Genomic DNA, 72,089 nt, shown 5'->3' with positions numbered 1-72,089 from the left:
CAGCGAGCCGAGTAATGGCAGGATGTTGCTGAAGGCTACGATGGAGCTGCCGAGGCGATACGACGGGTTTGCGGCCAGCGATGAAGGTAGTCTCTGTCGGGATAGGGGGGTTAAGCTTCCGGATCTTGGTTTGGGTTTTGTGTTTGCTTGGGATTTTGTTGGAGGATGAGGAAAAGCTTAACTTTCATTTTCTGTTTTTTGCACTCCTTTTTGTTGATTTTGTTTTAGAAATGGAGGATCCGCTGTACAGCGAGCTCTGGCATGCATGTGCCGGACCGCTGGTGACCATTCCACGATAAGGTGAGAAGGTTTTCTACTTCCCCTAGGGCCACATAGAGCAGGTGGGACGGGATTTATCGATCTAGTGTTGGGGCGAAGGGTTTTTTAGAGGGGTTTTGCTCTCGTGTTCCCCAGATCTGAATGCTCTGTGCTGTTTTCTGAGGTGCTTGTGTTCTATTTTAGGTGGAGGCATTGACAAATCACCAAGCACTTTCACCATGTGATTCCAAACCATCATAAAATTTGTCTCATAGTGGGATCAACCAAGCACAAGATTCTCTACTTTTTTACTGACCATTGTGGTAGCCGACATACTCTGGAGGATCTCTTTCCTAATGGTACTGAATTCAGACTTTGGTTTTTGACAGGTGTCAACAGTTACAGGTTGATGATATATGTACTGCTAACTTGAGATGTCAAAATTTGCCAAAGTTTGCTTCATCTTGGAGATCCTGCGGTACCTAGCTTTCCAAAGCAGATGGTCTTATTTTTTGTCCTGAAGAAGATTTGTCTAATTGAGATTTAGAAGAATCTCATCCTCCTGGCCAAGATGTTAAACTGAACCCACCAAGTACTTCACTTTGTCTTGGTGAAGTTAGTTTCATGGATAGTTTGTCACAGGTGCTGCAGCTCTTGGAAGCATTTAGATATTTGGCTTGCCTTATGTGTCCATTCTAGGTTTAGGCTCCAACTATCTTGGTTTGCCCTACTATATTGAACTATTCTTCACTGCTGTGCTGAGCTTCTCCATTCCTCACGTCATATGTGTTTTCCTTTTTTTTGCATTTTGCATTTTGTTTCACTGCATGTAAGTGGTTGGTTATTGACTTGCGTATGAGTTCATTCTGCTAGTATATTTTACCTGTTAATGATATTCCCAAAATCATTTTAGCACTTGATAAAGTATTGCTTAAACTGCATTAAATAATTTTTTTCTCTTCTTTTGCATAGATCTGAAGCCATGCACAGTACTTTTTGAAGTTTCAAAAGAATGGCACAAGTGAGCATGTGCCACCCCCTCGACCCAAGAGGAAGGCAGCTCATCCATATCCACAGAAGGCTTCTATATGCACCTAGGTTCCATATGCCTCTGGACAAGCCATCTGTGATGCTCCCATGCTAGTGTTGAAACCCTTTCTATACTCATCTTTTAGCTAGCTTGGATCATGTTGCAAAGCTAAAACAAAGATTGCATTAAGACACATATATGACAGTGTATGGTTTCAGGTAGCATGCCTAGTGTCATATGTTGATCCAAATCTAGTGTAAGGTTTTTGAAGGTTATGATTATCAACTTGTTTGTTGGTTTATTATGAAGGTTTACCATAATAAAGGAAGAATACTTTTTGTGCTGTTGGATTGGAAATGACAACATTAAGGTAATTTTTTTGCTTTATCTATTTATTGTATTGTTAATGTTAGTTTTAAATGGTGGTGAAACTTGAATGTAAACTCTATTCTATAAACATTCACTTATGCTTTCAGTATATGTTATAGTCCCATAGCATGTTGATTTATGAAATTGGCAAGTTGAAAAGTGGAGAGTTTGTAGATCCAGGAGATAAACTTTTCTTGGCTTGTTTATTTCCAAGAAATATGCTAGTTGAAATACCATAGGACTGCATTTGCAAATCTTTTTAATATTATGGTTATACTTAGCATAATTTTTATGTCTTATTCAACAAGACTTAATGCTTCTTGCTTCCTTTATGATCATGTAAAGACATTCCATTGTGTCTTTATTGACCCTTTTTGTAATAACCAGAAAAAAAATTTAAGCTTGGATTCGGGTCGGATCCGGACCCGGACCCAATAGAGGCACCGCCTCCCGTGTCTTTTAAAGATAGCGAGGCAGGGGTTTCAAAGAGAACCCTCACCCCCTTCTTCCTCTCTCCTCGATACCCCCCATCTCTCTCTCGTCTTGTGTGATTTGCGTGAAAATCCTGTCAGACCGCCACCACCAGCGACAGCACCGCCGGAGCCCACCCTCGTCGGCGACGCCTCTCTACCCGATGACCCCCCAGACTCGTTGTCGGCTGCGCCCCGCCAACCTTTGCCGCCCCCGTCCCAAGGGCGTGTCGATGGTCTCTCAGCCGACACCCTCAGTCTCACCCTGCTACCGGCCACCTCCTTCTTTCTCTCTGTTGCGAAGGCGCCGGTGACCCACCGTCACCGCCTTCCGCTCCAGCGACCCCCAGGTACGCATCCACCTCCCCTCTTATTTTCTATTCCCTCTGCCTCCTCTTCTTCTTCTCCATGAGGGGTCGACCTACAGGGGGCAGAGCCCCCTATCGTCGCCTTTCATCGGCAGGGAGTTTCACCCTGCCTTTCTCAGGATCGACCGACCGGGGGGCTGAGCCCCCTGTCGTCGGCAGGGGGACACCCCCTGCCTCTCTCTTTGGGATCGACCGACAGGGGGGCTGAGCCTTTTGTCGTCGGTAGAGGGACTCCCCCCCTGCCTCTCTCTTTAGGTCGATTGACAGAGGGCAGAGCCCCCTGTCGTCGCCTCTCGTCGGCAGGGAGACTCTCCCCTTGCCTCTCTCTCTGGGTCTATCAGGAGGGTGGTGTCGAGCACCCCTCCTCGCCTGTCTCCCTCTCTTTTTCTCGATTGGGTGGGTAGGGGTCGAGCTCCTGCCACCTCCCTGCACCCCCGTTGTTAAGGGGAGGGGCCAAGCTCCCTCCTTGCTCCCTCTTTTTGGGCATCAGGCAAGGGCTTTGCCCCCTGCTTGTTTACGTGTTTGACAGGCAGGGGCCAAGCCCCTGCCTCTTTGCGTATTCGGTAGGCAGTGGTGAAGCCTCCTACTTCTTGATGTCTTCTTTTAAATCGTTGTAATTTTGAAAAGATTTTTAAATGTAAAACATGTGAAAACCAGACATCAAATAATAAAAACCGATTCTCACTAGTGGATGAGACCGGGTTGAACTCAGGGAATGGGAATATATCGTATTCAAGTACACAAATCTAAACTAATCTTTATTGCCGAATTATTTGAAATGTAAAATATTCAAGAAAAGTAAAAACAACTAACTATTACAACAAATGAATACCCTTCGCAGAGGGCGTAAAGTGCAATATTTACAAACCCAATTAAAATTCTAATTTTAAAAATAAAAGCAAAACAAAGCTTTATTCTTCGTACTTCGTGTCACATAATCGCTTCTGCTCCAGTCCTGTGCTATCCTGCACAATTCAAATGAACACGAGCAGTACAAAATAAAAGAATAAAACTATACTAAACAAAATATACTAACTAGATGCTAAAAATACGAAAGAAATTATTAATGAAATCTAGATGACTAATTACAATTGAAAACTAATTCTAAGTAAATCTAATAACAACTAACTAATTCCAAAACAATTACTAACATTTTACTAATACTTAATACTTACTTAACAAAAGTAACTAATCTAACAATTACACATTACTTAGCTACTTCAAACAAAAATTTTATACTAATCACTAATGATTTAATAAACTAACAACTAACTATTCAATTAACTAATAGCTAACTAATTTTATCAATTAGCTAACAATAAAAGTTCCATTGAGAACCAACAGTAAAAACAGGATAAATTTCAGTGAAAATCCAGTTTTAAAATCAGCACAACCGTGAAAATCAGTTTTTAAATTCAACCGAATGTGAAAACCCAATTTTGCTTCAACACATTGTGAAAATAACTTTTCACATTTGATTCACACCAATATGATCGGCTCTCATAATGGCTTAGTAAGAGAAGTTGCCAGAGAACTGGAAACTGATCGAAGATTGCTGTAGTGCCGGCAAACTAAGCTATCTGGCAGATCACAGAGCAATGACTGAACTCCGGTGGAAGGAAAACTTCCAGCCGATGTAGAAACACTCAGAAAAACATTTATTCTGGCAGCTAATAGAGGAAGATCTGGATTCTAGCCATTGTTGGAGTGATTCTGTTTGATATTCACGACAATAGAAAATGATTCTATTCGATCAAATGGAAATCCGGTGAATACAATGGATTTGGGTGAATATAAATGAATTCCGGTAGATGCAGGAAAATCCGATCGATTTTTTTGTTCAGGGAGCTGAGACACCAGAAATTTCAATATCTTCCACCGGAACTCTCAACAGCCCACCGGAATGACTCTGCCGGACAGACATTACGGCAGATTAAAGTTCAAGATGATCTGAATTTGTCATTCCAGTGAACATTACTTCTATCGTTGTAATTTCCTGTGTCTTGTAGATGATCCAGATGATCCAATTCAGGTGAACCAAAAATATGACAAAAAAAATCGATCCAGATCAAGATGATCTGGATACACCGAAACTTCTGTGACAGATTCAGGTCACGGTGAACTGGAATTTCAAATCAGAGTATCGGCAACCTCTGGTTAGTTTAAAATGACATTCAGATCGGATGATCCATTTAAACATTCAGATCAAAGTAACAAAGCACAAATCTGTCTCTTAAGAAGAAAATATCGATCCAGATGATCGATCAAATGTTTATAGAAATGTTTTGGAATCAAGCGACATATTTTAAAATCAAAGAATAATGGATTTCATATCAAATTTCTAAAAAAAAATTGAAATCCAATCAGATGTACACAGATCTGATGAATTCTGCTTAGTTACTGAAATCATACTGATAGAAGCAAAAGCATATCGGATTGAAGATCAAAGTGAATTGATTTTTTTTTATTTCACAAAAACAACAAACAGAAAAAAAAACAAGAACAAAATAGAATTAATACACAAAAGAAATCTAATAAAGCACAATGCATAAAATTCAGAGGCTAATGCTAGGTATGCTGAATTTAAAATGTACGGTAGAATTGAAAACAAACATTATATCTACTGTTACAAGAATTCAGACTAATCAAACAGCAAAAGAAGAAGAAGAAGAAGAAGAAGAAGAAGAAAGAAGAAAATGAATTCACCGAACTGGAATGGTTAGAAGAGAGGTTGGAATCCTCTCTCTTGCTTCAGCCGTTGTCGGAATTCTCCACAAGAAAGAGGATGAGAAAAAGAGGGGAAAATAGGGAGAAGGAGAAGAAGAGGTAAGAAGAGGTGGAGAGGAAGGGGAAGAAGAGAGGGCTTGGGCAAAAGAGAGAAGACCAGCCTCTCTTCCCCCTACGTATGATATTTATAATTTTGAACTTTTCTCCATAAGTCCCTCTTCTTTGTAAAATTGCATTTCAAAAACCTCTCTTCAAAAAGTTATTTACAAAACAACTCAAAATGACTATGTTTTAGAAAATACAAAACTAAGTCTATTTTAACTCTAATTTTTTATGATTTTCAAAAACTAAACTACTACAATTATGTCAATCACTAAAATAAGCATTAAAATGTAAAATAAAACTATTTTTCATGCATTTTCTATTTTTAAATCATTTTAGCACATTTACTCGAAACTAACATAAAATTGGGATTTTAAATCATTTTCTCATGAAATCATGCATATTTTTATATGAAAAATCCCTAAAATATATGCATGATCACTTCTCCCTTTGTGGTAATGGGTAGGGGCTTGGTCCTCTGCCTCTTTGCTCTTTTGGCAGGCAGGGCGACGCCTCGGCTTCCCTCGTTGCCTTCTTCAGGTAGGGGTGCATCCCCTTGCCTCCTCGTAGTTTGCTGACAGCAGGTCAGCAGGGGCTCGCAACCCCTGCTCCTACTTCTTGCGCTATAGCAAGTGCGCAAGGGTGCAATGCCCTTGCCTCTGCTTCCTTCGCGTTAGAACAGTGGCAATGCCCCCGACCTTCTGTTTTTGGTGTTAGCTTGCCAAGATTGTCACTTTTTTAGCTCGTGCGATGGATCCTGCTAGCGCTCCATGATCCGAGCTGTCCATTGCTTACACTCCTAGACGCAAGCAATCTTGCAACTCCCAAAGGTAAGGAAAGATTACGAAAGACTTGGACAATTGAATTAAGTTTAATTAACTAAAAAGGGACCATTAAATAATATATATATATATATATATATATATATATATATATATATATATATATATATATATATATATATATATATACGAGTACACATTTAACTCAAAGACGCGATTTCACGATCCTTGTCCTTTACTATTTGTCAGTCCTTACTTTTCCGTCGCGCATTGCGCAAAGGTTTTGCGTTGCACTCCTGCTTACAGTTTTTTACTTTGTCGTCGTGCATTGCGCAAAGGTTTTGCGTTGCACTCCTGCTTACAGTCTTTACTTTGCCATCGCGCATCGCACAAAGGTTTTGCGTTGCACTCCTGCTCACAGCCTTTGCTTTGCGCCCAGGCTCTTGCTTTTGCATGTCTTGTTACTGCCTTGCTATTATAGATGATACTCAGGTTCTCGCTTATTGCATACGCTTTTGAGGCATCCTCATGGAGGATGCAAGAGACATCTATCACTCTCCCTCTTGCAACAAGAGTTCAGTCGGGGGCGAGGGATATATCCTCGTCTAAGGAGAGGGATACCTCGTAAGGATCCTGGCTCTTTGTGTACGCAGTCCTACAGAGTCGACTTGAGATTTTAGGGAGCTGCGCAAAAGCATCAAAGACTGCCCAAATCAAAACATTTGGAAGGATGTGATTGGCTGGTCCGGTTGAGAAACCCGTATCCTGTCTATCGAGGCCGGTATTGAGTCATGCGAGGCATATAGATACCCTCATAGCGGATGAGATTCGAGATAATCACATGCCAAATGTTGGCACAAGCTGCTGGCTGTTTCAAAAGATAAAGAATGTCAAAAATAAAGCTTGAGAAACATTACATCTTTGTGAAACACTTCTGATGAGGCTCTTATTGAGGAGCTATACTCCTTTCATCCTAGAGTACTTGTAGTCGTGCACTACACGCTAGTACTGCGATGATCGAATGAGACGATCGTGCGACCTCGAACAATGTTAAATGCACAATGTTGTAATCATATAAATCGGCCTCACATTTGCCTTCACAGGCAAGATGCTCGAGTGGTTTAAAGACCACAACATAGAATGAGTCATTAGTTAAGCAACCCCTAACGCACTCATTCGCTTCTTGTTGTCTATCAAGAGAAATGACAGAGCGGTACAAAACTCAATGGACAGGCTGTTAACAACCACCCCACGGGCAATGATCCGGCATCCCCAGTCATTGGAGTTAGGAGAAAGGGGCTACAATAGTTAGCTCAACACTTCTGCAGAAGTTGGATGCATCTGTGACACTACTTATCAACCTTTGGAGAATCCTCTCTCGGCTAAAGCCGTCCTTTTAGGAGCGGACTCAACTAGTTTTTCAGGTTATTGAAAATACATAGAATAACAGACGCTTGGACTAGTCTCAGTTGTTTCTACGTTTTGCCTATGCGTACCTGCAAGCCAGTAATATCGAAGCATAAAGTTTGTTCACATTGGTCGATTGCTTGCTTGCTTGCTCGGTAGTTCAGTATGCTACTCGTTGAGTTGTACCTGTCTGTCGAGGTGTTACTCTAGTTTGTTAAACTGCTTACGCAGTTCTTTGCTAAGTAACATCTAGCTTCTCATACTAGTTAAATGCTTACAATAATAGCATTATGCTAGTTGCTACATATTAGCATGTGACTTGCTTTACCCCTTGGTCGAACTGTTTTGTGCTTATTATAATGTAGAACGTTGGCTTGCATCTCTTATGATTGATGTGATTGCATACAACTCGTAATCTACGAACTGGTGGCAACTATGATTGATGTGGTCGCTTGTCTTATAAGCGGCTTACATATTATGATATAACTACTGCCGTATGATTGCTTATCATGTATAGCTTATGAATGGCTTATGATGCAATGATTTATGCCTTACGATTAATTTAATTACTTGTTGATGGACTGAGTCATTTGATGGTAATTGAATGTATTGCGAGGATTGTTATGAGTGCTTGTCTTGTTTAGTTGTTTTGTTTGGCTGTCGGATAGAGTTAGTTACTCTTCGCCTATAGAATCAGCTGGATTGTCATATCTGCGTGTTCTCATGTGTTGTTTACGCATGCTTTGAGGTCCTATTTGAGGATTGTAATGTTTCTTGTGGCAATAATACGATGCGTAGGATTATATACTTCTATGTGATGTGATTGATATGCCACATGATAAGAAATGTTGGAAGTATGCGATAATATGTTTATGGTTCATGGAACCTTATTGGAGGAATGGGTGATCTCATGTTTTGTTTTACCATGTAGAGTGATACGATGCATATTGCTGATATATATGTTTGTGCCCATATTGGTGGCTACTGACCCCAAGAGCGGTCAATTGTTCGGAGCAGTCGATTGTATTAATGCATGTATCACTGAGTGGGGTGTCTGTTGAGGACCTGATCTCCAAAGGATTATCTGCGAGGGCGTGTATGATCAAGACCAAGTAACCAGCTAGAGTGGTAGATTCTCTGTGAGGATGTACACTGTTCACGAACGGGTAGCCGCAAAGATGGTGAACTCCTGTGAGGAGGTGTATGGTCCAAGACCAGGTATACCATCTAGGGCGGAATTTCTTGTGAGGTTATACATTTCCCAGACCAGGTGATCCGGCGTTGATCTTGTCAATTATTATAGTGGCTATCGACCCTAAAAGCGGTCATTTGTGTTGATGCGTGTATTACAATGATTTTCATTGTATATGACATTTGTTGGGGACCGACTTCCCAAAGGTTTCACTGTGAGGGTATGTATGATCAAGACCAGGTGACCCGGCTAGAGTGGTAGAATCTCTATGAGGATGTACACTGTCCACGAACGGGTAGCCGCAAAGACGGTGAGCTCCTATGAGGAAGTTGTAAACACCCCAAATTTTCACCTTCTTCCAGTGTTTACATTTCATATGTCACTACATATCATTTCATGCATTTGACATATCATTTCATTACATTGCATAGCATTGCAAGTCATTGCATCTCATTATCGAGATCCAGAACTCCTGTTTTCAAAATATTAAATCCAGATTTGAGCTTTTAAAACTTTTCTTTCAAAGTCAATTTCAAAACCTGGGTTTTGAATCAACATTCTACCATTTGTCAACCTCCAGGATCTTATATTTTGAAGTGTTTTTCTCAGAAAACAATCTGGATTCATTTGAAACTCAATTTCAATTTATTTCAATTCTCAGATGAGACCCATGTAAATGGTGTTGCTTCTGGATCCCTTTATTTATAAAAAATATCAAAAAATTTAGAGTCCTAGTTGGATCAGGATTATATTTTCATCTTTTTGAATCTTTTCAAAATTCCATTCTGATTTTAAACCAAATGTAGTCATATTCTTTACCCATTCTCGTCATTTTTGGCCAAAATTTTAGAATCCCAGTCCAATCAGGACTCTTTTTCTAAAATCCTAGTTGGATCAGAACTTATTTTCCAAAGTCCTAGTTGGTTCAGAACTCTATTTTTTACTACCCTTTTTACCTATTTTTTGAGAAAACCTATCAAAATCCTTTGTTTTTGGCCAAAATTCTAGAGTCCCAGTCGAATTAGGACTCTTTCTCAGAGTCCTGATCGAATCAGGACTCTATCCCGATTTCATCCTTTATTCTTGTTCTTTACTTGATTTCAAAACCTTTTCAAATGTTTTTTTTCAAAATCTTCCATTTTAGCCAAAACTTTAGAGTTTTAGTCGGATTGAGACTCTTCCTCAGAGTTGCAGTCGGATCAGGATTCTATCTTTCATCGTTATTCTTACCTGTTTTTAATCAAATCTTTCAAAATCTTTCAAAGATAAGTCAAACCTCAGAGTTTTAGTTGAACCAGGACTCTGTTTGAAGAGTCCTAGTTGGATCAGGACTCTGACCCTGATTTCAATTCTGAGAGAATCTTTCAAAAAAATCCTTCTATTTATCCCTTCAGGAATCAAAATTGTTATACCTTTATCATGGAATGTCAAAAATCTGGGATTTTATCCCAAAGTCCTGATCGAATCAGGACTCTATCCCAAAGTCCTGATCGAATCAGAACTCTATCCAAAGTTTTTTTTCTCACTTCATTTTCACTGGTTTTCAAAAGCTTTGTTTAAATCTCACCATTTGTTTCTCAGAAAATCCAAGATTCTAAGAGTCCTACTTTAATTAGGACCCTGTCTCAAGAATTTCAGTTGGATTAGAACTCTGTTCTGATTTCAATACTTGTCATCATTTTCACTGTTTTCACAAGTTCTTTCATTTGTTTTTCAGAAAATACCAAAAAAATCTAGAGTTTTAGTCCGATCAGGACTCTATCCCGGAGTACTAATCCAGTCAGGAGTCTATTTTGGAGTCTGTTTTTTCTCCTATTTTCATTTCCTTTCATTTGTTTTTCAAAAATTAGGTCATTTTGCAGAGTCCAATTAATTCAAGATTTTATTTCAGAGTTCTGATTGAGTTAGGATTCTAACCCTAACTGCATTTTCTGACTTATTTTACCATTTTTGATAAAATCTTTCCAAAAAAAACTCCTTCATTTGGCTTTTAAAATCCAAAATCTTAGAGTCTTAATTGGTTCAGGTGTCTGGTCCAGAGTTCCAGTTTTCTTAGAACTCTATTTTCAAAATTTTGAATTTCATTTGTGATTTTAACCCGTTTTCAAAATCATTTTCTGTCATTATTTCAAGTTTTTCAAAACTTCGATGTGAGGCCCACTCAGTTGGTGCCATATCCAAAGGAGTTCTGACTCAGTCAAGACTCTATACCATTTCAAAACTTTCAATGTCAAAGTCTACTTTTGAATATCTTTTGAAAAGCCTCTCAATTTCAAGTTTTGAAATCATTTTTGAAAATTCAAGTGGGACCCACTCTGGGTGGTGCCACGTTTGATAAAGTCAGGATTAGACTGGGGTTATTAAGTCTCCTAGTTAGTTTAGAAGTTTAGAGGAGTCAAAATCCATTTTTATCTTAAGTCTTTAACCATTTGTTTTTAAAGGTTTTAAAACTAAAGTTTTAAAAATCAGTGTGGAAAAATGCCAAGTGGCATCACATTTGAGAGTATTTTAGTCTAGTTAGGAGTTTAATTAGATGTTAATTAGGTTAGGGGTAATTAGGTAATCCTCTATAGAAATCGCCCCCTCCCTTTTTAGAGTCCATTTTCTTTAAAACTCTTAAGATTAAACCTAATTTTTCTTTATAAATAGTGACCATAGGGGGGTCGACCCTCACACTCTCTCCTTTAGGATTTCTTGGAGTTTCTCTCTCCTCTCCAACCCTTCCTCCTTCCTCCATTGCAACTGCGACCTCAATGTAAGGTTTTCATAATTTTTTTTTGGCTTTACTTAATGTTTTAACATAAATTTCACTATTGGCGCCTCCTCTTTCATGGTCTAAACCATGAAATCACCATCAAGAACCTCAAATTTGATCCAAAAAGATGATCTAACTTTGTTCCATGCTGATTTTTGAGATTCTAATCCGTTAAAATCGTTTATATTACTGTTCTTCATGTTCTTAACCAACGAAACATGAGATTTGCCCATTAAATGGGTTAAATCCATGATTTCAAAGGTAAAAAGAAATTCCAGCCATGAATTCCCTATTTTATTTTTATTTTTTAGCATATTAATGTTTATTACATGTGTTCCAGCATTGAAATCAATTTCGTTTTACTGTTTAGATATTTTTATGGTTTCTTATTGATTAAATCATGTTTTTTTAGGGTTTCTTAGATTTTTGTATGTTTTAATCTTGAATCCATAGAAAGTATGTTAGTTCGTATTAAAATCTTTGTTAGAAATTGTTGATTTTTTTATATGTGATACACAAATATGTCAATAAGCTCTTGTAAAAAAATCAGAGGTTTTGGGATTCGGGAACTTTGTTAAAAAAATAAAAGATCGAACCATGTTTTTCAATCATTAAAATCACTATTGAAATTCATAGGTAACTTGCAGTTTCATTATTTCTTTCATCCGATATCTGATTCGAGATCCGTAAAGTGCAGTGGATTTGTGTTGATATAGGATATTTACTATAAATGTTTCATAATTTTTTGTTTCTGTTTGATATTTTTCCTTTGTCAGAAAGTTGGATCCATGTTTTAAAACTCGTTATGATTTACTAAAACCCTAATTCAACTTGTGTTGTTCATAGATCCCTAACCGTAGATCAAATGAAGGATTTGTAAAAAGGAAAACTATTTATTTTTTTGTTGTATACTCACTGCTAAAATCACGAAATTTTATATTATTCTTTGCTATTTTTCTTTGTATTTTCAACTAGAAGTGTCTGATTTGATATATTTCATATTCATTGAATTTAAGTCCAGATTGTCGGAACAATATCTCCCTCATTAAAGATGATTTTTCTGATCTGTAAAAAGTAGATTCTCTGATTTTCTGTCTAATTTGTATCTGTAAAATTTTAGAGATTTCTGTGATGTATTGCCCCTGATTTCGGTCTAACACTGAAATAGGTACGTATTTGTGGGCAAAAATAGCAAATTTTAGGGTTTTATAACTGGTTTGGACAAAGATGATCTGAACTTAGAGTTAGGATTAAGGTCCTACAGCTGTTTTCAATTGGATGCATTTAAAGTCAGCCTTTTAGGGAGTGCTGAATGTGCATAAATGTTTGTGCAGGATGTGATTGTATGTATGATTTTCTCAATTCTTTATGTTTCCCAATGTTTTTCAACTCATTAGGTCTTTTTCCAAATATCCTTATTTTCCACAAGGTCTTTTTCTCAAACCCTGGATGATTTTCTCAAATATCCCATTTCTTTCAAAACTCCAGGTGATTTTACATTCTACCTTTCTACTGGATCTCGAATTTCCAGCTGCATTTTTATCCTGCTTGCAAATTTTTCAAAATCATATGTTTTCTCTCATTGGATTTTCGATCCTATTGTTTACTTGCAAAATTCTTCACCGCATTTTCCTCGTGCATTCCTTGATTATTGTGGCGGAAACTGTTTACCCACTTGCCTTCTCCTTATTCTAAATCTGTTTGCGGATTGTTTTTCCAAAAGATATCTCTTTCCTTCAAAAATGGTGTTTTACTAGTGGTTGACGACCTCGCCTAGGTAACAAGGCACATTTTCTGTTGTTTATTTCTCTTATAAAGAATGACAACACAATTGTCATAATCCTTATGACGACTCACTCCCTAGTAATGGGATAATCTTCCAATGGTCTACCATATTTTCTTCAATATTTCCTTCCAAAAATCCAAAAACAAAATTCCTCAAAATTTGATCCTATCTTTGCCCTGCAGAGTCCTGCAGAGATAGAGAAAGAGAGAGAATACAAGAAAGCCTTCACAACATTTGATGGTTCAGACAAGGTCAGGGAAGAAGACCGCACCAATTCAGCGTATCAGCTACTCATCAACATCAGAAGGAGAGATGAATTCGCCAAGGTCAGACAAAGACCAAGAGCAGCCAGAAGATGACGGTATCGACCCTCAGATGTATGCGATGTTTCAGAAAATGATGAAGAGGATGATGAGTGAGCAGGCTGGCACCAGCTCAGACAAAAATCCATTCAGTCAGAGAATTAGAGATCGTGTGGCCAAGAGGTCAACCAAGTCCTCTGAGGAGAATGTTCAAGATATTTCAGACGAAGATGATACCGATGAAGAATATGAGGTGCCTCCAGCATTTCATAAATGTGGCCAAAGGAGGAGTCACAAATCAAAAAGTCAGGTCGCAGAAGAGCCCCTGCAAGCACAATTCAGGGAAATGGCCAGAGTGGTCAAGGATCTGCAAGCCCGCGACAAGGGCAAGAAAGTCTTCACCAGCGAGGACTTCTATGATGGCTTAGAAGGAGACGAAGATCTGGAGAATCTTCCCCGAAAATTCATCAAGTTCGATGGTTCTGGCGACCCAAAAGCCCATCTCGCCATGTTCTTCGCTGAATGCTCTAGGTTCAAAAGAGACAATAGAGCACTGTTCTTATGCTTTCCTCGCAGCCTGGAAAGAGTCGCGTCCAAATGGTATGCGGAACATGTCAATCCTATAGAACTGAAAGAGTTCGACAAAGTCGTGAATTTGTTCGTTGAACGATTCTTGTTCAATACTGAAGCACTCCCAACATTGAGCCATCTCTGCAATCTAACGCAGAATGAAAATGAAAAGGCAAGGGACTTCATTCGCAGATGGAGAGAGACCTGCAACAAAATGAGGGATCCTATATCAGAAAGACATGCTTTATCATTGATCCTCAATAATTTTTTGCAACCTCTGAGAGGATTAATTTCTACCTAACCATCCAAATCTTTCGTTGAACTCATTGAACGAGCAGAATGACTCGAGTTGAGTGTGGAGAATTGAGTCTATGAAGGCTTCACCTTTTCCAAGAATAACTCTCAAGGTGAACAAAAGAAGAAGGCTCACTTCACTTTTGCGACCAAATCTTTCAATAATAGCAAAGGCAACAAGAATGATCATAGTTTGGAGAGAATCAAAAAGCAAAGAGGAAAGGACATCAACAGTGATAAACCTCTCCAATCCAGCCCTCAGCATCAAAAGAAAGATCAGGAAAAATCAAAGCGCAAGGACTGGAGAACTGATCGAGAATTCACCCCTCTGGATCAGACACTCGAGAGTATCCTCGAGTATATGCTTGAGAAAGACCTTGTCCGATTGCCTAAAGCTGCTGATCCTCCAGCAATTATGGGCAGATTCAAAGAACAATTTTGCAAGTTTCATTGAGCAGTAGGGCATGATACAGAAAACTGCTTCGTCCTTAAGAACATTGTTCAAGACTGCATTGACAAGAAACTCCTCGTTGAAGATGAAAAGGAAGACTAGTCATCCTGACAAAGATTTTTTCTATAATCATTCAAGAAGATGACAATGCCAACAATTTCCCATTTCCCATCTTGCTTTTTAAAAAGAATAATGTAATCCCATTCTCTTTCCTTGATTTTAAAGCATCAATAAAGTCATCAAATTTTTTTCAATAGCTTGGTGTCGTCTTATTTACTTCCTCTTCCTTTTCATAATGTCTCTCTTGTGAAGAATATCTTGAGGACATCTATCAGTCAAGTAGCTTGTCGCCTTATTCATCAATTATCCTTCTTTTATTCAAAATTTTCTCCCTAGTTACACTGGGGCATTTTTTTGGAAAATTTATCTTTACCTCAAAACATCCTGTATGCAGGCAGGATAAACCATTCTCTCATTTTGCATATATATGCACTCATTTGCATTCATTTGCACTTCATTTGCATTTCATGTGCATGTGCATTGCATTTGCATTGACTATGCACCCAATTCCATTTCCCCTTCAGGTTAAGGAATAAACCTGAATCATTTTCCATAATTCTTCAATTTCGACCCTCGGGTCATCCAATTCTTCAATTTCGACCTCCGGGTCACCCAATTCCCAATTTTAAAATCACCAAAATTCTCAATTTCGATCGCTAGGTCATCCAATTTTCATTCCCCGTTCAGGATAAGGGGATAATCCTGAAACCATTCATAGAAGCGATTCAACTCTCTATAATGGTCCTTGTTCTTCATTGAACTGATAGTATTCCAAACGAACTAATAGTCGTTCTTTATTGAACTGATAGTGTTCCTAACGAACTGATAGTCGTTCTTCACTGAACTGATAGTGTTCCAAGCGAACTGATAGTCGTTCCAAGCGAACTGATAGTCGTTCCAAACGAACTAATAGTTGTTCTTCATTGAACTGATAGTGTTCCAAGTGAACTGATATTGTTCCAAATGAACTGATAGTCGTTCTTCATTGAACTGATAGTGTTCCAAGTGAACTGATATTGTTTCAAGTGAACTGATGGTCGTTCTTCATCGAACTGATAGTGTTCAAGTGAACTGATAGTCGTTCTTCATTGAACTGATAGTGTTCCAAGTGAACTGATAATCGTTCTTCATCGAACTGATATTGTTCCCAGTGAACTGATAGTCGTTCTTCAGCGAATTGATAGTCGTTCTTCAGCGAACTGATAGTGTTCCAAGGAACTGATAGTCGTTCTTAATTGAACTGATATTATTCTCATCGATGGTTGTTCTTAATTGAACTGATATTGTTCCCAGTGAATTGATAGTTGCCTCCTTTGGGGAAAGGAGAGGATGATTTTCGTCACGGATGTGTTAAGCCGGACTTCAAATACTCACTTTCACCAAGGATTTCAAGAAAATTTTGTCAATGTGTCAATCAATTACCTGTTGATTTCAAAATTTTATTGCATAAATCTTTACCTCAGTTTACCTTCAGCATTACTTCCAAAAGAGTGAAGCTTTTGCGAAAAGAGATTCAATCTTCAAATTCTTTCTATTTGGCCAACCAAAAGGATGAAGGATAAATCCTCGATATGGCCAGCAAAGAAAATTCAATGTTTTGCAAAGCCATAGATGATTGATAGTGATCGCAGTCAATGACACATTTTTAAAGGTTATTCTTGTAAAATGAGGCAGTGGAAATATCCTGAGTGCTAGAAAAGAGAGCATTTATCCAAGCCCTGTCTCCTCAGAATCACCTAAGCTGCAATTAAGTATCCGCAAAAGGGATCTCTCACCTGTCGTCAAGATGAAGGCGAATTAGGCGAGTAGACCCCCAGGGCCAAAGAAGATACGAAACATCTCCAAGATGACGGAGTTTGTGACGAATTCTTCCAGGGAAAGTCCAAAGCACTGTCAAGATGAAGGCAGATGCGATGAACCTCTCGACAATCCCTAAAAGATATTTAATTTCAGCTGTCATCCAAAGATCTCCAAACCCATCACCCAAGAAGGATCGAAACATCTCCGAGATGAAGGAGTTTGTGACGTACCCTTCCCAAAAGAGAGTAAGAGAGGAAAAAGAGAGGAAAAAAATCAGAACATCTCCAAAATGAAGGAGACTGTAGCAAAAACCCAAAAGAGTGCAGCAAGATTGTCATGAGAGAAGCCCCCGGGATATCAAACTGCCAAATTTATCAAGAATTCTCTTTAAACCTTGTGAAATTCTATTATCAATACTCTTTCATCAATTGCTTTCATAATATCAAATTCTCTTTCCTGCTCATATCAAGGAAATTGATAACTTCCTTGAAGAAGGTCAATTGCAAGCAATTTGGATTTCAAGTCTCGATTCTACAAAGTGAACCTTGTTTGGAGGTAATGCTTTAGGTAGAAAAAAAGGAATATCTTCGCAACAATATGCAACATTTTCAAAATTTTTGAATCAACAGCAGAATTTCCAACATTTTGACAATATTTTCCAGCTATCCTGACGTGAAGTGAGAGCTTGATGTCCGTTTTTGACACATCCCGACACCAATTTTAAATCCCTCTTAAGGACTTGATTCCTTCCCTTCTTTGAGAGCATGAACTCTCATATTGCACACTTCCCTATGTCCCCACTGTCCCACCATAGACAGTCCCATTTCGGTTCGAGGTCGAACCACCAATCATTTCTCGCAAGAGCCAATTTCAAAAGCTGATTTTAGTCTCAACAATGAGACACCCAAGATCAATCCCTTTTCAAGCTTTAGGGACCCCATTTTCCTTCCTTTTGCAAAAAAACCTGTCGGATTTACTGTGCAAAATCCAAAGGTTCCATCATGGTCTCTTCCTTCGAGGATTCAATTCATTTTCCGCCCGATCAGGATAAGGGTATAAACCTGAGCCTCCTTTGATGAGGTATTTCATTTTACACCCAATCAGGTTAAGGGTCAAACCTGAGCTTCGTTCCCTACGAGGTATTTCATCCCATCCAGGTTAAGGGCAAAAACCTGAACTTCGCTCTCATAGAGCAAATCTTTCCTCTTTATTCTTCGCTTCATATCTACCATCTTCCTCGGGCTAATTTCTTCACACCCAGTCAAATCCTTCTAACTGGGGCGTTTTTTTTATGTATAGCCCAAATTTGGTGTGTTTTTCTTTGCCACTAAGCTCGGCCATGAGCCGGCTTAGCAGCAAAGAGGGGCATCTGTAAACACCCCAAATTTTCACTCACCTCCCCGACATTTTCACCAAACATCATCATCCAGCCTCTGAAATCGCTGGAGGGCAAAATGGTCATTTTCTGAGCCCGAACCTTGCAAAAGTCCAAATTTCATCTGAAACTCTCAAATTTTCTCTATTTTTATCTCAGATGTTCAAGATTTTACTCCTGACAGGAGACAGACATCTCCAAAGTCTTGGTTCAAGATTCCATTTCATAAGACATGACATTGCATATCATTGCATGAGCATTTCAAATCACTGCACTGCACAGCATGTCATTTCGAGGTCCAGAACTCTTGATTTCAAAATTTTCAATCCAGATTCAAATTTTAACTATTTTCAAAATTGATTTCAAAACCCTGGGTCTTCAAAATTATCAATTCTTCCCATTTTACCCCTAGGGCTCTGAATTTCAAAATATTTTCTCAGGAAAACGATCTGGATAGTTTTCAATATGGATTTCAGTCACTTCACCTCAGATTTTGCCCTTTTTGACAATTTCAAATATCTTTCTTTTACAAAATCGCCCTACAAGGGCCAACTCTTTCCAAAATTCCTGTTTTGCCCATTAGTCCAGATTTTATGAAAATTCCAAAAAGAAGTTATGGTTTTATCCTTATTTCAATAAAGAAGCAATGTGGGACCCACACTGAGATGGTGTCACACAAGCTTTCCTTTTGAAAATTTGAATTTTGAAAAACCCAAAAATATAGGAGCCTTGTCCCCTGAGGTGGCGCCACATGTCCACCCTCCATTCCTCCAGGGCCAACCTCCATTTGAATTTCAAACTCCCCCCTGAGGTGGCGCCATTTGAGAAAGCCTCTCCAGACAGCTGACACTTGTCCGCCACATGTCCCGACCTCCCTGCACCAGAAAAAGTAGAAAAAACCCCCCCATGAGGTGGCGCATTTTGCTTCCTCCTTTCATGTTCTCCTGCCACATGGCATCGTAGGAGCCACTCTGAGAAAATGCCACATGTCAGCCCCTCCTTTCCTGCAGAAAAGCAAAATTTCAAACATTTGAACTCCCCAGAGGTGGCGCCACATGGCATGCCCCTACTGTTCCAACTTTACACCTCAGATCACCTTTTGAGGTGGCACCATTCCAGGACTCCACTTGGCTCCATTTTTATTTTTTATTTTAATTTTAATAAAGGTAGCCCACCATGAGGTGGCGCCACCTGAGGGCTCCCTGCAAAAGCCAAATTCGAATTTCAGACCCTCAGATGACACCCCCTGAGATGGCGCCACATGGAGGGCTCAGATCCAGCCTGTTTGAAATTCAAATTTTTTTCAGAAAATCTATAAAAACAAGGCTCCATGTCCATCAGAGGGAGATCATTTTTTTAGCTCTGGTGAACTTGGAAAATCCGACCTAGCCTTCCTAGAATCAGATTTTGAACTGTGGAATTCGTGCCCCCTTTGGCTCATTGAAGAAGGTGGAGTAGAGCTCGTGCTGTGGCCAATTCAATTCCAACAGAGGTCGATTTTGGTGGACCATCCGAAGCTCGGAGCGAAGGACGAAGGAAGCTCGTGATAGCTGCCCCTTTCAAGAGCTCCTACGCTGCGTAACGAAGCAAGGTGCACTTCTTTTCCCATTGATTGGATTCCATAATTCGAATCGGGGGTCGTTTGAAGAAAGAGCTCATCCGAGGGATGGATTGAGCTATTCTCATAAAATGACATACATAAAAATGTTTCATTATGCTTCCTTGATGATTTTAACATGCATGTAGTTAGCTAGATTTAATTTACATTTTATTTCATTCATTTAGCATATTTCATGAATTAATTAAAATTAATTTAGCATTTATTTCAATTCTGCTTATTTTCAGTAGGTCTCTGTTTTTGTCAATCAGTCTACACGTCATTTCATGCATTTATTTTTTATTAAAAATCCCCCAAAAATCATAGAATGCGCCTTTAGGTGTCCCGGAAATTTTGCCAAAAATTCGGAGGCATTTCAATTTGTTTACTGCGGTAAACATTCAAAATGGCAAGTCGGGTTTTGTTACCCGGGATATGTTTTGAAAATCATTTGCCGACTTGTAAAATCGAGATATCCCTCATGGGAGATCCGTTTTTTGATCCGAAAGATGTTTTGAACTCGGGAAAATGTCTAGTTTTTAATATGATTTTATCAGATTTTTCTGATGTTTTTTAATGTCTGACAAAAATCGGAGATGTCGGTACACGTGTCAGAGCCTAATTTGGGCCTCTGAGATCTTGGATCAACTTACGGCTATGGTTTCTCTTTGTGTGTTGCTCCAAATCCGAAACTGTAAAAAGTGAAAGTTATATCCGTGGTGTCCTCTGTTTGCATCTAAAAGCCTGTAATTTTTAGAACAGTGTTGACCCCTGCTTCAGATTTTTCTTGTCAGCCCCCTGTTTTGCTACATTTGTCTGTTTTGTTAGTTTAGGCAGAAATAGTTATATTTTTATCTGTGTTTCCGTTGATCAAATGCCAAAGTCATAAACATGAAAGTTGTTCATGTATGTGTCTTGCATATCTCTGATTAATTGCATAAATTTCCATGGCTGTTTGATAGTTTTTTAGCATTTTACATCAGATTAGTGTGATTTTTACCTCTGTCTGAACTAAATCCCTGTTATTGAACTCACCATGGCTCAAATCCCGAGGCTGTAAAAACCAAAAATGTTCCATTTCGGGTCTTTTAGCAGAATGTAAAATATCAGAAATTTCCATGGTGTAAATCTTGCATTATCATATTAGGCATTGCATTTGGTTCGGATCCATAGACAAAATCCATCATTTTAGGACTTTCTTTGAATTTTGGCATTTAAATCATATTATTTCATGATTTTTAGCATTCTAGGTTGTTTATCAAAGTAAGTAGATGCTTCATACCGAATTTAGTGCAATTTGGAATCCATTTGAGGTTCGGATCATCCATAATACCAAAACAGGGTCCCGCAGGACCCGGATCCAAGCGAAAAACAAGCGAAAATCGTTATTTTTGATAAATTGCAAAATACCAAATTCTGATTTTACAGTCTTAATGTGTCTAGCAGCATGTCATCATGTCTCTTACTGCATTTCATCATCATTTGATTCAATTTGAATTTCAAAATCTCAATTTTACCAAGTTTTCCTTCAAAAAACCCTGATTTTAAAGATGTAACTTTAATTTTAGGGGTATTTTGGTCATTTTAACCTCAATTCCGAATTTCAAACTGTTTTCTACTGAATTTCTTGCATTTTCATCATTTCAAATATCAAGGAAGCATGATCATAGGATTTATATCCAATTAAATCCAATAATTTCATAATATTATTGGAAAATTTTGGAAAAACCCACATATTTGAGCTAACCTTATTTCAAGTTTGGCAGGGACATTCAAAAGAAGAAGCTGAAGTCTGCAAATTTCTTTTATTTCCTTTATTTAGTGATGTAATAATGTAAATTTTGGAATAAGAGATTTAATTTCCTGCTTAGACTAGGATGCATATCATATAGTTTGAATTTATGCAATATCCTGTTTCTATGATTCATGCATTTTATTTCAAAAGCACTATGGATGTTCACGAATGGCACATGCACCAACTCTTAGGGAGTTGATGGACTCGGTGGGATCCATATTTACGGCCCTAGTCGGAGTATGGACGAGACCCAGATCCGTCGTCTTTCTACTAGTCACATTGAGCCTACACTCTTAGGCTATCTTAAAATGCACATCATATTTCCAAAGTTTTCAAAATCATGTGCATCAAATCAACTAAATTATGAACATATTCCATGGATTTTTCCGCAGATTTCAAAACGGAGGCGAGTATTTCAAAACAATTTCCAAAATCCGGTCAAGTTTGAAGCGCGAAAGCGTTTCTCTCTTTTTCTCTTCCGCAAGGAAGGGAAGACGGGGGAAAAATTTCGCGACGATAACAGAAACTCAGATGAAAAAGATTTGAAATCTCAGGAAAGTTCATAAAGACTTGGGAAAATTATGAATGGTTGAAAATCCTTGGAAAATGGAAGTGATTCTTGAGAAAAGATGAACCTTTTGAAAAGGGAAACACTTTTTAGGAAAACTCGGACTTTGAGAGTTTTCTTAGGAAAATGATGGAAGATTTATAGGAAAACTCATTGGAGAAGGAAATTCAAAACTTGGGGAATCGAAATCCTGGAAATTTTACCTTTTGAAATACTTGAAAATCGATTTTGGATCTTGGAGAAAGATTGGAAAACTCTTTTGAATCTCTTAAGAAAATATCATTTTCCTGGGAAAACTGTGGAAAAACTTGTCTTTGGAAAACCGATTTTGAAAAATCCTTAGAGTTTCTTGAGAAATCGATTTCTTGAGAATGAAGTTTTCTTGAGAAAATCTTGAGAAAATCAATGATTTCATGATGCAAATGACATGAGTGAATGAATGCACTTTGAAAAGATTTTCTAAGAGATTTGTTGAAAAATGTGTGCATTAAGTCAAGATAAATCCTTCACATATTCTGACTGTGGCCATGAATATGTTCATAATTTAGTTGATTTGATGCACATGATTTTGAAAACTTTGGAAATATGATGTGCATTTTAAGATAGCCTAAGAGTGTAGGCTCAATGTGACTAGTAGAAAGACGACGGATCTGGGTCTCGTCCATACTCCGACTAGGGCCGTAAATATGGATCCCACCGAGTCCATCAACTCCCTAAGAGTTGGTGCATGTGCCATTCGTGAACATCCATAGTGCTTTTGAAATAAAATGCATGAATCATAGAAACAGGATATTGCATAAATTCAAACTATATGATATGCATCCTAGTCTAAGCAGGAAATTAAATCTCTTATTCCAAAATTTACATTATTACATCACTAAATAAAGGAAATAAAAGAAATTTGCAGACTTCAGCTCCTTCTTTGGAATGTCCCTGCCAAGCTTGAAATAAAGTTAGCTCAAATATGTGGGTTTTTCCAAGATTTTCCAATAATATTATGAAATTATTGGATTTAGTTGGATATAAACCCTATTCTCATGCTTCCTTGATGTTTTGAAATGATGTAAATGCAGGGAATTCAGTGGAAAATAGTTTGAAATTCGGAATTGGTGGTCAAAATGACCAAAATACCCCTAATTATAAAGTTATACCTTTAAAATCATGGTTTTTTGAAGGAAAACTTGGTAAAATTGAGATTTTGAAGTTCAAATTGAATCAAATGATGATGAAATTGAGTAAGAGATATGATGACATGCTGCTAGACACATTAAGACTGTAAAATCAGAATTTGGTATTTTGCAATTTATCAAAAATAACGATTTTCGCTTGTTTTTCGCTTGGATCCGGGTCCTGCGGGACCCTGTTTTGGTATTATGGATGATCCGAACCTCAAATGGATTCCAAATTGCACCAAATTCGGTATGAAGCATCTAAACACTCTGATAAACAACCTAGAATGCTAAAAATCATGAAATGATATGATTTAAATGCTAAAATTCAAGGAAAGTCCTAAAAATGATGGATTTTGCCTATGGATCCGAACCAAATGTAATGCCTAATATGATAATGCAAGATTTACACCATGGAAACTTCTGATATTTTGCAGACTGCTAAAAGACCCAAAATGGAACATTTTTGGTTTTTATAGCCTCGGGATTTGAGCCATGGTGAGTTCAATAACAGAGATTTAGTTCTGACAGAGGTAAATATCACACTAATCTGATGAAAAATGCTAAAGAAATACAAAACGGCCATAGAAATTAATCAGAGTTATGCACGACACCTACATAAAAAACTTTCATGTTTATGACTTCGGTATTTGATCAACGGAAACACAGATAAAAATATAACTATTTCTGCCTAAACTAACAGAACAGACAAATGTAGCAAAACAGGGGGGCTGACAAGAAAAATCCAAAGCAGGGGTCAACGCTGTTCTAAAAATTACAGGCTTTCAGATTCAAACAGAGGACATCTCGGACACCACTTTCACTTCTTACAGTTTCGGATTTGGAGCAACACACAAAGAGAAACCATAGCCCTAAGTCGATCCAAGATCTCAGAGGCCAAAATTAGGCTCTGACACATGTCCCGAAATCTCAGATTTTTTTCAAACATAAACAAAATCAAAAAAATCTGAAAAAATCATATTAATAAATAGACATTCTCCCTCATTTAGAACATCGTTCGGATCAAAAATCGGATCTCCCATGAGGGATATCTCGATTTTACAAGTCGGCAAATGATTTTCAAAATGTATCCCGGGTAACAAAACCCAACTTGCCATTTTGAATGTTTACCATAGTAAACAAATTCAAATGGCTCCGAATTTTTGGAAAAAATTTAGGGACACTTAAGGGCGCATTCCGTGATTTTTTTGGGATTTTTAATAAAAAACAAATGCATGAAATGACGTGTGGACTGACTGACAAAAACAGAGACCTACTGAAAATAAACAGAATTGAAATAAAGGCTAAATTAATCCTAATTAATTCATGAAATATGCTAAATGAATGAAATAAAATGCAAATTAAACCTAGCTAACTATATAAATGTTAAAAATCATCAAGGAAGCATAAAAAAACATTTTTATATATGTCGTTTTATGAGAATAGCTCAATCCATCCCTCGGATAAGCTCTTTCTTCAAACGACTCCCGATTCGGATTATAGAATCACATCAAAGGGAAAAGAAGTGCACCTTGCTTCGTTACGCAGCGTAGGAGCTCTTGAAAGGGGCAGCTATCACGAGCTTCTTTCGTCCTTCGATCCGAGCTTCGGATGGTCCACCAAAATCGAGCTCTGTTGGAATCAGATTGGCCACGGCACGAACTTTACTCCACCTTCTTCAATGCGCCAAAGGGGGCACGATTTCCAAGGTTCAAAATTAGATGTTAGGAAGTCTAGGTCGGATTTTCCAAGTTCACAAGATGTAAAAAAAATGATCTCCTTAGGTTGGGCGTGAACCCTTGTTTTTATAACTTTTCTGAAAAATTTTGAAATTCAAACAGGCTAGATCTGAGCCCTCCATGTGGCGCCATCTCAGGGGGTGTCATCTGAGGGGTTTGAAATTCGAATTTGTCTTTTGCAAGGAACCCTCAGGTGGCGCCACCTCAAAATGTGTTTTGATTTTGAGAAAAATAAAAGAAAATGGAATTTTGTGGGTGAGACACCTCAGCAGGGGGATTTGGAATTTTTTTTAAAAGTTTGCTTGATTCTCTCTGCAGGGAACTCCCAGAAGGCGCCACCTCAGAGGGTGCTCTCTTGGAGTTTGAATTTCAAATTCACTTTTTGTAGGGAGTCCTCAGGTGGCGCCACCTCATGGTGGGCTACCTTTATTAAAAATAAAATAAAAAATAACAATGGAGCCAAGTGGAGTCCTGGAATGGTGCCACCTCAAAAGGTGTTTGACACATGTCAGAAGGTCAGAGCAGTGGGCTCAGAAGGCGCCACCTGAGAGGAATTTGAATTTTGCTTTTTCTGGTGAAAGGAGATCTGGACATGTGGCAGTCCAGGATGGTTCCAAGTGTCAGCCTGCTGGTGTGGTTCTTCAGATGGCGCCACCTCAGAGGAGAATTCGAATTTCAAATGGAGGTTGGCCCTGGAGGAATGGAGGATGGACATGTGGCGCCACCTCAGGGTGGCTCCTACAATGCCATGTGGCAAGAGGGAGGAAAAAGAGGGCAGTGACATGTGTCTCCTACTTTTTTGAAAAAAGTAGGGAGAGGACATGTGTCCTCTACTTTTTCTGAAGGAGTGAGAAGGAGACATGTGTCACCTTCTTTTCTGAAAGAAGCAGAAGATGACATGTGGCGCCATCTCAGACAGGATGAAAAAGGTAGGAGTTCAGGATTTGCGCCACCTATGAGGAGTTTTGAACTTTTGAATTCTAGTTTTTCTGAAGAAAACAGAAAACGACACATGGCACTTGCTTTTTCTGAGGAAATGAGAGCTTGCCATGTGTCCTCTGCAGGAGACACTCCAGATGGCGCCACCTCAGAGAAGACAAGCCTACCTTTTTTGTAGGAATTTAGGAGTGACACATGTCTCCTACTTTTCTGAAAAAAATAGGGAGAGGACATGTGTCAGGCTACTTTTCTAGAAGGAAGGAGGGGTTGACACGTGTCCCCTGCAGGAGACACACTTCAAGTGGCGCCACCTCAGAGGAGACAAACTCCACTTTTTCTAGACAGGACAACCTATGACACTTGGCATCTCCTGGTGGTCTTTGAAATGACACATGGCGCAGGATGGATAGGTTGACATATGGCAGATAATTGGGATGACATGTGGCGGCTTCTGAAGGTAGCCCCACACTGACACGTGGCAGAAGAGGGAAGGTGACATGTGGCACCAACTCTAGGTGAACCCTATGCTGACACATGGCATGTAAATGGGAGGAGAGAGAAAGGACAAGTGGCACCAATCCAGGGGACAAGGCTCCTATATTTTTGGGTTTTTCAAAATTCAAATTTTTAAAAGAAAAGCTTGTGTGACACCACCTCAGTGTGGGTCCCACATTGCTTCTTTATTGAAATAAGGATAAAACCACAACTTCTTTTTGAAATTTTCATAAAATCTGGACTAATGGGCAAAACAGGAATTTTGGAAAGAGTTGGCCCTTGTAGGGCGATTTTGTAAAAGGAAGATATTTGAAATTTGTCAAAAAGGGCAAAATCTGAGGTGAAGTGACTGAAATCCATATTGAAAACTATCCAGATGGTTTTCCTGAGGAAATATTTTGAAATTCAGAGTCCTGGGGGTAAAATGGGAAAAATTGATAATTTTGAAGACCCAGGGTTTTGAAATCAATTTTAAAAAGAGTTGAAATTCTAATCTGGATTGAAAATTTTGAAATCAAGAGTTTTGGACCCCGAAATGACATGTTGTGCAGTGCAGTGATTTGAAATGCTCATGCAATGATATGCAATGTCATGTCTTATGAAATGTAATCTTGAATCAAGACTTGGAGATGTCTGTCTCCTGTCAGGAGTAAAATTTTGAACATCTGAGCTAAAAATAGAGAAATTTTGAGAGTTGCAGATGAAAATTAGACTTTTGCAAGGTCCGAGCTCAGAAAATGACCATTTTGCCCTTCGGCGATTTCAAAAAGGCTGGATGATGATGCTTGGTGAAGATGTCGGGGAGGTGAGTGAAATTTTGGGGTGTTTACACTTTGGCGAAATGAGAACAAAATTCAAGCTTTTTCTGTTGATCAACCAAGAGGATGAAGAAAAATCTTCGATATGACCGGCAAAGGAAAATTCAATGATGTTGAAAAGCCATGAGTGAGCTGATATTGATCATAGCTGTGGCGCATTCTTAAAGATTATTCTTTTGGCGGTAAGACAGTGGAAATATCCTGGGCAGTAAAAAAGAACCTACCCAATCCATATCTCCCCAGTCGTTTGAGCTGTAAATCAAATATCCGCAAAAGGGATTTCTCAATTGTTGTCAAGATGAAGGCGAATTAAGCGAGTAGACCCCCGGGGCCAAAGAAGATTTGAAACATCTCCAAGATGACGGAGTTTGTGACGGATCCTTCCAGGGAAAGTTCGGTTCAACCTCGAGATGAAGGCGGATGCGATGAACCTACCGACAAACCCTAAAAGATATTTGATTTCTGCTACCATTTAGAGATTTCAACCCAAGAACCAATGTCATAATTCCTAAGAAAGAAAAAAAAGGATCGGAGCATCTCCAAGATGAAGGAGTTTGTGACGTACCCTTCCTCGAAAAAGAGAGAAAAAGTCAGGACATCTCCAAAATAAAGGATGATGTGAAAGAAGCCAAGAAAGCTCCATGGTTCAAAAGAGTGCAAAAAGATCATCATGGGAAATGCCCAGGATATCAAACTGCCCGAAACTGTCAAGAATCTTCTTTATCTATGTGAAATTCTTTATCAATATCATTTCACTTAATTGCTTTTATGAAGCTAAGAATGTTTCCTCTCTTTCATATCAAGGAAATTGATATCTTCCTTGAGGAAACTCAACAACAACAAATTTGAATTTGATTCTTAATTCTACAGAGTTAGCCCTGTTGGAATTAATACTCTAGGTAGAAAGAGGTGATATTTTCACACATGAGCACAATTTAATCATTCTGAGTCAACTACAATTTTTGACATCTTATTGGCAATATTTTCTAGTTATCTCAACATGAAGTGTGAACTTGAGGATCGTTTTGACGTATCCTAACGTCATCCCTCCTTAGGACTGAAAAGTCCTTTCCTTCCGCCTGATCTGAGCGCTCTCAGATTCGCACACTTCCCTGTGCTCTCCACTGTCCCGCCATAGACAGTTCCCGCTCAGGATAAGGGTTAAACCTGAACTTTTTACAAAAGATCTGTTATTGTCAAAAGCTATTTTCAGTCTCAGCAATGAGGTGCCCAAGAACAACCCCTTTTCAAGCTTTAGGGACCCCCATTTTTTTTTCTTTTGCAAAAACCCCTCTTGGACTTGTTGTGTAAAGTCTAGAGGTCCCATCATAGTTTCCCCACTCTTCAAGGATCCTGTATCTATTCAGACTAAGGATTAAACCTGTTACCTCGCTCCTCGAGGTATAGCCCAAAAACCTTCTGTGAGAGGTCGTCTGTTTTTAGAAAGCTGATTTAGTCTCAGCAATGAGACGCCCCAGATCATCCCCTTTCCAAGCTTTAGGGAATCCCTTGTTTTTATCTTCTCGCAAACCCCTTCTGGATTCGTTCATCCAAATTCTGAAGGTCCCATCATGGTTTCTTCATCCAAGGATCCCGTATGGTCGTCCCTTTCAGGTTAAGGGTTAAGCCTGAACCTCGCTCCACGAGGTATCTTTCCGTTCAGGTTAGGGTTAAATCTGAGTCCCGTTTTGACTAGATATCCTTTCTAGTCCCATAACGGTTTCTTCATCCGAAGATTCCGTATCATCCCCCACTTAGGTCAAGGATTAAATCTTAAATCTTCTTCTGATGATATACTCCTTCCTGTCCCATCACGGTTTCTTCATTTGAGGATTCCGTATGGTCGTCCCTTTCAGGTTAAGGGTTAAGCCTGAACCTCGCTTCGCGAGGTACCATCCTTTTAGGTTTGGGTTAAACCTGAGCCTCGCTTCGACGAGGTAATCCTCCCGTTCCCATCATGGTCTTCCCCACAAAGGAATCCATGCTTTGAACATCTATCCAGGAAAAGGGTCATGCTTAAATTTCATCTCACGAGGCATTTCTCTCAGAAATGTCCCATCGAGGTTCACTTATATTCCCTTCCCCATCCCAAATTATCTCGATATATCTTCGTCCCATCCATGTTAAGGGCTAAACCTGACTCATTCCAAGAGATTGATCTCGCCTTGCTCATGTGACTTGATCAAAATCCTTCACCATTTTCGGGACCTTCACTCAAAAGTTCCATCACGATTTCCTCATTTCTATGTATTCAGTCATATCATTTTCGAGAATTTCGTCCCCCTCAAGCCATTCAGGAAAAGGTTCTAAGCCTGAAAAGCCACGTTCAAAAGAATTCTTCCACCACAGATCAGGTTGGCTAACTGAAACATTTTTCAAAATTTGGAGTGTTTCTTTGCCACTAAGCTCGGCTTTCAACCGGCTTAGTAGCAAAGAGGGGCATCTGTAAACACCCCAAATTTTTCAAAAGTTTGTAAATATTCCCCTTTTGCCCCTGATGTCGTTTTCTGAACAATTGAGTCACTTTTTAATCCAAATTCCAGTCCATTTCTCAAGTTTTATTGATATTAAATTCATTTTATACATCCGACTCAATTTCGGATCCGGATCCAGATAAAAGATCCAAATCTGGGCTTCGCTGTCCAATTTTAAATTAAATTCTCAAAATTATAAAAAAAAATGACTTTTTGAGAAGCTCAGACACTTCGTCCGGTATCCGCTTGGATCCATCGTGTTATATTCCTCAATTCGAGGCTTAAAGCTCGAATATTTTCTCAAGACCTGGGTCCAAACCCATTTTCTGGAGAAATTTTCCCAAAATAGCCTTGAAAACACTTTTGTAAATATTTCTCAAAAAAATATAAAAAAAATATATAGTGTTTAGTCTTTGTTTTCCCGTAAAACTTTAGGATTTTATTTCAAAAAATACAAAAAAAAAATGGAAAATACAAATAGAAAAGAAACAAAAAAAATAATTTTCAAAAACCGCTTTTAAAAACCATTCTTTTGCAAAAACCTTTTGAAAAACACCTTTTGAGAAACGGGTTTTATGAAAACACCCTTTGTTTTTGCAAAGTTTGTTAGGAAGCTCCTCTTGGTAAAATCTCGAAAGTAAAAGGGGGCATGTGGCAAAAATGTTTTTTTTTAGGGGTTTTAATGAGGAGGAGAGCGCCTCTCCCACAAACTCTCGGAAAAAAAAAAAACCTTCCTCCAGAAGCTTCTTGCTCCTCCATCATTGATCCTTCCCTCCTCCTTCGTTCATCACCAACAACATCACACGCCTCCATGTGCGCTTCTCTTCCTTCGTCCATCGCCAACTACCCATCCACGCTCTCCTTCGCTTCATTGGCAACCGAAGCTCCTTCTAGAGGCTTCTGGGTTTTCTTTAAAAAGAGGCACATGGAAGAGGAGAGGGGAGGGTTCTTTTTTTCCCCAACACAAGGTTTTATTCATTTTCGTTCGGGAGAAATACGCTACAGTCGCGAAGCACCCCTCTACCCGGTCTCGATCTTCCGATTGCTTCCCTATTTTCAAAAGGATCGACACCCAACTCAGTCCCAGGAACGAGAGGAGTCGCTTCTTCGACCTCAAGCTTCGATCGATTTAAAGTGAGAATCATTTTTTTTTCCTCTTTTTTTTTTTTTCTTCTTCCTTTCCCGCATCACCCATTCCTTTTTACTGTGTTTCCCTCTATTTGGTTTCTCCTTTCGTTCTTACTCTTTCGTTATTTTCCTTCTTTGTTCCATTTACTTCTTTATCTTGAGTTTATTGATGCACTTTCTGTAACATCAGTTCGTATATAACAAACCGAGTTACGGATAAGCGAAATCAAGAGGAACGATCCTGTTCCAAACACTTCTCTTCTTTTTCTTTTTGTTTTTTTTGCTTTGTTTACGATCTTCGCTCTTGATTCCTAGATTTAGTAATTTGATGAGATTCATATGGATCCCAGTTTAACCTACCTGCTAATTCTCAGTGTTATTTCTATTTTTCCCATTTAGATTACCTATTTTCCATTTTCATTATCTCTATTTCTCATGCTTGCACCTGATTTGTTGGTTTATCCTGATTTTCTGACTACATCAGAATCTTGACCCCGTCGCTACGGATCGACTTGAGTCTCGATTCTTGATTCAGTATTTTTCCCTTTTATTGGTTATAGTCCACCATTTTCCTTAGTTGCCTGGTTTAATCACCTCCTCAGCATGCACTCTTCCTTTCGTTCATATTGTCTAATTTTTTTTTTTCTCTTTGCTCTTTCTTCTTTATCACATCATAGATTTCACTAGGTATAGCATTCCTATTTAGCATCATCCATTTTCATCTTGTTCATTTAATTTTGCTACCGTGTTTTGCAAATGCTCTCCCTCTGTTTTATATTTTCCTCATTCATACTGTTGATCATATCTTTTGACCGCTATTCGTCTGTCTATAACATTTTTTTTTTAGGTTATTTTGTGCCGATGCTAGCATCACAGTAGCATTATGTGATATCTGGGTTTGTCTACTGGATCTTAGTTGTCTTTTACAATTCTGTGAATGTTGTTAGATGCTTCATATTTGAGCAATATGTTCTCGCGATCTCAAGTGTTTGCTCATCCCTATTGGTTTACCTGGCCTTAGAGACTGTGTATTATTTCTATTATCTCTATTACCTTGTTTTATCAGGGTATGTGTTGAGTGTTTACTCCGGAGCTTAATTTCAGAAAGCCAATGCATTCTTGCCACGATATGTGGGTAAGTTCTGGTTACCTCGAGAGAAAGATGCGGTTAATCTTTGGTCCTAAGAGAGGTTTGCCCTTCTCTGATCAAGCAAAATCCTTCCTGGGAAGATGCTCATTTCAAGATGTCCAGCCAACATCCTCGGTTCGAAGATGATCTGGTTACAAAATTAGTCATTAACACATTTTTTTACTGGAATGTCCCATTCATTCTCATTTATGTCCGGTGATTTCAATCATATACCTGCGATTTCATTGCTTTTGATCTCAGCTCTAAATTCACTGTTTGTTATGACATCTGTACACTTTGATGTTAGTCATCTATACGGTATACCTAGATTCTATTTCGTTAGATTTAATCTTCAATTTTACGTATATTTTGGCATTTACATATATATAGTTTGAGCTCAATCACATATTGCATATGGCATGTAGTTTCCTGTATGGATCTGTCAGCATCTCCATATGACTCTTGGATGAAGGGGTTGGTATTTCATTGACATCGATTCACCCCATGACATTTCGGGGACTGGGAAGATAGGCCATCAAAGACACTCGGGCAGAGGCATGTTGGTGAAAACCCTCACCATTGTGGCCTCGGCTATGGGACACACTTTGCCTGCCATTCATGATACGAGATCTCTAAAAAAATCAGTACCATTTGAAACTCGCCACTGTTACATGAATCCCTTTTTCAAGCTTTCTTGTTAAGTATTGACAGAGATTCAGGCTGGAGTCTTTTTCTCGGGCGATTCCGCGAGATCAAAAGAGGCACAAGTTTCTTAAGATGATCCGCTCATCTTTGATCCAGACATCTGGTCTTCCAAGAATAGCGTGGTTTCAGTTTCGGTCCATTTAAAGATCTGAATCATTATGGAAGAAATATTTCGTTGTCCAGCAAGACCGACGCACCCAGAGGAGTCCGGCTCACCTAAGTTTCGCAGACCCAGGACAGCCCTCTCGACAACTTTTGCTGTCATCCGATTGCAGTAACAACTGACTCAAGATCAGTAATTGGTGACCGTAAGTTCTGATTCAAAACTGATACGTCTTCAATTTTCTTTTGCAGGTACAATCTCACTGTCATACACGGCGCCCTCTCAGTAGGCTGTCCAGCTGTTCGAGGGAGTCTCATCATCGGCATTCACCATTTTTCCAGTAAGTGGCTACTACCTGAAAATCTAGTCGGATATCTATTGGTTGAAACATGGCCTATTGAGATTTGAAATGATTTATTAAGGTATTGTCGGTTGAAGTTTGAGATGATTATGGTCTGTCAAAGTATCGCTGGTCTTGCAAATTGAACTAACATTCCAAGCATCTGAATGAAAACATGGAGATGTCTGAATGTTATTTAGGTTCTAATGAATGGCCATCATTTTGGCAAATGCCACTCTTACTAATAGTCGCGTTATCAGTTTGATGTTTTGGGGATTTTGGAATATTAAGTTTGGATCGGATGCTGTCCTTTAATTTCCCAAATAATCTTAGTTGATAAATTTCTCAGGGGCTAAATCAGATAACATATTTTGTTTGTTTAAAATGGTCGGTGGGTTTGTAAGACCCGCAATTTTTCAGAAAATATCTGAATAAAATTCATGAGGCATTTACCGGTAAAAATAGCATTTCTTCTCAGAATGCGAAACAAATCAATTCCTGCGAGCCAGTTATACTTAGGATATTCGTCGAATTGCGAATATATGTTCAAACACTCGGGAAGCCATAACTTCCTAACTAAACGAAATCAATAGATTCGTACGAGCCAACTTTCTTAGTTACGTCAATACGAAGAAAATGGCGTACTCAGAATTTTTCGGAAAAAATCGCCGGAAACCCGAAATCCTTGCGGGACCCACGGAAATATTGGTGGGACCCACAGAAATATTCCTCAGAAAATATCTGGTGGGACCCACAAAAATATCCCATGGAATATCCAAGTGGGCCCCACACCAAGGAACCTCTTGGAATTAAAAAGAAGCCAAGGGGGTAGAAGGGGCATGAGAAAATCCAAGAGGAGGTGGGCTTGGGCTATAAATAGCCCTCCCCACTCTCTCTCTTCTCATAAAAATCGACCCCCTCTCTCTCTTGCCTTCTCTCTCTCTCCTAAACCTCCCCTACCTAGCCTAGCCCACCTGAGCCCACCTGACCTGGTCTGAGCCTGCCTGACTTAGCCTGAGCCTGCCTGACCTGGTCCTAACCCACCTGACCTGGGTCTGAACCCACTTGACCTGGTCCAAACCCAGTTGACTTGACTTGAACCTAGTTGGGTTTAAAGTCAAAGTCAAAGTCCTTATTGGTCCAGCTTTTGGTTTGGATTTCTGAACCCAGACTTAGCCTACTTGAGCTGAGTTCGAACCTGCTGAACCCAGTTGACTTGGATCGAACCCTGTTTGGTTCAAACCACTTAGGTTGAGTAGCTTGACCTGCTCTACCTCTTTCTCAACTAAGTCAGCTTCATCTGACTTAGTCTGACCTCTCGAAGGAAGGCTCGAAGCCAAAGAAGCAACCCGGAGCCGTTTCTTCCACGATTTGAAGTAAGTTCGCTTCGTTGATCCATCTCTCTCAAGTATTTGATTGTTTGTATATAGAATATACTTTCTGAAGTAGTATCTTGCTTTAGTTCTTGGTTGAGCCCTCTAGGACGCTTCGGTGTTCACGCGCTCGCCTCGTAACTATCGTCGGATATATATGTTCGAATACGCAGTATATGCGTTCTTCAAAATAGTATCTCACCCTAGTTCTTGGTTGAGCCCTCTAGGACACTTCGGTGTTCACTCGCTCGCCTCGTAACTATCGTTGGATACAGATCTAGGTGTATATCTGCTGATTCTGCCGACGCGTCTTATATCGCACAGGCTATGTAATTTACCTTTGCCATCGCGTCGTATGATGCCAAGGCTCCATGTTTTCTGCACTTCCGATTACTGCACTTCCGATTATGCATTTACTTACGCCGTCGCGTCGAACGATGCCAAGGCTCCTGCTTTCTGCAATGTATTTACTTACGCCGTCGCGTCGAACGATGCCAAGGCTTCTGCTTTGTTATATATGTAGAATATTTCGTTCAGTTACACACCCTGAACAATAGTATATGCATTTCTTTACGCCGCCGCTGTATAAAGCACAGGCTTCTGCTTATACTACATATATAGCGCATAAATGAGCGTTCAAATGGAGATCAACTCCAAATCGCCCATGCGATTCCTTGACCGCTCCTCGTTCAAGATTCTGCTTGACGAATGAAGCCCCTATTGGAAAGGCTTCGGTTTTTGGCAAAATGCTCTTTACGTAATGACTAAGTCAATTTCGTATGGCCTGGCTATGGCCAAGGGTTCCTGCAACCTTGATGGATGCAAAGTACGCACAACGGTGCGCATCTATTTCCCGAATTAAGCGTGGCGATTTCCTACCAAAGAGGGGAGATGCCGCTGAAATGGATAAAAGAAACGCACGCTTTCTCCGTAAAAGAGAGGAAGTGCTGCTGAAATTTCTGAAGAAGCTATGAATAGCTCAGAAAGAACGTAGCAGGATACTCTGACATATAGCAGAGTGCTACCCAGTTCATGGTTTGCCCTCTACAACGTAGAAGGGTTCGTCGCACCACTGCCAGTAGAGCAGGGGAGGTGCTGACGAAATGGTTGGCAGAAGAGCTGCCGGAACCAATGGAATGGCATAATGATGTCCGTTGATGGAACGATGCCAGATCGGCTCGTATCCTTATGCCTGCAAGGGCACCTTGCTCGTAAGGGCCGCTGAGCCGGAGTAGAGGTTGCGCCTTGGCTAGGTTTGGACTCGTTGCGTAAAAATACGCCGAGTAGCCGATCTATTTAGATCGAGTCATATGCATGCTCATTGAGAACGGTTACACAACCAGACTCGTAAGGGCCGAAGAGCCAGAGTGTGTTGTTTCCACCCAAAGAGGTGTGATGCTCATGGTGGCCGAAGTGCAAAAGAGCGGTGTTCTACATGCATATGAATAAGACTTAAGGTCGCACATACCCCGCGGTTGAAGATCGTGTTAGGGGTACCCTTTCAGTAATGACTGTGTTGGGGAAGACTGAATGCGGTCGAGTACATACTCCCGTAGTGCTGAAAGCACGGGCTGCCTAAATGGCATGCAGATTCTGTCCAAGTAATTGTAAGACTGGCAGACCCCTTCAGGAATTATGCTCACTGTGGAATGACAGTGATGGTACAGCCTTGAGTGACATGTATTTTACTTTGGACCTGATAGAGTCCACGATGGCCTCAGTCACTCATGGGTTTTGGGGTCGTGGTTATCCTTAAGATCTAAGGATTGAACCCAACTACTGCAAGTAGAGGATGCATCCGAATATGGGCCTAGTAGGATTCTCCCAGTTGAAACACACTGCCCTACTATGGATAGGGTCAACAGGCCTCTGGGGTATCTAAAATACATAGAATAATCAACCCCCAGAACGTCGCGTTGATGCCCGGACAATAGCTCTACCTGCATACCAAAGGCGGGAGCGGTTAATTATCAAACAATGCATTAGTTCTAGGTACAGCGATGTTTTGAATGTATGAGTGGATGACGTGTTGAGTCAGTCCTGCATAACCTTTGTGAAGGTGTCATGTTCGGTATACTACTGGACCGACTGGGCAAAGACCCGTGTTGTATCCGCACGACTAAGCGAAGCTCGAGGAGTTGTCCTTAGATGCGTGGGATACGGATGTGCCAAGTATGAAGACTTGAGCTAGACATCACTTTGAGACCCGGAAGAGGTCATGGCTAAGTCGTGGAGACTTATGCGGCTATTCAAATCACAGCCCTGAAAAGGCTTGCTCTAAGTCATGAAGACTCGAGCGGATGTTCAACTCATAGCCCTGAGGAGGCTCTTGCGATATACGCTAAGTCTTGGAGGCTTGAGCGTCGTTATTGCGCATTGCGACCCTGAGTGGTCATTATCGTACTTAAGTTGAATGGATGTATGACTGCATGCTTACCAGACCATCAGTGGTTCTGACCCCATTTTATGGGGATTTCAGGTGTTGAACCTATGTGGCGATATGCGGAGCAAGGCGGCATCGAGTTCTAGGGTTTCTCTAGACAGAGTTGTACTGCTTCCTTTTATTGAACCTACACTGCTTTTCTAAGCAGTAGTGTTGTAATAAACATGAGTTTTCGATAAAATGGAACACCTTGGTGGTCAATGAATTGCTTGGCCACATACCTGCAACGTGCTCGGAGTTTTCTAAAACCGACGACTCATTATCGTCTTATTCCGCTGCTAAAAGCTTTTCTAAGTTCCGCTGCAAAGAAAAAAAAAAGAAATTCATGAAAATTTTAAATTAGCTTTGTTTTGGAAATCCGGGGCGTTACAGAATTGGTATCAGAGCATGAGTCTGAGAAACCTGGTTCAAGATCCGTCATGGTCCCGATATCGCACTGTAAGTATATGTTTTTATACTTTGGTTCTGATCTGGGTGCATCTTTGTATAGATGGCAACTCATGACTCGCGTGGATACTGCTATCGCTGCAAGGTCATGCACGATGAGTGGATATGCCCGTATGAAGTCCAAGACTGCCAATATTGTGGCGAAGATGGGCATTCCGCCAACGAATGCCAAAGGAAATATACCGCCGATATGGGTCGGCGGGCTTCAAAGGGTCTCAGGGATGAGACTTCGCGTGTCAGTGGACCGCATCACTCTAGTGTTGGGAGCAACCATACCCCAACATCTTTTGATGAATTACCAAGGCTGAGGGATTTTGATTTGAACTTCTCTGCAGAAGTCTATCACTCGCCAAGCTACCATCCGGCATCACATATGCCGAGCATAAATGGCAGGAACAAAAGAGGGGATTCTTTCTGTTCGCCAATCATTATTCCAGACTCCCAGAGTCTTGATCTTGCTGACTGGGAAAGTGGACTGGAGTCTCTCATATATCCCCAGTATTCGCTTGATAGTGCGGAAGTGCCGCCCAAGCCAAAGCTAGTAGTGCCTGCACCAAGGCCATGTGGCAATAGATGGACCTTTTGGAGTTCGTCTTCATCAAAGAAATCCAAGTCTTAAAGAGACTGGTGATGTTTTGGAGTCAGTAGACTCATGTATATAGTTTCTCAACGCCTAAAGTCTGCCAGTGCGGCATGACGTTTTGTTTAAGGCGATGCTTGTATAAATGTGATGTATATTAAGTAAATAAAGCTTTTACTTCCTCATATACATCGAGAAACTAAAAACAAGTGCTTGTGTGTGCATAGATAAATGGCTCCTACGACGAGGAGAACCATACCAAGCGAGGAGTCCCATACGCAAGGATTCCTGTTGGAGACACTCAACAACCTGGTTACCGCCATCCGTGAAACGAGGCCAGAACCAGTCGCACCACGAAATGAGCACCTGGGAGGAGTGACTTATGAAAAGTTCCTCAAGCTTGACCCGCCAGTTTTCATTGGCAGAGCCGATCCTGAGCTCGCAGAGAGTTGGATCGAAGAGACAGAACGTGCCTTCTTAGTACTGGGAGTACCAGAAGAGAAGAAGACCAACTTTGGCACGTATCGATTAAAAGATAATGCACGGAAGTGGTGGGATACCACTAAACTTATCCAGTTCTCACAAGTCGAAGTCATTCCTTGGACTGACTTTCAGACGACTTTTATGGATAACTACTTCCCGTTGCATTCCAGAAACAAGAAAAAGATGGAGTTTCTGGAGTTGGAACAGGGCGGTATGAGTCTAATGGACTATACCACCAAATTTCAGAATCTAGAGCGCTACTGCTCTCGATTGTTCGAAACAGACCAAGAAAGGGCCGACAAATATGTGAATGGTCTGCGCGAAGGGTTGCGATCTCGAGTGATAACAAGCATGCCTTCGACTTTTCAGGCTGCGGTAGCAGCAGCTTCAAAAATCCAAGAGGACTGGGCACGATCTAAAGTGATCGTAGCAAAGAAGCCCATAGTGAATGGTGGGAATCGTAAAAGGACGTTCCCAAGTGGCCAGGGTTCACGACAACCCTTTCAAAAGAAGAAGTTCCAAGGAGGGAACAACACTCAGCAAGTCGTGAGGCCAAGACAGAACACAACTCTGAATGGTCAGCCGTCCAACTTCAGCTGCCCAAGGTGTCGTATGAACCACCCCGGAAAGCCATGTCCTCGTGACATTGGTGGGTGCTTGTATTGTGGCAAGATGGGCCACTTTATAAGGGATTGCGCCAAGAAGGCTGCAGATGAACAGAGGAGTAGTGCCGGATCTGCCGGACCCTCTCGACCAGCACCACAACGTTCTCAGTTTCAACGACCTCCACCTAGAATAGAACAAAGGCCTGCTGCAGGTCGTGTATATGCTGTAACGACTGAACAAGTCGAAAATGGTGACCTGATTGAAGGCACCGTACCTGTTAATGGACATGCAGCTTACGTCTTGTTTGATTGTGGTGCTACTCATACGTTTATCTCTGACGATTTCACCGAACAACTCCACGCTTCGGTGCAACCGATTGATAAAATGATCGAAGTATATAACCCGTTGGGTTCACGCACCAAATGTATCCGGTGTGTGAAAAATTTGGATATTGAGATAGCAGGGCAACACTTGCCTACCGACGCCATCCTGATCGATATGATACAGTACGATGTCATTCTGGGAATGAATTGGTTGGCTCAGAATAATGCCAAGATTCTGTGCCGCGAGGGCAGAGTGATTCTATCTCGACCCGGATTGCCTAAGATGGAGTACCGGTTATCCAAACCAGTTCCACAGAAAAGGCTCATATCAGCACTTAAGGTACAAAAATACCTTAGGAAGGGTTGTGTGGCCTTCCTGTTGAGTCTCTCGGTGGAAAAATCCAATGACCAACCCCTTGAGAGTTTGGAAGTGGTGCGGGAGTTTCCCGATGTGTTTCCTGAGGAATTGCCAGGACTTCCGCCACTTCGTGAGGTTGAATTTGGAATTCAATCCTTACCTGGAACTGCGCCGATATCCAAAGCCCCGTATCGAATGGCGCCAGCTGAACTCAGTGAGTTGAAGTGTCAGTTGGAAGAACTGATGGAACAAGGGTTCATCCGTCCTAGTGTGTCACCGTGGGGAGCCCCGGTACTGTTTGTAAAGAAGAAGGATGGATCCCTTCGGTTATGCATCGATTATCGGATGCTTAACCAGGCAACTGTTAAAAATAAGTACCCGTTGCCTCGGATTGAGGACTTATTCGATCAACTCAGAACAGCGAGGGTGTTCTCCAAGATCGACCTCAGGTCTGGGTACCATCAGCTCAGAGTAAAGGAAGAGGATATACCCAAGACTGCCTTCAGAACGAGATACGGCCATTATGAGTTCGTAGTAATGCCCTTCGGACTCACTAATGCGCCTGCTGCCTTTATGGATCTAATGAACCGAATATTCAGACCATATTTGGATAGCTTTGTCATCGTCTTTATTGATGACATTCTCGTATATTCTGAGAACAAGGAACAACACGTGGAGCACTTGAAAATCGTCTTGAAAACCCTTCAAGATAACCAACTCTATGCTAAGTTTTCAAAATGTGAATTCTGGCTAGATAAAGTGATGTTCCTTGGTCATGTGATCTCGAAAGATGGAATCGCAGTAGATCCTGCGAAGGTGGAAGCTGTGATGGACTGGAAGCAGCCAGAAAATATCACTGAGGTTCGTAGCTTCCTTGGACTTGCCGGATATTATCGGAAGTTCATACAAGACTTCTCCCGAATCGCCGTACCGATGACGAAATTGCTGAAAAAGGGAGTCAAGTTTGAATGGACTGACCAGTGTAAGGAGTGCTTTGAGGTTCTCAAACAGAGGCTTACCACTGCCCCTGTCCTTACCTTACCTTCTGGTCAGGGAGGCTTCGTGGCATATACCGATGCCTCAGGAACGGGTCTGGGTTGTGTGTTGATGCAGCATGGCAAAGTAATCGCCTATGCGTCACGACAGTTGAGGGTCCATGAGAAAAACTATCCAACCCACGACTTGGAGCTTGCCGCGGTAGTGTTCGCGCTTAAAATCTGGCGACACTACCTGTATGGAGAGAAATTTGAGGTCATGTCGGACCATAAAAGCCTAAAATACCTCTTTTCTCAAAAAGAACTCAATATGCGGCAACGGCGTTGGCTGGAATTCTTCAAAGACTATGAATTCACGCTTTCCTATCACCCTGGAAAGGCGAATGTTGTAGCAGATGCCCTTAGTCGCAAGGCTGTTGGCACTCTGGCCAGCCTAACCGGACAATGGAAGTTGATGGAGGATTTCGTCAAGTGGAAGCCATTTTTTGCTGATTCAGGTAGAATCCAAATGTCATGTTTGACGATCCACATTGAGTTCCTCGATCGCATCGTAGCCGAACAGTTCAAGGATCCCCAGTACTTGGAATTGAAAGCTCGTGTTGAAAAGGATGACACTTTCTTCCATTTGAAAGAAGATGGAGGAATATGGATGGAAGAAAGGATTTGGGTTCCAAATAACCCTGAGCTAAGACAGGAAGTACTCCAGGAGGCTCATAATAGCAAGTACACCATTCACCCTGTAGGTACGAAGATGTTCCGAGATTTGCAGAGGAAGTACTGGTGGAAGGGTATGAAGCGTGATGTGGCTACGTTTGTCTCGAAGTGTTTGATCTGCCAGCAAGTTAAGATCGAACATCAGCGACCTGGTGGAAAGATGCAACGGATCGAGATTCCAGAATGGAAATGGGAAGGCATTACGATGGATTTCATCGTTGGATTGCCTCGATCCAAGAGACAACACGATTCGATATGGGTGATCGTGGACAGACTCACCAAGTCTGCTCACTTCCTGCCAATCAACACTCGATACTCAACTGAACGATTGGCGGAGATCTACATTCGGGAAATCATTAGGCTCCATGGAGTGCCGATTTCGATCATATCTGATCGTGACCCGAAGTTCACCTCTCACTTTTGGGAGCAGCTTCAGAAAGCCCTGGGGACGAAACTCAAGTTCAGTACAGCATTCCATCCCCAAACAGGTGGGCAATCAGAACGAACCATACAGACTCTTGAAGATATGCTAAGAGCCTGTATGCTGGAATGGAAAGGTGATTGGGATTCCCACCTAGCGTTGACTGAATTTGCTTATAATAATAGCCACCACGCTAGCATTGGGATGGCGCCGTATGAAGCCTTGTATGGACGACCCTGTAGATCACCGATCCATTGGGGTGAAGTGGGTGAGCGAACCTTGGACTCGCCCATTGTGTTGCAGCATTATACTGAGCAGGTCCACATGATCAGAAAGAAGCTACTGACTGCTCAGAGTCGACAGAAGAGCTACGCCGATCAGCGGCGTAGGGAACTCACTTTTGCGGTTGGAGATAAGGTTTTTATCAAGGTCTCTCCAACCAAGAGTGTGTTTCGTTTTGGAAAGAAGGGGAAGCTCAGCCCCAGATTCGTTGGTCCCTTCGAAGTTTTGAGCCGGATCGGAGAGACTGCCTACCGAGTAGCATTGCCACCACAATACGCGCAAATACATGATGTATTTCACGTATCAATGCTTAGAAAGTACGTTCATGATCCTTCTCACGTCATTCAACATGAAGACATTGACATCCGAGAAGATATGACGGTAGAAGAAAGGCCAGTGGAGATCGTGGACCGACGGGAGCAAGTGCTAAGAACGAAGGTCATTCCACTTGTTAAAGTGAGGTGGCAGCATCATGGAATCGATGATTGCACTTGGGAGCCCGAATCGGATATGCGGGATAAATATCCTGAACTCTTCACCTTGTACTCTTAGCTGAATTTCGCGGACGAAATTCCTTTAAGGGGGTAATGATGTAAGACCCGCAATTTTTCAGAAAATATCTGAATAAAATTCATGAGGCATTTACCGGTAAAAATAGCATTTCTTCTCAGAATGCGAAACAAATCAATTCCTGCGAGCCAGTTATACTTAGGATATTCGTCGAATTGCGAATATATGCTCAAACACTCGGGAAGCCATAACTTCCTAACTAAACGAAATCAATAGATTTGTACGAGCCAACTTTCTTAGTTACATCAATACGAAGAAAATGGCGTACTCAGAATTTTTCGGAAAAAATCGCCGGAAACCCGAAATCCTTGCGGGACCCACGGAAATATTGGTGGGACCCACAAAAATATTCCTCAGAAAATATCTGGTGGGACCCACAAAAATATCCCATGGAATATCCAAGTGGGCCCCACACCAAGGAACCTCTTGGAATTAAAAAGAAGCCAAGGGTGTAGAAGGGGCATGAGAAAATCCAAGAGGAGGTGGGCTTGGGCTATAAATAGCCCTCCCCACTCTCTCTCTTCTCATAAAAATCGACCCCCTCTCTCTCTTGCCTTCTCTCTCTCTCCTAAACCTCCCCTACCTAGCCTAGCCCACCTGACCTGGTCTGAGCCTGCCTGACTTAGCCTGAGCCTGCCTGACCTGGTCCTAACCCACCTGACCTGGGTCTGAACCCACTTGACCTGGTCCAAACTCAGTTGACTTGACTTGAACCTAGTTGGGTTTAAAGACAAAGTCAAAGTCAAAGTCCTTTTTGGTCCAGCTTTTGGTTTGGATTTCTGAACCCAGACTTAGCCTACTTGAGCTGAGTTCGAACCTGCTGAACCCAGTTGACTTGGATCGAACCCTGTTTGGTTCAAACCACTTAGGTTGAGTAGCTTGACCTGCTCTACCTCTTTCTCAACTAAGTCAGCTTCATCTGACTTAGTCTGACCTCTCGAAGGAAGGCTCGAAGCCAAAGAAGCAACCCGGAGCCGTTTCTTCCACGATTTGAAGTAAGTTCGCTTCGTTGATCCATCTCTCTCAAGTATTTGATTGTTTGTATATAGAATATACTTTCTGAAGTAGTATCTTGCTTTAGTTCTTGGTTGAGCCCTCTAGGACGCTTCGGTGTTCACGCGCTCGCCTCGTAACTATCGTCGGATATATATGTTCGAATACGCAGTATATGCGTTCTTCAAAATAGTATCTCACCCTAGTTCTTGGTTGAGCCCTCTAGGACACTTCGGTGTTCACTCGCTCGCCTCGTAACTATCGTTGGATACAGATCTAGGTGTATATCTGCTGATTCTGCCGACGCGTCTTATATCGCACAGGCTATGTAATTTACCTTTGCCGTCGCGTCGTATGATGCCAAGGCTCCCTGTTTTCTGCACTTCCGATTACTGCACTTCCGATTATGCATTTACTTACGCCGTCGCGTCGAACGATGCCAAGGCTCCTGCTTTCTGCAATGTATTTACTTACGCCGTCGCGTCGAACGATGCCAAGGCTTCTGCTTTGTTATATATGTAGAATATTTCGTTCAGTTACACACCCTGAACAATAGTATATGCATTTCTTTACGCCGCCGCTGTATAAAGCACAGGCTTCTGCTTATACTACATATATAGCGCATAAATGAGCGTTCAAATGGAGATCAACTCCAAATCGCCCATGCGATTCCTTGACCGCTCCTCGTTCAAGATTCTGCTTGACGAATGAAGCCCCTATTGGAAAGGCTTAGGTTTTTGGCAAAATGCTCTTTACGTAATGACTAAGTCAATTTCGTATGGCCTGGCTATGGCCAAGGGTTCCTGCAACCTTGATGGATGCAAAGTACGCACAACGGTGCGCATCCATTTCCCGAATTAAGCGTGGCGATTTCCTACCAAAGAGGGGAGATGCCGCTGAAATGGATAAAAGAAACGCACGCTTTCTCCGTAAAAGAGAGGAAGTGCTGCTGAAATTTCTGAAGAAGCTATGAATAGCTCAGAAAGAACGTAGCAGGATACTCTGACATATAGTAGAGTGCTACCCAGTTCATGGTTTGCCCTCTACAACGTAGAAGGGTTCGTCGCACCACTGCCGGTAGAGCAGGGGAGGTGCTGACGAAATGGTTGGCAGAAGAGCTGCCGGAACCAATGGAACGACATAATGATGTCCGTTGATGGAACGATGCCAGATCGGCTCGTATCCTTGTGCCTGCAAGGGCACCTTGCTCGTAAGGGCCGCTGAGCCGGAGTAGAGGTTGCGCCTTGGCTAGGTTTGGACTCGTTGCGTAAAAATACGCCGAGTAGCCGATCTATTTAGATCGAGTCATATGCATGCTCATTGAGAACGGTTACACAACCAGACTCGTAAGGGCCGAAGAGCCAGAGTGTGTTGTTTCCACCCAAAGAGGTGTGATGCTCATGGTGGCCGAAGTGCCAAAGAGCGGTGTTCTGCATGCATATGAATAAGACTTAAGGTCGCACATACCCCGCGGTTGAAGATCGTGTTAGGGGTACCCCCTCAGTAATGACTGTGTTGGGGAAGACTGAATGGGGTCGGGTACATACTCTCGTAGTGCTGAAAGCACGGGCTGCCTAAATGGCATGCAGATTCTGTCCAAGTAATTGTAAGACTGGCAGACCCCTTCAGGAATTATGCTCACTGTGGAATGACAGTGATGGTACAGCCTTGAGTGACATGTATTTTACTTTGGACCTGATAGAGTCCACGATGGCCTCAGTCACTCATGGGTTTTGGGGTCGTGGTTATCCTTAAGATCTAAGGATTGAACCCAACTACTGCAAGTAGAGGATGCATCCGAATATGGGCCTAGTAGGATTCTCCCAGTTGAAACACACTGCCCTACTATGGATAGGGTCAACAGGCCTCTGGGGTATCTAAAATACATAGAATAATCAACCCCCAGAACGTCGCGTTGATGCCCGGACAATAGCTCTACCTGCGTACCAAAGGCGGAAGCGGTTAATTATCAAACAATGCATTAGTTCTAGGTACAGCGATGTTTTGAATGTATGAGTGGATGACGTGTTGAGTCAGTCCTGCATAACCTTTGTGAAGGTGTCATGTTCGGTATACTACTGGACCGACTGGGCAAAGACCCGTGTTGTATCCGCACGACTAAGCGAAGCTCGAGGAGTTGTCCTTAGATGCGTGGGATACAGATGTGCCAAGTATGAAGACTTGAGCTAGACATCACTTTGAGACCCGGAAGAGGTCATGGCTAAGTCGTGGAGACTTATGCGGCTATTCAAATCACAGCCCTGAAAAGGCTTGCTCTAAGTCATGAAGACTCGAGCGGATGTTCAACTCATAGCCATGAGGAGGCTCTTGCGATATACGCTAAGTCTTGGAGGCTTGAGCGTCGTTATTGCGCATTGCGACCCTGAGTGGTCATTATCGTACTTAAGTTGAATGGATGTATGACTGCATGCTTACCAGACCATCAGTGGTTCTGACCCCGTTTTATGGGGATTTCAGGTGTTGAACCTGCGTGGCGATATGCGGAGCAAGGCGGCATCGAGTTCCAGGGTTTCTCTAGACAGAGTTGTACTGCTTCCTTTTATTGAACCTACACTGCTTTTCTAAGCAGTAGTGTTGTAATAAACATGAGTTTTCGATAAAATGGAACACCTTGGTGGTCAATGAATTGCTTGGCCACATACCTGCAACGTGCTCGGAGTTTTCTAAAACCGACGACTCATTATCGTCTTATTCCGCTGCTAAAAGCTTTTCTAAGTTCCACTGCAAAGAAAAAAAAAAGAAATTCATGAAAATTTTAACTTAGCTTTGTTTTGGAAATTCATTGTTTGAGGCTCGAAACCCTTCGATACATAATTCAGAGGTTATTAAAGCTCAAACAGTGTCATCCTAGGACCATCTCCATTTCCAACAATATCTGGTTAGTGTCCATACAGCCACTACTTTGGCTGTCACACTCTCTAGCCCCCCACCTATACTCACAGCAGAGCAAGACCCGGTTGTGGCCTACCTTAATCTATGTCAGTTGGAAGCACTGTTGTGCTTCTTCTGTCACTGGCAGCAATCAGCAATATAGAGCAGCGCTGTAATCTCCATGCGCCATTTGCCTCAATAACACAGGATCAGCCTAAATTTTTTTTAATACAACTGGAGGGTCTAGTCCTTTGGAACCAGTGTGCACTGCTAAAGATTTGTTCATTAGAAATCATTTCAAGACATTAGCTGAGACATAGAGTTTGTAGGATCCACCGAGCACCAAAGGTTTGATCTGTCATTCGGTCATAAGTGAGCAGTGTGAAAGCATTACCTGTGCATTAATTTGCTTCATTTATATTCAGTATATCTTTTTCTTTTCTTTTTTTCTTTCTTTTCTTTTTTTCTTTCTTTTCTTTCTTCTTCTTTTCTTTTCTCTCTCTTTTTTTTTTTTTCTCTTCTCTTAACATCTTTTGACATCCACTTAATATGTACAAATCTCTCCCATTTTTCCTATTGATCAAGTGTTTTACAGGGAACATATGGAAAACATCATTACTTGGGATTGTAAATTCAATTTCTACATGATTGTAATAGTTAGATCTAGAATAAAAATTTACATTTCCTATTTTAGATAGAATGTATGAGCATTATCATAACTTGCTTATCTTCATGCATCTTTTGTTTTATTTCTCAAATTCTCACAAATGGCAACACGAATGGCACATGCACCATTTCGTAAGAGGTAAATTAATCCTAAGTTGATGATCCACATCAATGGCCATAGTCAGGGTGTGGACAAAACTTAGGATTTTTATGTTTTACGAAATAACACTGGATCCGTTTTCAAAATTCATCATATTTCCTTAAATATTTTCTTCTTTTATCAGAATTCAACTTAAAATTAACTCAAAATGTATACCAATGGCCATAGTCAGGGTATATTGAGAGTTAATTTCATTTAAAATTCTATAAAAGCACTAAATGTATTTTATTCTTCTCTTGAATTTAAATATAGATTATTATATAATACATTCAATGACCATAGTCAAGGATGTATTATATCTTCAATCTTATTTTAATTCATTTAAAGAATGGAATAGCTTTTTAGAATCCAATTTCAAAAATTTAAATCCATTCATCATTTAGGATAGAATTACATCATATTTTTAAATTTCTTTTTCATAAATCCAAGTAATTCTTTCCTTCATTTCTCAGATCAAAATCCAATTCATAAATTCAAATTCAAATCTATTTCTTAAAAGGATTCAAGAATTCAATTTCAAGGTCCCATTTGATTTTGAAACTTCATGATCATCCTGTATTTCAAATTCCAAATTCTATCTTAAAATTCAAATTCCAATTTAACTTTGAAATTCATTTGTATATTCAAAGATTCAATTTCTAAAAATCATTTTCCAAGTTCAAATCAAACTTGGAAGTTCTTGATTCATCATCTGAATTTAACTCTAAATCCATTTTAGGATCCAGGATTCAACACTCATATTGGATCTTAGACTTCAGATCCAATTCCATTTTAGGATCCAGAATTCGACTCCATATTGGATCTCAGACTTCAGATCCAATTTCACTTTAGGATCCAACATCCAACTTCACTTTGGATCTCAGATTTCAGATCCAAAACCTATCTTAGGATCCAGAACCCAACTTCCACATTGGATCTCAAAATTACAGATCCAAAATCCATCCTAGGATCCGGAATCTAATTCTACTTTGGATCTATATTTCAGATCCACTCCATTCTAGGATCTAGAATCCAACTTTACATTGGATCACAGACTTCAGATCCAAATCTATCTTAGGATCCAGAATCCGATTTTACATTGGACCTCAGACATCGGATCTTAAATCCATTTTGAGATCCAATTCAATTTCAAAATCTAGATTTCAAATCCAATTCCATTTTCAGATCTCATCTGAACTCCCTAAATCCATTTCCATTCTTAAATACCATTTGATTATCTCAGATCCATTCCAAACTTAAAAAAATCCAAATTCAATTCCATCTCAAGTATTCATTTTCTTTTCTAAATTCAAATCCAAATTCAAAATCGATTTTTGACTTTGAAACTTCATTTCCTTTCATTTCAAAGCTTCAAGTCATTCTTTCGCATTTATTCTTCCAAATCCTAATTTACTTCAAAAAACATAGAATTTCTCTGATCTATCTCAAGCTCTAAGTTAAATACAATCATTTCTTCATTCCTTTACCAAGTTCATCTCAGAATACTTGGAAATTTTCAAAACATCTTTCAAAAGGAGCATACATTCTTGCATTGCACAAGCATGATTCTTTGTGCATTTAGAGTTAGAATAAATTCTTAGATTATATTTAGGCAAAGCAAAAGGCATAGATTCGATCCTTGGTTCGATTACCCCTGGTAAAGGCGCCAGGAACGGTCGAACCTCGTACCGACGAGCGAATCCCGTCTCTCCATTTTTCCCGCAATATTTTCAAAAACGGAGGCGAGTTATTTGCTAAATATTTTCAAATTAAGGTCAAGTGAGACCGCGCAAAAGAGTTCCTCTTCTCTTTCTTTCTCTTCTTTTCTCTTCTCTCTTTCTTTTCTTTCTTTTATTTTTCTCCCCTCAAAAGGAGGAAAATAGAGGTTAGAAAAGGAAAAGAGAAGGAAGAGAGAGAAACCACAAGAGAGGAAATTTTTTGCGATGATCACAAGCGCCACAGATATGGTATGAGAGCAGTGTTTTAAAAGAGATAAAGAAGTGTGGTTCAAGTCTCTGCAAGCATCGACCATCGCACTGTAAGTATTTCTAATTCAGTTTTTGTTGTCTCCTGACTTGTTCTTCTTGATTTGATGATCTTGTGTGTTTTTTGGGTGTCGTCTGATGTGAGACCCCATTTCATGTTTAAGCCTCGTATATCGGGCTTAAGTTATCGATTGTTGGAACCTAAAGGTTTATTCGAGCTTGTGGACCTAGTTTTCCAAGATGTTTCGAGTAGACTCTTGCGAGAGTTGAAGCTTTTGAGTTGGATCGAGGGGACTACTTGCGTGGTTCGCCCTTCTCGTTGCACATTGTATGGTGGGGACGATTGATTTATCGTAGCAACGATCAAACTATTATCCTAGTCATGTTAAGCTTGAGATGACTTGTTTACGCATGCTTTTTGTAATGCTTATAGTGGCAGTTATAAGTAGCATAGTGTGAGTCTCCTTTATGATATGATCGTGTTCTATCTGAATAGAATTATTGAGAGCATGCGACGGATGATTAGATCTGATGTATGATTTTCGTTCATGGAACCTTGATTGAAGGAATGTGTGATTTTGTTTTCTCATGGGCCATGTGAAGTGGTGTGATACATGTCGCTGTGTTATGTGCCTAAACCTTTGTTAGTGGTTTCTGACCCTGAGTGTGGTTAATTGTCTTGATCAATCGATTGTATTGATGTATTATTGTGTATGCATCTGTGAGGGTATGTATGACCAAGACCAGGTAATCTGACTAGCATGGTGAATCTCTGTGAGGAAACACTGTCCAAGATCGGGTAGCCGCGGAGACGGTGAACTGTGAGGAAGTATACTATCCAAGACCAGGTAAACCATCTAGGGCGGTAAATCCGTGTGAGGTTGCACGTTTCCTAGATCTGGCGATCCGACGGGTACCTTGTATGATTTTGATCTCCTGATATTGATAGATATAGCTACTAGTTGTGATCTATAAGTTGACCTTTCTAGCAATAGCGGCATGATATGGTGTCGCTGGAGATTATTGAGGGAACGTACTTGCTTGTTGTATTGTTGGCCGATTTTGTTGCAATGTGACTTTTGTTTGAATTGTGATGAATATTGCCCGATTATTTGTGTTGTGTGCTAGTGATTTCTGTATGATTGCGGCGATTATCGCTTCGCGAGCATGGTTGATAGACCTACCGATTGATTTGTTGTGTCTTTTTGTCATGATAGATGACTCAAGAGACTAGATGCAACGATATTTTGGGTGTTGTGAACAACCTTATAGAGGTTGTGCAACAACAAACGGTAGTGATTCAGCAGTTGAACACGAATCTTCAGCTCGTAACCCACGAATGGCAAATCAATAGTGCAGAAACCTATAAGCTATCCATAGATTTGAATATTCTTGCTTTTGAGGATGAGACAGACCCTGAGATTGTCGGCCCGTTGATATGTGAGAGAGAGTAGAAGCGTCAGAAGGTATCTCAGAACCGCCAGTGTAAGCGATCTCAGCGATCGATTGTCCAACGAAAGCGACCGGAAGTTCAGTGGAAGTGTCGACGATGGGACGTAGATCACAGTCTTGGAACTTGTGCTCTCTTTGATGGCAAGTGTTTCAAGTGTGGACAACCCGGGCATGTAGCCAAGTTTTGTCCCAAGAAGTCTACGGGAGATTTAGTTGTGGCCGATTAGGCAATGTCACACGAGATCTGACCATTTTGTTGTTGCTCCTTGTTTTGTGATTTCACGGACGAAATCCTTTTCAAGGAGGGTAGGATGTAAGGTCCGTGAATATTTTTAAGGAGTTTACTGCTTACTTAGTGTTGATATGTGTGTTTTTGTATAATTTCGAGGTTATATTGCATAATTAAGTAAATTTTGGTTGTGCCTTGTATTTCTGCTTTATACACGCGACCCGAAAATCGTGTAAATATACTATGTAAGAAATAAGTGCCTAATTCTGGACAAATTAAGCTTTAAAATTTAATGGGTCGATTTATAATATGTTTTTATAGTTTGTCACCAAATTTGGGACCTATACGACGTAAAAACCTCGTCAGTGCATGTGAATTACGAGTTTTGGACCCGAAATCATAATACGCTTAATTCTCGCAAACAAAAGGTAATTATATTGAAAGGCCTTGACCATTTCATATTAATTGAGGTTATTTAGAGAACTAAATGATTTAATTAAATTAAATTGATGTTCTAATATAGTAATTAAGCGCAGTTCTGAAATATATCATATGGCAATTTTTGGATTTGGAGCGAATCAACTCAGAGAGGACCCAAACCCATTGGGCGTCCTCTCAAGAGGATGTTTCTAGTCTTGGTTGACCAGCCGGTCAAGGTTTGACCAGATGGGTGGCAATTTTGAAAACTTTTGCATGGATTTTGAAAGGTAGGCCACTATTGGCCGTTGCTTTTTCAAAAAGAGCCATTATGAAGCATTATGAGGCGAGCGCATTTTTCAAAGGAGCATGGGGCTGGCGCCCCATGGTAGTTTTGTAACATTTTCAAATGTATTCAAATGTTGGAAGTTGATTAGGCATAGCCAAGGGGCAGCCTATGTTATTTCCTTAAGTTTTAATGGTTTTTCATAGTGGCGTTTTTGAAAGGATTTGAAATGATTTCAAAACACCTACATGCATTGGGCGTGGGTTTCTAGGAGGGGGGCGTGGAGCACCCCAGCCCTCCATCCTAGCTGGGTTAATCCCAGCCGTCTGATGCCTTAACCCTAACTATTTAATGTTGAGAAGAGAGAGAAAGAGGAGGCCTTAGACGATTTTCTCTTGAAGCGCTTCTCTCTCCTCCTCCACTTCCTTCCCTTCTCTAAACCGTGTGTGAGAGAGCTTGAGAGAGTGTGAGAAACATACCTTGTTGCAGCTCCTTGTTCCAGCCGTGAACCCCCTTTACCTCCAGCTCCACTAAAGCCTCGATGGTGAGACACCATCTCCTCCCATCCATTGTGTGGATTTCGTTTGAACAAATGCATACTTGTTCATGTGCCTTTGTGAGTTAGTAATACATGTTTTTTTTTTTATTTATGGAGTTTAAATGGGTATGTTTAAATGCATGGTGCATGTGGATTTTTACTAAGCATAAGTGCATACCTTTTATTGCATTTTGTGAGTTATTCTTTCACATATCGCAACATGGGTTCTCGTCTAAGAGCATTTCGAGTTTCCTTTGTTATGTGTTGATTTAATTAAGCAACTCACTTACATTAAGGTTTGGTTTTCGGATAAGCATTTCAGCTTCTCTTAATCTCTCATTCATGTATCTCATGAGAATAGGCCGCATGCATAGTGTTAAGATTTCAGTTGAGCATGCCATCAAGATTTTGTTTTTCCTTCATTACGCCACTAGCTGCATAAGGGGTTGAAGACCCTTCTTTTTCCCATGGTTTTTCATTGGTTTTATGGCGTATTGTTCTTCTTCATTGGCGGCTGGATGCGCAACCCTTAAGGTTGGTCTAAGGTATCGGTGTGTTTGGCGAGGAGGCGATGCTTCGGCCTAAGCCCAGCAATCTCCCTATCCGGGTTCACCCTTGTTGGGTGTTGCTGGTTTAGGTCAAGCAGGCCGAGCCATGCTTGAGAGGCCCGTTTCCCCTTTTTTTTGTCTTGGTCATTCAATTTTAGGGTTGGCTGGCCATGAAGGCCATGGCCATTTATTTCTGGTGTGATTTCTTTGAGTTGTTCCAGCGTGTCCAGGCTGCTGGACGTGTCCAACAGCTGGTGACCCAGACCGCCCCAGCCGGGACGTTTTCCTTTTCCCCCTTGGTTCAGCGTGAACCCTGGCCGACCCATCTAACCTAGTGGGTGTGGGTCGGTTTGTTGTTGGTCTGACATGGTCTGGACCAAAATGGTCCAGACCTGTCAAAGGCTGGCCCATGCAGGTTTTGTTGGGGCATTTACCCCTCTTCACCCTTTTTACCTTTTCGGGTTTTTGTTTCAGTCCTTACCACAACCATGCAGCGGGTAGGCTGCAGCTAGGTGCAGGCAGCTGGGCCTGCACCCCTCCCCTTTTTGGTGCTGGCTGAGCCCAGCTAGGGTCTGGACACTCGGTCCAGACCGTGCTTTAGCCAAACACATCCTCTATGGTCTGGACCAATCGGTCTAGACCTGGCCCTGTTTATTAGGGGACTGAGCTCGTCCGGTTTGGACGCCTTGTCCAGCCCTCTTATGTGTTGTGTCAGTCCAAATTTGGGCTGCTTTTCGTTTGTTGAGGAACCACACCTAGACGTTTCCAGGACCAGCCCCTACCCTATCCCAATGTTTGGCTCTTGCGAGTTGCAGGACAACATAGTTGTTGTCCTTCCTCCTTGGTTCGGTCCCTGCACCGTAAGACAGCATACCGAGCTGTCTTCATTTTGGTCGGTTCAGTAGTGCTGCCCACTTTTGGGCTCTGCTGCTCTTGCGAGGTGTGCCCATGGCACCGAGGCAGCTGCTGGGTTGGTAAGTCTGCGTTGGCTGAGCCCCAGCCGTGACCTTCCCTAAACCGGACCCCCATTTTGGACCAGGATATTCGGCCCTTGCTGGACTGCGTGACAGCATATCCGCTGTCTACCTTTCGGGTTTGCCGCGTTGCCTGAACTGGGTCTGCTGCGTATGCTTTTGCTTCACGACTCTGAATGGCCGGTGGTGGAGTGGGTTTGTTTTGGCCACTTTGAACCAGCCTGATAGAAGTCCTTTCTTTTGCCGCACTCTTAGCATTCTTAGCAACCTCCGAGCTGCAGCCAAAGGGGTTGCAAGCATGTTGGTGCGGAATCCAATATCCCAACGAGTCCACAAGTACGTGGATTAATCATAACTTGTGCGGCGTGTGTGAGTGGTCGTTGTTCAATGCGAGTTACATGGATATAGGGGTGCATGCGTAGATATGTATACGTAGTGAATGGTGAAAACCATTAATTGTTGTAGTACGGTTTCACCCCCGTTGTGGGTGTGATCATCTTTGTATAGAGCGGCAAGTGTTCGCAAACGATGTCTTGTTTAATGCCTCGTTATAAATAAGGTGGTTGCGGAATTAAGAATGTATGTTGCCTGTTGAATGAATTATTTCAAGTATGGTACCACCCTTGTTATATATGTATATATCCTTGACACTTCATAACTCAATGATTTAAATGTATCCTGATAATGTCACGTAACGTAGTTGTACACACTCGAGCATTTAAGCTTGCTCTAATGAATGATATCGTATGTCCACCCTGGTGTCATTTGACTGCACTATCACATTTGCACACCTCACGGTTTTACCTTAGTATGGAGAGAGGTTGAGGCATCCTTATGTTGTAGTCGCAGTCTTATGAGACTTATACGACTGTTAGAACTCCTTGGCGAGTCTTGTTGCGGGCAATGGCCCCACTTAGCGAGATGAGCTCGCTTGTAGTTGCGAATGCATGGTTATGAACCTTGACACAGCCTCTGAGTTACACCTTACCATGACAAATGTTTCTAACCTTCTCATCATAGCGTATAATGGTTGGCATTGTCACTTATCTAGTTCTCGCACTGGTGACATGGTGCACGTACGTGTCCATGTGTATCTTTACACACTCCACAATACTACATTGATAACTTTATGTTCTGTGATGCATATCTCTCCTTGTTGCCATAACTATCCTTGGTGGTTCTTTCTGGGCCAAACCCATTTGGTCCAGGGGATTCAGTCCCAATAGTATGCGGGTTGCGGAACAGTGCGGCTTGCTGTCCCTCTTTGTCTCTTTCCTTAGTTAGACCCTTGATGTGACTGGTTTGCTTTCACCTTGTCGTGGGTGCTGCCGCAGTTCGGCAGCATAGCCAAGACGGGCATGAATGTGTACGCTTAGTGCCTTTTTCATCAGTATGGTTGGTAAGGTTGGCGACCCCTTTTTGGGAATTGTTCCAACACTGCTGTTGGATTTTCCTTTCCTTTTGTCTCGTGTTCCCATACGGAGCTCCGGACTCCAACCTATGGGGCTGCACTAGTGCCGGTGACACAAGATCGGATGATCATGTTGCCTAGGTCTGTGCAGTTGTCTAGACCAGCGGGCCACGTAGGTTCGCATAGTGGTATCACCCTTATAGTTGTTTTGGAGACTTCATTTCCGAGTTGGGCGGTTACAACACTAGGGTTGCATTCTAGCCGAATGGTACTACGGGTGTTAGGCAAGAGTTTGGCCTTGTTACAACCAGGTTTGGTGGTTGCTGCTACGGTTTCGGCGTAGCAAGTGTTCCGGTTTTGTCCTTATAGTTTTGTAGTCCTTTGTACGAGATAGCTAGTTGACTAGTCGTACCTTCCCCATTGCACGACATAGTTGCCACTTTACTCGTTAACAACGACTGTCTTTGTCGTCGCCTTGATGGCAATAGTAAATAGTTAAATATGTATTTTGTTATGTGTGCATTGTTACAATAAATACATTGGAGTTAGCACTCTCTGCTATGTGTGGTTCGCGAGTGGTATAACATAGTAATGCTTGTGTACGATGTGATTTACTGTAACCGTGTGCGTATTGGTTTGCATAAGATTAGATTATCCGGAGGCTTGGGTTCGATGACTCGAACAATGTGTCTTCTCCTAGGTGTTCATGACACTTGGCTATTGCACACCTTTCGAGGTACTTGTCCCTCATTGTATAGCTACGAGATTCACGAGATTCAAGTGTTGTTCGACAATACTCGGTGTATCCTTGTCATAGACCTCTTTAGCAAGTCATTTTCGGGCTGTAGACCCACTTTGCTAGATGAGCTCGTTTACATTAAAGATACATGTTTTGTATGCTTGTGCACACCACTTTATCTGTTTGAATAGTTGCTTTGCCATGGCCAAATGTTTCTAACTGTCTCATCGTGAGGCATGTTGTTCTGCAATGTGGCATTAGCTTGATTATGTACTTGTCATAGTCAACACATGCGTGACTACTTGCACTTGAGGTTTACTCGCTTAGTTCGTACTATTTCATTCAAGTATGATACTTGTTCACACTTGATTGTTCCGTACACACTCGTGCTGTTTTGCCTTTTTTGTGGATATGCGAGTGCCACTGTAATGTTTTAGAGACAATGCTTTATGTGATGAAATATTGATGAAATATCTTATGCATATGAATGTGTATTTGCTTATACACTTAACTGTCTCTCAGAAATGAAATATGCAATGCCTCTGTATTTATATTTGTGCAAAAGTTAGAACTCGTGATACCCTTACACTTTGCACTTGGCACATCCTCACATAGTTATTGAGTACCCTGAGGAGGTACTTTGCTTGAGGTTTTGGTAAGCGCACCACGTGCCCTTACTTCTTAAAATGAAAAGACTGAACACCATAGGGTATGGATAATTATATGACTTGATATGGGCTCAGTTGGAGTCTTCGGGCAGTGGCCCTTGTGATTGTGTGGACTCTTGTGTGATATACCCTAAAACAGAAACAAAATAATATGGTGTTTTGACTGCTTTCACAAGCAGTGTGCTCTGTTGACCGCGTGAGGCTGAGCACATGAATGGGTAGGCCAAGTCCTCGTTTTGCGTACCCTGCGACGACCACGAGGCAAATTCCTCGTTGTGAGGTATGATTGAACATGAGCCTTAAGAAAGATAAACCTGCTTCGCCCCATTCACAAAATGGTTCACCTTGGGAGAGGGTGGATGGTACAGCCCTGAGTGACTTGTCGTTACTACGACACATGTTTTGAGAGGAACCGTAGCGCCCTTTGGCCTCCAGTCACTCAAAGTTAGGGAGGTCGAGGTTACCTTTTTAGGACCTCACTACTGCAGTAGTATGGATTGCAATCCTTGCCTATGCGAGTATTTTCTCCTAGCCGTGTGTTGCTCGCATGAGGTTGAACTCGGTCTGTAGCTTCCTTGGTTACCACACTAGAATTGAATAACAGACGTCGGGTGCATGTCTCACAGAATGCGAGGTTCCTTCACGTACCCGAAGGAGTAAACAGAAGAACTTAAAGACTAACCAATCAGCTGACTTACTATAGTTGTACTTTACTTGTTCTGTAGTCTGTACTTCAGTTGCCTTTCTTGTTCAGCTGTTACCTTGGTTGCCTTGTTGTTCAGTACTTGGTATAGTTTATTACTGCTGTGAGTGTTTGCCTTACAGTTATTTAAGCTATTACTATAGTTGCTTGCTGCTTAGTATTCGTTACCATTCAGATTTAATGTTTAGCTACTTGTTGTACGGCTGCTCTAGTTGCTTGTTCTTTTCCAGAACTTGTTACGATTACTACAGCTTGTTATCTTTCAGTTGCCTTGTACTTGTCTCTTGAACTTACCTGATGATGATGCATAAATATCACGTTTTATTAATATAATTTCACTGCATAAATGCATCATCTATAGGTTTAAAGCATACACTTAGGTGCATAATGATGTTAGGTAACTCTGGTTGGAATTTCATCAAAATCAGACTTAATTTGAAGGAATTATGGCATTTACAGTGTAACGGGTCAAATATCGGATCCGATTTGAGAGATTTGGATCCAGACGCCCATTTGGATCCTGGATTTGGGTCAAAACACATGGAATCAGCCCAGCTCCAGCCCACTTAAGTTTTGTAAAAACATTTTCTAAAAACCCCCTCCTACATGAGGCGCCCAGTAAATATTTTTATTTTAACACTGTTTTTGTAAAATGGCCAAAACAAGCCAAATCGTCTAAAAAGAGAGGGGCGCCCATTGATGCTCTTGTCATTGCTTTGGTTTTCGTGCCCTAGGGGCACGATTCTAACTCCAGCCCCCTTCTCATCTTCCATCTCACGCCATCTCCATTAGAGCATGAAGACAAGCTTGAGATCCAAGCTTTTTCGTGCCTTCTTTCACAACCTCTCCATTTCTTTATCTTCCCTGATGGTTAATCTCTATGGTTGCTGTGTTTTGCAGGCGCAACAGAGGTGGGAAACACTTTTCCCGGTGAAAGTACGAAACACTCAAACGAGAAGGGCCGGCTCTACCTCCATCCGGTCTTCTACGCCCCCCGATCGAGAATCGGTTCACATTTCATCTTCGGTGGATTTCCAACGTGTTGCAGCTGTAGGACATGGTACCATGGTGTATTTACAGCATCAACGAGGTTCCGAACGGTGCGAAGCCAAGCAAAGTCCGCTCTTCTCTTCTTCTCCCCAGTCTTCGGATCGGCCCTTCAGGTAGGTCTTCTTCTATCTTCTCTTCTAGCTAAAACCTATCATGTGCGTGTGTAATGTGCTGTGTGTTTTTCTGTATTTTCGTCAGCCCTAGTATAGCTTTTGTTCATGCATAAACCAGCATGTAGAGTGGTTAGGTTTTGGTGTTATTAAAATAATGTTTTTTTCAATCCAACGTTGGCATGTTTTGGGTGTGTGCGTGTGATCAAAATCTGTCTTCTGTGTGTCTGCGTTTCCACCATGTTTTCCCAGCACTAGATAGGTCTGAAGATGTTTTGTTTAGCATTAGATTTTATAGACTCCTTCTTAGTTAATATCGTTTTTTATTTTTAGATCGTTTGAATGTGTTTTTATAAGTAGCGAGTCATGTAGTTAGATTAAGTGAATAGTTTCATATAGCTGCTGTAGAATGTTTTCTATATAATTTTCTGTAGATAAATTATGTGTTTAGTTAGGTTATGATGTAGATCTAGGTTGATTTAGTATGATAGGTAAGTTAGATTATCGTTTTAAATTATGTTTTTAAATTTCAAATAGTTGATTGTAGGAATTTCTTGATTCAGCGTTTTTGTGTTTCCTATGTAATTTTTTGTAGTTAGATTATATGTTTAGCTAAAGTACCAAGTATATTTCAGTTATGTTAGCATGATAGTTAGTTTAGATAATCGTGATAATTCTTGTGTTGTGTTTTGATCTTAGTCGTGTGTAGTGTAATTAGCTATAGCTTGTTTTTCTATTTTTGGTTTCATTTCCAGCATGATTTGTGAGTTTAGTCTATGTATTTTTAGTCTATTTAGTTAGTCATAATCGTTTGTTAATTTAATTTAATTTAGAGTTGTACTTATCATCGTGTTAGTAGTTTAATTAAACATTTCGTTTTTGTGTGAATGTAGTCATCTTCTTCATAGATAGGGCGGCCATTAGAGGTCCAGCAAGGTAATAAAGTCCATTTGGTAAGTTATTAATTCTTAGAAAATTTTAATTAATAGATCTAGGTTCATTGTATTAGTTTTAAGTAATTTAGAATGTTGGATATCGATTTTGGTATAGTGTTAATTAGGTGGTTTTGCAATTCGTGATTTAGGTAGTTCATAGTCTTTGCATTAATTGTAAATTTATTAATTTAGCTAAGGGTAGTCTAGTTTAGCCAAGTAATTCAACTTGCTTTGTAGATAGAAGGGCAATGTGGTCTTTAAATTGAGAATTCGATTTTGGTATGAAGACACCTATTCCCAATTCGTGGATAGCACTTAAGAAGGTTATCTTTTCCAACCCAACCATAAATGAGTTATATTTTCAAAGTTGGAAACCCTTTGGAATTCCAAAGGGCCTTTTAAAGAGGGTTACATGATTTTTGGAAAACCTTTGGAATTCCAAAGGTCCTTCTAATTATGTCTACACGTTTTTGGGGAAAGATTTGAAATTCTAAATGTGCATTTAAAGCTAACCCAAAAACGTGTAGAGGGCTTTGAAGAAGGTTTTCAAAAAGGATCTTTAGCTTTTAATGCTTTCGGGAATGTTTTCAAAAAGATGATTTAATGCTTGGAGGTTTCCAAAATGGTTTACTCGATTTTGGCAAGAAGTTAAATGCTACCTCTTCTTTTAAGACTAGTCAAAATCGTGTAGTGTGATTTTGGAAGGTTTTCAAAAAGGATTCAATAGCTTTTAATGCCAATTTGGAAAAACGTGTGGGTCTTAAATGGTTGGACGGTTTTTGAAATCAAACACTTTTCCTAAGTGAAATTAAGGCAATAATGAGAGGAGTTGGCTTCTACCAAATTCGTGGATTTCTATTATTAGCCCTATTTATTCTTTCCTAGTTTAACGTAGCATAGGATTAATGTTAATTAATTTAGTAAGTTAGTAATAGTATAGATTTTAGAAATTCGTGTATTCTAATTAGGTTAGTGTTTATTGAATTAAATTAGGTTTGTAAAAACCGTGTATACTTATTTAGGTAGGTGCTAATTCTAGTATATATTGAAGATAAGTTTTAATTTAGATTGACTTTAGTGTTTTAGGAAATATCAATTAGTTATTAGCCTAATTAAATCAATCTAGGTTGGCGTGGACCCTATTCAAATCCTATTCTAAAACCGCCACCTAGACTAACCTTAGTTAATGTATCCTAACCATAATTAAAACCTAACTCCCTTAGTTAGAACCAAAATACCCTAGTCGACCCTACCTTAAGTAGTTAATTCTAACTCTAGTTAGTTATTAGTATAGTAACTAACCCAATTAGGGTGGCGTGGATCCATTTCAATTCCATACCCATAACCGACCCCCTAATCTAACCATAGTTAGTTAGACTAACCATACCCTTAGTTAATCCTAGTAACCTTAACCGAACCATAGTTAACCATAATTAACCCTTACCCAAACCTAGTCGACCCTAGTTAAACCTTAATCAACCTTAGTTAGTTATTCTAACCGACCCTCATTAACCAACCCTATAGCTAACTCTAGTTAGTTTGACTAACCTTAAGTAACCGACCCCTAGTTACACCCTCTTAACCCTAACCGACCTTAGTTATCCTAATCGACCCATTAACTACCTTAGTAGACCATAGTCAACCGTACCTTAGATAGATAACCCTAGTTACTAGTTAGAATCTAACCCTAGTTAGTTTAACCGTAGATTAGTAATTGCTTTATTAGGTTAGAATTAACATTAGATTAATTAGTTCATTAGGTAATCATGTTAGCTAGAGTATGTTAGATTTAGTTAGATTTGTCATTTAGGTTAGATAGTTAATTAAGTTAGTTAGTAAGTTAGTAGTTGTTTTAGTAAGTTAGAATTAATATTAGAATAGATAGTTAATTTAGTTAGTGATATTAGATGTTATATATTATGTCTAGTTAGAGTTTATATTTATTTAGGTATCTTATTTAGAGTATTAGTGAGTTTAGGTTAGGTTATTTCTTAGATTTTATAACTTAGTTTAATTGTTATTGTTTACTGTAGTTTAACAGTAGGTTAGGTTCAGTTAGGACTGTTTTTGTACGTGGTTCAATGTCCAAATGTCAATTGTGGATTCAAAGGGATGAATAGTGCACTGAACCAAAACCCTAATTTTTACCATTTCGTGCACGCATTATTTTATGTGGATTTTTATTGAGTTTTCCGAAAATTATTTTTCTATTTTCCACGTCGATGTGTTAACTGTCTGCAGACCAAATTTCAGCTCGATTAAAGTTGATTTGGTCTGTGTTTTAAGCGTTTTATGAAAACAGCTTTTTCGGATTTTCAAATTTCGGGTCCTGCGATTTCCCAAATTATCCTGATTTTGAAACGCTTCGTTCTGGAGATCCAGAACGTATTTTTCACTTCTGTAAAATGTGTCAGCTTCTTGGATCTGTCTTTTACAGAATAGAAGTAATTTGACAAAATTTGGAAGTCTTTTGACTCCTCAAACAGTCGTTTTGCGAAAAGCTGTTAGAATCCATTTTTGCCTTCTTTAGGGACAAAACAGTCTTTTAACTATTTGTCTGATTTCGTGTAGTTTTACTGTTTTCTAACATTGTAGTTAGTATATTAACAGTATTTTGAGTAATTAGAGTTGCTTAGCTTAGTTAGTTCTCTTAGTTAGTATAACTTTAGTTTTATATATTTAAATTAACTGTAGTTTAATGTAGAAATAGTTTAGAATTAGTTATAGATGTAATTTAGATTAAGCATTGATTTAGTTACTGACTTCGTGTTTTTATTATGTAGGTTGTTAAGTTAGAACAGGTTAACAGATGCAATTCAATTGTGATGTGCGACTGCACTTGATGTGAAAAGACAGAAATGCCCCTGGAGACCTGCTGAAGACTTAGCCGCCTATTGTAGTTTATTTTCATAGTTAGAATGTTATTTAATGTAACTTGTAAATATTGACATAGATTGTAAACCTTTTATGTTAATAAAGTGTTATTTTAGAATTACTTCAGAAATATCCCGTTCCCTGTGGATTCGACCCGTACTCGCCACTTCGGTGGAAAGTCGGTTTTATATCTTTGGTTGACGATTTTCCAATGTATTTCATTGAAAAATATTGTTTAAAAATATCACATCCAAAAGTGCAACCAAATTTTGGCGCCACAGATGCAATTCAATTGTGATGTGCGACTGCACTTGATGTGAAAAGACAGAAATGCCCCTGGAGACCTACTGAAGACTTAGCCGCCTATTGTAGTTTATTTTTATAGTTAGAATGTGTTACGACAATGAAGCCATACATGATACTTCAAGTACAAGGTTTTGATGATGAGCAAGTGGAATCAACTGCATTTCAGCTAAGGCTATGAAGAAATTGAAGAATTTAGTGAAGAATCTTTGAAGACTAGTGTGCAAATGTTTAATTCATTAAAAGTCTTAGATTCTTGTAAGAGCCTTACTTAGAGTGCATATTTAGGTTGCATTTCACCTTAAAAGTCTTTAGAAAAACTTTTCTAAAAAGAACCCTCATGAAAATCTTTTTAGAAAACTCTTTTCTTAAATTTTCATGTTTATTAGTCGACCAATAGACTTACCAGTCGACTAATCCTTTCGTGCCATATTTTCTAAAAAGTCATTCTCGTCAAATTAGTCGACCGAAGGTTTTATCAGTCGACTGGACAGAATGTCTGTTTTCTAGAAAATTAGCAGCAATCGACTAATGGTTTTATCAGTCGACTGAACAGAACATGTGTTTTCTGAAAATTTAGCAGCAGTCGACTAATGCTTTTTATCAGTCGATCGAACAGAATGTTGTTTTTCAGAAGTTATTAGCAGCAGTCGACTAAAAGGTTTTTCAGTCTACTGATGATATTATCAGTCGACTAACTTTTCTCAAGTCGACTAAGTTTCAAAAGTTCAGATTTTCAAACGGCTCGATTAACAGATCAGTCGACCAACGATAACTGTCAGTCTACTAATAACTAACTATTAGTCGACTAACTGATGTTTCAGTCGACTAATTTTGCCGTTTTCCTGAAACTTCAAAAAGGCGTGTCTTTTCATTTTTCAAACGTTTTGATCGTTCAAAATGGACTGTTTTGACACCCTTTCATACTCTCAACATATGGAATCTTTTAACTATAAATATGAGTGCATTTTACACTAAAAAACACAGAGAAACAACAATAATTCAATCGATTTAAATCATTTACTTATTGCTTTTCACTCCTATTCATTCAAGTATTTGTTTTCTCACTCACGTGATATTTTCACTTCAGTTTTTCACTCAAATCACTTTGAGAGATAGTGAATTCGTGAATTGAGTGTTTCAACAACCTCAAAAACCAATTGCATCTCATTTGCATTCAAAAGGAAGGCTCATAGGTTGTATTGTAAGTTGTTATTTCTTTTCTGTAAAAAGGACTCCTTGGTGTAAAGGAGTTGTTTGCTTTCAGTAGGATTGTTACTGAAAGTGGGACCGATTATGGTCTGTGTGATCTTGTAGTTTACAAGGTTGATAGTGGATAATCTCAAGCGGGTTTTGCTAGGGGACTGGATGTAGGTCGGGATAGACCGAACCAGGATAAAATCTTGTGTTCTTTGTGTGTTTGCTTTGAGATTTGCAAAATCATTCAATATTCCGCAGAAATTTTTAAAAGCACTATTCACCCCCCCTCTAGTGCTCCTTGCCTCGATCCTAGTGCACTTTCATTTGGTATCAGAGCACAAGTTTGCTATTACTTTGATTTGACCTTCATCTAGCATGGCAACTACAACATCTCAGCACAAAGAAGGAAGCTCCTCTGTTCGTCCTCCTCTCTTCGACGGAACAAACTATGGATACTGGAAAGTAAGAATGACAATATTCTTGCAATCCATGGATCTCGATATCTGGAGAGTTGTTTCAGAAAAGTACCAAACTCCATCAACTGATTTTAGTCGATGGACTGATGATGAAAAAAAGACTGCTTCACTGAATGCCAAAGCCATGAATGCATTATATTGTGGCGTTGACAAGGTAAAATTCAATCACATCTCTCAATGCTCTACAGCAAATGAAAATTGGCATACTCTTCTAGTAACTCACGAAGGTAAAGGAATCTAAAATTGCTTCTTTAGTTCATAAATTTGAATTGTTCAAAATGAAGCAAAATGAATCTATATCGGACATGGTAACTAGAATGACCGATATAACTAACACTTTGAAATCCCTTGGAAAAGAATATTCACAAGTGGATTTAGTCAGAAAGATTCTAAGGTGTTTAACTCCTGAATGGGAGAGAAAAACCACTGCTATTGAAGAAGCAAATGATCTCAATACTCTCACTCTTGAAGACTTAGTTGGTAACCTAATGGCATATGAGGTCCAACTTCAAGATAGACAAGAAGAAGAGCCTAAGAAGAAATCTCTTGCTTTTAAGGCTACTTCTGACTCAGAAAATTCAGAAGAAGATGAAGATGAAGATATTGCCCTCATCACAAGGCAATTCAGAAGATTCATCAAAAAGGGAAGATTTCAAAGAAAGCAGATTCTTCCATTCCCAATGAAGTAAAGTCTTTAACTGCAAAAAGGCAGGACATATCAAGAAAGATTGTCCTCTTCTCAAAATCAAGCCCAAGGACCAATTCAAGAAGAAAAAGGCATTTCAAGCATGTTGGGATGATAGTGACTCCTCTTCCGATGAAGAATCAAATGAAGAAGTCGCCAACATGTGTTTTGTAGCACAAGAAGATTCGGTAAGTCAATTTGACTATGATGAGTTATTTGAAGCATTTAATGATTTATATGCTAAATTTAAGAGTCTTAGTTCTAAAAATAAAGAGTTAAAAACTGAAAATTTAACTCTTGACTCTCAAAATAAAGTGTTACTTCAAGAAATAGAAGATCTCAAGAAGGAAAATTCTTGCCAAGCACTTGAGATAAAAGAAATTGGAGTTAGAACCAATCTCTTACAAAAAGAAATATCTAGTCTTAAAGAAAAGTCAAATGATCTTCTTTCTATAGTGACCAAATTCACAAATGGTCAAGAGAATCTAGAAAAACTTCTTGGTTCTCAAAGATGCTCGGTTAATAAAACCGGATTGGGATATAGCTTCTTTGATACTCAAAATAGACCAAACTACGTGGTGAAAAATCAAAGACATTATTCTCAACCTTTTGTTCATAGAACTAAACTTTCTAGTTCTAATAGAAATGCATCTAGATATGATTATTCTAGACATGTTTATTCTAAATCCTTTTATAGAAAGAATATTTATTATCAAAGGAAACCAAAATCCAAATGGATATGGGTTCCTAAGACTAACTCTCATGGACCCAAAAATAGAAAGGGGTCAAATGCTCTGTTTTCTGATTTTGTTGTAGGTACACAACATAAGGAGCAAATGGATATTGGACAGCGGTTGTTCCAAACATATGACTGGAAGGCCGGAGTTATTTTCCACCCTCCAAAATAAGGATGGAGGAACCATCACCTTTGGTGACAATAACAAGGAAAAAGTGATAGGTATTGGTAATATTGGTAATCCAAAATTTCCCTTGATAGAAAATGTTCTTTTAGTAGATGGTTTAATGCATAATTTAATATCTATCAGTCAATTATGTGATAAAGGTTTTCATGTTTCTTTTGAAAATGATTTATGCTTAATTTTTGATTTTCAATCTAAAAAGATCATTTTTAAAGGTAAAAGAAGAAACAATGTGTATGAACTATATCTAGATGAATTACCCTCTTTTAATGAAAAATGTCTCATTGTTTCAAATGAAATTCAATGGTTATGGCACAAGAGACTTGGACATGTTAACTTTAAAATTATTTCAAAATTATCCAAGAATGATCTTGTAAATGGCCTACCTAGAATACCATATAAAAAGGATCACTTATGTGATGCTTGTCAAAGGGGTAAACAAATCAATAGTTCTTTTAAAGCAAAAGATATAGTTTCAATAAAACGTCCTCTTGAACTTTTACATTTAGATCTATTTGGACCATCTAGAATTCAAAGTTTGAATGGCAGCAAGTATGCTTTTGTTATAGTAGATGATTATTCTCGGTTTACATGGGTGATTTTTCTAAAAAGCAAAAATGATGCTTTTTCAGAATTTTCTAAACTTTGTAGAAGAATTACAAATGAAAAATCTACATCTATTATTAAAATTCGTAGTGATCATGGTGGTGAATTTGAAAATGAATCTTTTCTAAAGTTTTGTGATTTACATGGTATATCTCACAACTTTGCTTTTCCTAGAGCGGCTCCACAAAATGGAGTTTTGCAAGAATGTGCTAGAACCATGCTTCAAGATAAAAATTTACCAAAATATTTTTGGGCTGAAGCAATTAATACAGCATGTTATGTCTTAAATCGTGTTTTTATTCGACCAATTTTACATAAAACATGTTTTGAATTATATTATGATCGTATACCAAAGATTTCATATTTCAAAATTTTTGGTAGTAAATGTTTCTTGTTAAATACCAAAGATAATCTTGATAAGTTTGATTCAAAATCAGATGAATCAATATTTCTTGGATATTCTTCTAGAAGTAAAGCATATCGTATTTTCAATAAAAGAACATCTTGTATTGAAGAATCTTTACATGCTGCATTTGATGAGAATTGTGAGCAGGTTATACCTCTAAGCGAAGAAGAAGAAGCAATACTTCAAGAAGAACCCTTGATAGAAAGTACTTCTCAAGAAAATATTCCTCTTCAACCGGTTTGGAAAGAAGTTCCTAATCATCCACATGAACAAGTTATTGGTGAAATAAAGAGTGGTGTCCAAACTAGAAGGCAGTTGGAAAAATATATTGCAAATGTTGCTTTCATATCTAAATTAGAACCAAAGAATATCAATGAGGCATGTGATGATGAATTTTGGATTTTAGCCATGTCTGAAGAACTTAACCAATTTACGAGGAATGATGTTTGGGATCTAGTTGATAGACCAAAGGATCATCCAGTAATTGGAACAAGATGGGTCTTCTGAAATAAGCTGGATGAAAATGGTGAAGTCATTCGTAACAAAGCAAGGCTAGTGGCACAAGGTTATAATCAAGAAGAAGGCATAGATTTTGATGAAACCTATGCACCAGTGGCTCGATTAGAGTCAATTCGAATGATGCTTGCTTTTGCTAGTTACATGAACTTCAAGTTATATCAAATTGATGTTAAGAGTGCATTCTTAAATGGATACATCAATGAAGAAGTTTATGTAGAGCAACCTCCAGGCTTTGAAAATGAGAAATATCCAGAAAAAGTCTACAAATTGAAAAGAGCTTTGTATGGACTCAAACAAGCACCAAGAGCGTGGTATGAAAGACTACGAAATTTTCTAGAACAATCTGGTTTTTCCATTGGTCGGGTAGACTCCACTTTATTTATTAAAAAACTTAATTCAGATATTCTTATTGTACAAATTTATGTTGATGACATAATATTTGGTTCTACTAATGATTCTCTTTGTAAAGAATTTGCTAAAGCTATGCAGGAAGAGTTTGAAATGACCTTGATGGGCGAATTAAACTACTTCCTTGGACTTCAAATAAAGCAAACTGAAGAAGGAATCTTCATCAATCAGGCTAAGTATACAAAAGAACTTCTCAAGAGATTTGGGATGGACTCATCGAAATCAAGAAGGAATCCTATGAGTACAACTACTTCTCTTGATAAAGATGAAAATGGTAAAAGTGTAGATACTAAGCTCTACAAAGGTATGATCGAATCTCTATTATACTTAACTGCTAGTCGACCTGATATTATGTTTAGTGTTTGTATGTGTGCAAGATTTTAAGCTAATCTAAAGGAATCTCATTTAACTGCAGTAAAACAAATTCTTCGTTATTTGAAAGATACTTCAGATTTCGGTTTGTTTTACCCAAAATCATCTTCCTTTGATTTAGTTTTATATAGTGATGCAGATTTTGCAGGAAGTAAATCTGATCGCAAGAGTACTAGTGGAACTTGTCATTTCTTAGGAAATTCCTTAGTCTCTTGGTTTATTAAAAAGCAAAATTCAGTATCACTCTCAACAACTGAAGCAGAATAAATAGCGGCTAGTTTAGCATGTTCACAAGTACTTTGGATGAAACAGACCTTAAAAGATTTTGGTTTGAATTACTCCACAACAACTATTTATTGTGATAACACTAGTGCTATAAATCTTTCGAAAAATCCAATTCAGCACTCAAGAACTAAGCATATTGAAGTTAGACATCATTTTTTAAGAGATCATGTGTTAAAAGGAGATATTTCGTTAAATTTTATTTCCACTAAAGAACAACATGCCGATATCTTCACTAAACCTCTTAAAAATGAAGATTTTATGAGAATTAGGAGAGAACTAGGTATTTGCTCATTTTTGGATTTATAAAAATGCTGATTTTTGAACAAAATCTCAAAATCGCACTATATTAGTCGACCGATAAAATTCTAGTCGACTGATGTTTTATATTTTGGAATGTATCGCACCATATTAGTCGATCGATATATTTCTAGTCGACTGATGATATTTTTAGAATAAGTCACACTTTTTAGTAGACCGATAAAGTTTTAGTCGACTAAATTTTTTTTAAATTTTTAAATGAAGGGACCCGACACCCCTTGGATTTTTTTTAAACCCGTTTTTTTTTTTTTTAAAAAAAAAAAAAAGAGGCATCGTTTCACTTTGTACCTTTTCGTTTTTCTTAAAAATGAAACCCTTAAAAAATGAAAACCCCTCTTTCTCTCTTGCCTTTGTCTCTTCCGAAAAACCCTCGGAGTGCCGTTCGACTCCATCTTTGCCTGGATTTTCTGGCCGTGATCTTGAAATGCCGGAATCCTCTTGCAGTGACTGGCGCATCTTCAAAACACGCCGAAACTCTCTTGCCGTGACAGTGCTTTGCCGAAATCCCCTTGTGGCCAACTTCTCCTCGCCGTTAGCCACCGCATCGTCCTTCATTTTTGATCGCCGGAAAGCTTTTCCCCCTTGTCGGACGTCATTTGGAAGCCGACATTTTTTTTGGTAAATTTGTTTTTAACCATGCCTCGTACGAAGTCTGCATCTGCAAAAGGTTTAGGTTCTCCTCCTCCTACACCTACTTCAAGACATGGTTTTTCACTAAGATTACTTTGCAATCCTCTTCTCTATGATACTTTTGGATCAATTTCTGCACTACCTATTTTACCAGGCCGAAACGTTCTATTTCACTTGTTTTCTCGTTACAAAATAAGAGAATTATTTCCTGGTATTTCACATCTTTTTGATGCTTGTGCAGATACCCTTCACTATCCGTTTCTTATTCACTTGTTTTACACGAATTTACAAATGAATCATGAAACTGGAGTTTTGTCCTCTCTGGTTCGTGATGTTGAAATCGAGTTTGATTCCAAATTACTTTGAGAAATTCTTGAAATTCCACCTTCAGACACTCTTTTCAACACTATTGAATTGAATGATGAAAGAGTTTTTGAACAAATTCTTCTTCCAGAAGCACCTCACTGCCCTCCTTTCAAAAATACTAATCTTCAAACTCGTGCACGCATTGCTAAACGAATCCTTGCCCACAATGTTCTACCCAAAATTGGTTCTTTTGATTATTATTCCAGAGATCTATCTACGGCTCTTTATGTTTTATTTGGAAATATTTCTGTCAACTGGGCCAATGTGTATTTTACAAACTTGTGGAAACAAAAACCATTTCTTCCTTATGGTTGTCTTTTAACCCGTATTTTTAGACATTTCAAAGTTTAACAAATGAAAAATACATTGAGCAAAAAGAGTTCTTTGATCAAACAATTTTTAAAAGAATGAAAATTAAATATCTGCCTCCTTTAAATGTTGATCAAACTGAACCATCTGATCCTAATGAACCATCTATTTTTGAACCTTCACCTTTTGCGACACCTTCATCTCATGCAAAAAGAAAGAAATTTTTGACAAGTCAAGACCATGATGAAGTTATGCAGAGACTGGAAGCTTTGGAGCTGCATCAACACACTTTTCGTGAAGATGTGACTCAACAACTTGCTTCAATTCAGAAGGATGTAACTGCCATTAAGGATTTGCTAAACTCTCTTTTCTGATCTTTGATCTTTGAAATACATACTTTATGGGTTGTAATATTTTTAAACTTGTATCTCTATTTTGCTTATGCTATTTTTGCCCTTACTCTTTTTTATTCTGACAAAGGGGGAGAAAAAGATAAAGATAGCATTACATTGAACTTTCAGGAGATCTTGAGAATAGCAATTACATTATAGGAGATCTTGCATAAGAAATGCAAAATTAAGAGAAAAAGAAAGCTTTGAATGAATGTATTTCTAAATGCATGAAGAAATGAAGAATGAAAATGCAAACCAATCAATATGTGATATATGTGCTTTAAATGTGCTAACTTTTAATGTTTTGCAGCATATTGATAGGGGGAGTAAAATCTCCATCTATGCATCTAAATGCTTCATCTTTGATTAAGTTTGTCATCATCAAAAAGGGGGAGATTGTTACGACAATGAAGCCATACATGATACTTCAAGTACAAGGTTTTGATGATGAGCAAGTGGAATCAACTGCATTTCAGCTAAGGCTATGAAGAAATTGAAGAATTCAGTGAAGAATCTTTGAAGACTAGTGTGCAAATGTTTAATTCATTAAAAGTCTTAGATTCTTGTAAGAGCCTTACTTAGAATGCATATTTAGGTTGCATTTCACCTTAAAAGTCTTTAGAAAAACTTTTCTAAAAAGAACCCTCATGAAAATCTTTTTAGAAAACTCTTTTCTTAAATTTTCATGTTTATTAGTCGACCAATAGACATACTAGTCGAATAATCCTTTCGCGCCATATTTTCTAAAAAGTCATTCTCGTCAAATTAGTCGACCGAAGGTTTTATCAGTCGACTGGACAGAATGTCTGTTTTCTGGAAAATTAGCAGCAGTCGACTAATGGTTTTATCAGTCGACTGAACAGAACATGTGTTTTCTGAAAATTTAGCAGCAGTCGACTAATGCTTTTTATCAGTCGACCGAACAGAATGTTTGTTTTTCAGAAGTTTTTAGCAGCAGTCGACTAAAAGGTTTTTCAGTCTACTGATGATATTATCAGTCGACTAACTTTTCTCAAGTCGACTAAGTTTCAAAAGTTCAGATTTTCAAATGGCTCGATTAACAGATCAGTCGACCGACGATAACTGTCAGTCTACTAATAACTAACTATTAGTCGACTAACTGATGCTTCAGTCGACTAATTTTGCCGTTTTCCTGAAACTTCAAAAAGGCGTGTCTTTTCATTTTTCAAACGGTTTGATCGTTCAAAATGGGCTGTTTTGACACCCTTTCATACTCTCAACGTATGAAATCTTTTAACTATAAATATGAGTGCATTTTACACTAAAAAACACAGAGAAACAACAAGAATTCAATCGATTTGAATCATTTACTTATTGCTTTTCACTCCTATTCATTCAAGTATTTGTTTTCTCACTCACGTGATATTTTCACTTCAGTTTTTCACTCAAATCACTTTGAGAGATAGTGAATTCGTGAGTAGAGTGTTTCAACAACCTCAAAAGCCAATTGCATCTCATTTGCATTCAAAAGGAAGGCTCATAGGTTGTATTGTAAGTTGTTATTTCTTTTCTATAAAAAGAAGGACTCCTTGGTGTAAAGGAGTTGTTTGCTTTCAGTAGGATTGTTACTGA

Source organism: Nuphar pumila, chromosome 4 (assembly GCF_984573655.1).
Source record: "Nuphar pumila chromosome 4, dmNupPumi1.hap1.1, whole genome shotgun sequence".
NCBI classification, from domain to species: domain Eukaryota; kingdom Viridiplantae; phylum Streptophyta; class Magnoliopsida; order Nymphaeales; family Nymphaeaceae; genus Nuphar; species Nuphar pumila.
Note: the sequence above shows the minus strand (reverse complement) of the source record.